We start from the raw sequence: 72,089 nt of genomic DNA on the forward strand, positions 1-72,089 counted from the left end.
TGGCCTCTAAAAAGAAGTTATTGTATGGGTAAGAGCTGCAGAATTAAGCCCTAAATTTGAAAGGAAAGAAAGAGACAGACATGAAGAGAGGGACTTTTGGAGGGTGAGAAGAAGTCAAAAGTAAACAGGAAGGGAGTATTACTTCAGATACACATCTCACAATGGAAAGCAGAAGGTATAAAGAGTTTAGTGTATTTCTTGTCCAACACATAAAACCTCTACTGAAGAGAAATGTAAGTTACTTGTTTTAAGGCTTTGTAGTAGTGTTTTGAGGGATATATAAGAAGAGTAGTTGCCTGGCTCATAACTCTGGCAATCTGAAACCTCTTCAGTGTTAATAAGCAATGTCCAGTTCTAAAACAAATAAAGTGATTCCTTTACATGCAAAACACACTCACACACCCCAAAAATGCTACCATCTATTACAATATACAATGTAGCTGACAAAGAAAAACTGATCCTTCTTAGAACTATAAATGCAATGCAAATTTCATCATTTACATACACTTTCTATCTCAGAACACATCTTCAGAACTGAAGCATATATATGACCAATTAAGTTGCAAAAATGACACAGAAAAGCAACAAAATGGCACAATAGTCATTAGACCAGGGCTTCAAAAATGTATTAACACCTAGTAGCCAGATACCGATACAAAAGATATACCAGCAACATCTATGGGCAACACCCTGGTGAGAATCCCAGCTCCAGTTGCTGGAATTCCTATCAGGGTTCTAGCCTTGGATCCTGTTCAGGAGTTTCATCTTTCATATCAGTCTTTGACTATGAGGTGTCTGAGAAGTTTCACATCTCCTTGCTGCTGCATTGGGGGGGAGGGGGGTACTTCCACTGCTCTATCCTTTTACCAACTGCCTGAGGCTAGTGCCATGCAGTAGCGTTCTTCCACAACTCTAGCAGTCTCCGTTAGTAAGATTTTAGTACTAGAGTGCCTGCCTACACTGCTGTTTAACTTTCCCAAGCAGTAGTAGAGTGGAACTGACAAGACTCAGGTCAGTTTCATTGTTATTTTAAAGCTTGGGGTATTGATGAAACTAATAAGAATTACATCAATATAACTTTCACGAATACTCACAGGCTTTTAAATGGCAATCAACCTGACCCTAGTCTGTCAATTCCACTCTACTACTGTTGCTGCTTGGGAAAGTGAAGAGCAGCAGCAATGAAACTACATGCAGACTTGGAAAGTCAGCAGTGTATACATTCACCGTTTGGAAGGTTCTCTGCAACCACATAGGCTAGAATTTTTTTTTTTTTTTTTAAGTAAATTTATGTTCTGCCAGAACTGATAATCCCATCAACACAATGTTTCTACAAGCATATGGATTTTTCAGGCCTTTACTGGAGGTTTTGGGTTACCTTGAGAGGGACAGATAGAGATAGATTGTTAATGATATATTAAGTTTGAAATTTTAGATGTTTATGAGCTCACAACAAGGTTACCTATTCTTAGGAACTCTTATATGACACAGCCTCACACCTCATAAAGGCTTGCCAGGACCAGCATATGAACCATTCTCAGGGACTTTACTATCAGGATCCTTCGTAACTATACAGAATATGGGTCCTGTATTATGGTCCCAATTTGGGGGGGTGCAACTGAAGGAAGCTATACTGAAAACCCAGAAACTGGTGTCTTATTTACTGACCAGGTATAGCACAGACAGCGCAGCTTATACTTCTCCACGCTTGCTTATTAAAGTGCTTCATATTCTCCCCAGTGAGGTAAGAAAGTATTTCAAATGAACACAACTAGAAATCTAATCAATTTCATGAAGTGAGTTAAAGGTAGGGGCAGGTATTATACCTATAACAAAGTCATTCTGCTACTTTCTTTGATTTTACTATCACATTTTCCTATTTTAAAAATGTGTCTTCTCCCCTCCCAGTGTAGTGCAGATTTCCCCATTATCCTGGGGGGTAATTGACTGACTAAGCAGAAGAAACAATGATATATAAAGTGTTTTTGAATATACAAAGGAAAATGAAAAATAGGTTCCCTCTAAACTCTTTTAATTATAGTGGCTCTTTTGTGGGATTTTTTGTAAAAATAGCTTAAATTAACTTTTTAGTTAAATACCTTAATTAACTTTTTAGCTGGCAGTGTCCCCTTTCAATCTTGATGCCAACACATACTTTAGACATTGCTGAAATCCAGCAACAGTTCTGAATAGTGTCCTTTTTGCAGCGATAGCGGTTTGTGACGTGAAAATGTTCACTAGGCAACCTATAATCATGAAGAGCACCAAAACCATCATCACGTCATGATGAGTGTCACTATAACGGGGCCAGATTTGAGCAAATGACTTTAAGGTAAAAGGGTTTGCTGTAACCCATTACTAGTCCCTGTCTTGAGCCACCTAATTCCACAAGTTCATAGTTCCTTTCTCAAGCAGGGGTTCCTACCATGCTCACATTTGTGTACAAGCCTAATGAGAGAGAAGAGGAAGAACAAATTTCTTGCTATTGCACTGGTTGTTTCTACCAAGAAACAATTCTATTACCCAGATACATTGCCCTGTACAGCTAATAGGGAAGGAGAAGTTGGGGAGAGAAGAGAATTCCCATCAAATTATCCCTGTTCAAGGCTTATTCTTGGAGATTGGAGAAGGGGGCACTGTAGCAATATGTGTTTGTCTCCTGAGAGGAAGGCTATCCTGCCTAAACACCCATTTGTATTTATTCTTGGGGATGACATCCATTGGGTAGCCCCTACTTGTCTGTGTATTACTGCAGGAGACATGGCACAATCTGTGTTTTACTATCTAGCAAGGCCTTTTGTTATGGGGCTTCTGCTACTTTGTTTTAAATAAATAAATAAACCAAGACAATGAAATAACCAGCAGACTCTAAAAATAAGATTCTGCCACAAGCAAAATTTTTAGAAGACAGTAGAGAGTCTGGTGACACACCCCACCCCTCATCCACTAGCATGGACTAATATCCCCAAAGCCGTTTCCTTTATTCCATAAGTGCTAGCCATGTTTTAATTTTTTATTTTTTTTAACAAAGCAAATGCATCTTAGCTATAGCAGCATTATAAGACCCTATTCTGGTTTTGACAAAAAAATGTTTACAGATTCTCAGATTTTCACCATCTGTCCAGAGTTTAGTTCTGACAAGCCAAGATTTTAGGAAGGTTTTTCCATTCAACCACCATTCAAAGCTAATCTTCACATATATGGCAAGGTACTTGACAATCTTTTGTTTTTGAGGAAAATATAAAAGCAAAATCAGCTGCAAACACAGGAATAGGATTTCATTTGTGAAATAAGGTTCTCAGACTAAGTTAGCCAGAAACTTCCCTAAGGCTAATATCATGTATTATCCTAGTCAGCTAGACTTGTTTCTCCCACCCCCTCCATTTATAGTTAATATTTAACATTAATCTTGATTCTTTAATACATATATAAAAACCACACTTTTAACCACAACTATCCACAGGGAGAGTTCAGATCTCCAAGATAAATGAAGCTTGTAAAGACCATAACACTAAGCAACCAAACCTAATTTAATCAACACCAACGATTTATATATTCATGCAAGTTTGAAAGGAAAGCATGCTGAAACTTCTGCGTTCAGAAGTGAGAACTCTTAGAAACATGGTTTTCTATTGTCAGGTTTAATACAGACTGCTACAATGCTCCTGTTCTTATATTTAACTTCAAGGAAAGGTCACTTGTCAAAACAAGAGTTACTGTATATGATCTGTGTTGTGTGATGTTTCTGCTGTATCTATTGTAAGAATGTGCTGAGGCCAAACTTATACAGTATCACTTTTGCATGTAGACTGAAACATTGGAGACAACAGGGACACCCAAACCGTTACAAGTGTTTCAAAATATGCAGTTCTTTTACACTACTTGGCTCTTGAAGTGATTCCTTACTAACTTTCCTGGGACTGTCTCTCACAAATATTCCACTAATTTCTGTGCAATTAATGTCTTTTTACAGCATACACTGGATAAAACTTTGTATGGTATTGTTCAACTAGTCTCAGAGTTTTGGAAATACACCTCTACCCCAATATAACATGACCCGATATACACCAAATTTGGATGTAACATAGTAAAGCAGCGCTCGGGGGGGGGGGGGGGGGCGGTGCTGCGCACTCCGGCGGATCAAAGCAAGTTCGATATAACACGGTTTCACCTATAACGCAGTACGATTTTTTGGCTCCCGAGGACAGCATTATATCGGGATAGAGGTGTAACTGCCTAGCTTTCCATTGGAACAAGTGTGTCTCACAAATGAAACTACATATATACATATATAATCTGTTCTAAATTAACACAAATTACAAAATATGCCTTGTCTACACAGGGAACACATTCGACTAGAAGCATTTGAAGTTTGGAACAGAAGCAAATCCTCATTGTAGACAAGGCTTTAAAATATGTATCAACTGTTCAGCTAATTCTTAATATTCCAGTGATCTGCAACACTGCAAATAAAGTAATTAGAGAATTTTTGTGTAACAGAAGAATTTACAGTGACTGCCCCAAAAATAAAGGGATTATAACATTGCTGTGTTGGAAATGACATGTAGCATCTAATAGCAGAATTTAACTGCAGAAAGGTTGGTTGTTAAAATAATCTCCTAGTGCTTTAAATTCATATGGCCAATTTAGGGCAAAATCCCAATACAAAACCATTGTTTTGAAGGGAACAGTAGAGAACAATCAAAAAAATTGTCATGAGACACTGTCAACCTCAAAGCTTCTCATGTCAAATCAATTGGCCTCACTGCTGTTAGGGGATTTAAAAAACACGTCCATATTACAGGCTTGAATTCATGTTTCACAACAGCTTTCAGTGATGAATGAAATTCACATTCTAATAGATCAGATGATGTATTGACAAAGATATGAACCTTGCTACCTACTTAATGTACATCTTTGGATTAGGATCCACCTTTGTTACAGAAGTTTTAAAATGTAGAGGGGTACCACCTATGCAGATTATCCCCAAATCTCATCACCACTGTCACAACATCTAGGTAATGGTTAGATGGGGCAGGGGGGAGCACCCCATTGTGAAGTTTTTCCTGTGTTCAAAGGATGATTGAGATTTATAGTCAATTTTATAATATACAACTTTTAATAAAATATTTGTAACCTTAAACACTAGCACACCTTGATTCACATATGTTTAAATTGATACCGCCTAGAAGCTAGAGAGCCAGGATTCCCTAATCCTTCTCTGTGCTGAAGTCTATGATTTTATTATTAGCATACTAGGAGGCAGACAAAGCAAAGTAGTTCCTGTCACCTCCGGAGGCCAGCATCATCGCTGCCAGTACACTGGTGGGCTACTTTGATGTGGCAGGATTCCACCAACCTTCGGCATGAACATTTAAGGGTGGCCTGTACATCCTTTGACAGGGTGTATAAGATGTTGGATGGGGAAAAAACCCTTATCGCAGGAAGGAGAGATCGGGGTTCACACACTCTTTAATGAGCTACGGGCTTCTGTCTGCCCCTGGGGCTGCAGTTACCCCAGCCGATGGGCATGCAGTGGACTGAGCCCACGCTCAGGGCCATGCAGCAGCACCAGAAGCACACACGGGAGGCCGCAAGTGGCGCATGCTGCTGGGCAGGGATAATACCCCGGTGGGGCCTCAAGAGGTTAATGAGGCTATTAGGAAGCGGGAGCGAGTCACCTCTTCAGCCCCACACAGCAGAGGCTGCCTTGGGGGCTCTGGCCCATGGGCTGCCGCCCTCTTCCCCCACCCCCTCCGGGCTTATACCGACCTGGAGACCGCCATAGCCAGAGGGAGCCTGGGCCCGGCTGGATGAGAGCAGCGGGGTGGCAGGTGGGGGCCGCCGTTGCTCTCCCAGGAAGGAGGATGTAGGGGCCTAGCCTAGGCCTCTCAGGCTCCACACTCCGACCTCGGCCCCAGGGGGTAAAGATAGGGAGCGGCTGAGCGCCTTGTTGGCCGGCGGAGTCCCACTAGCCCCCGGGGATGGCGGCAGTACGGGTGGTAGCAATGGAGCGGCCTCAAAGCACCGGTTAAAGCTTCTATTCGCCCATCGCTGGGGAGAAGCCCAACGCCTGGTTTTATAGGAGCAGCCATCTTGTATTTATTCCCTTCCTCCATGATAGCCGCTTCCTCATTGGCAAAAGCGCCGAGCCGCAGCCAATGGGAACAGTGCTTCTAAGAGTGGAGAGGGAGGGAGCGTAGAGTTGGGGGATGGGGCTGAGCAGACTATCCTGGAACTTGCCGCGCCTGCCGGGGGCGGGGGGGTCAGGCCGTACCATTTACACAGCTGTAGAGGGAAGCCTATTCAACGGATCGTACCCGCTGTCGGGGGGTGGGGAGAGGAAATCCCCAAAATGTGTCAGGCAGTTTACATCTACCCCATAACTTCAACTGCAGCGTTCTCCGTGGGGCTAGAGCGGGAGAGAGCACTCCCCCCCCCCCTTCGCCTGCAGTGGCATCAGCCTTCGTCCCCACAACTTCTGCTTGCAAACCACTGCCTATAACGCACGCGGAGCGGCAGGAGCGTGGTAGGCCCACCGGGACTACAGCTCCTAGCATGCACTGCGCCCGCCTGAGCTGGTGGGCCGCGTGCGCACGGCGCCGTCACGGCCCCCTGCTGAGGGAGAGTGGGTGCGTGGCGCCCCTGCTAGGCAGGAGTGTGTGGCCCGCGGTCTCTGGGTTGCGAGCGGGTTCGCTTCTGCCTGCCCGCCCGCCATGTAAGGGCGGTTGCTGAGCTAGTGGGCCCTAGCGCTGGGGCATATTTCAGCAACCGCCTCCCACTCGTGTCCTGGCACGAGGACCCTTCCTGTCACTAGCACACTACCTACTGTCCGCCTTCAGTGGCCGAGCGGGGTCAGGGGAGGTAAAACCTTCCCACCTTCGACATTTAGAGGGTGACTCCAGGGAAATCAAACAGTTTACAGAAATACATCCAGCTAGTAGTAAGACACTGATCTACACTCATCCCACCTCCCACATACAAGTGGGTATTACACTGAAAAATAGAGGCTGGAATACAATAACAAGACCCATTGGATTTACTTACAATTATTTATTAACCTGCAATAGTTCCCAAAATAGCCAGGCCACGACTGAGTTTCCATATCTGTAGCTCATTCCACTCCCTTTGCAAAGAGGAATTACCTTCTAAATGCTAGAGATGAAATCAGAGCTGTATTTGATATTCAGCTGAACTAAATTGCATTTTTCTTCTGTGTAACACAGCCTCACACTCTTTCCCCCCCCCCAACTTTCTTTTAGCAAATTAAGTAAGGTGTGAAGCAGAACCAGTTTTAAAGGCTACTATGACTCCACCCAACAATCTGTTCCACCAATCATAGTTCTTTTTTTTTGCCTGTTATAATTTATTTGTCTTAATATCTGTGGTAGATTACTAAACCTTTCCTCAGGTGCCCACTATCAGCCTCACATAAGGTTTGCTAATTTCCAAGATCACCACCCACAACCTCTTTTCTAAAGAGATATACTACCTTCAATCCTTTTGGTATAGGATATGATTTAAATTAATAGAGTGCATATTCTTCTAGCAGCTCAGTCACTTAGGCCCAGGTCCTCAAAGGTATTTAAGCAGCTAACTACAATTGAACTCAATGGGAATGGCACATGAATAGCATTGTGGATCATCTGGGCCTTTATTCCTGGATTCCATCAGGACAAGAATGTCAGAATACCATGCAGTCCTGGTGACTTTGTGCTCTCAATTTATCGGTTGTTCTGGCACCTTCTCTATTGATATCACAATTTCTGCTGATACTTTATTAACTGAAAAGACTTGGTCTGAGATAGGTCTCTGCAGTGTAGGCTGATACAAATAAATCATGTAGCATTTCTGCCATGTCCTGATCCTCCTTAATTGCTCCCTTTACTCTCTGATAGTCCAGCAGGCCAACCCATTTTCTCACAGGCTTTCTATTCTGACATACATAAAGAAATCTTGTTATTCATGTTTACTGTCAGATTGTAAGTTCTTCAATTACCACATAGCATTCCTAATTTTTATTTTATATTTTATTTGCTGTAGGTTATGCTCCCATCTATTACTTCACTAAAGATGGATTTCCATTTTCTGAAGAATATCTGTTTAGTTTAACCTCTAGTTATGGCTATTTAACCAAATGTTTTTCTAGTCTTTTTGCTTTTTGTTTAGAGGTACATTTATATTCTATCACTCAGCTGGGCTACATGCTGAATCTATAGCCAAGACTACACCAAAAAGTTAAGATGACCCAGCTGTGTTGCTCAGGGGGTGTGAAAGCTGACCTAACCTCCAGTTTAGGTAGTGCTAGGTTGATGGAAGAATTCTGTTGACCTAGCTAGGCCCTCTCGGGGAGATGGAATAACTACAGCAACAGGAGAACCCTGGTACTGCTGTAGTGTTGTAAGTGTACACATAGCCTAAGAATTTTAATTGCCTCATTTTTTACTTAAGGGACTTTTTGAATAGTTTCATAATTTTTTTGAAATGCCCTTTTAAAAAGTACAGTGTCAAAGTGCTAGTTTCTGGTGCATTCCATCCCTTGAGGATATGGAACTCATATTGTGGTCACTGTCATTTAGTAGCTTATCTATGGTTACTTCTAGAACAGACTTCAATGTGTCTTCTCAGTTACATAGGGGAGTATCTGAGTGGGAGTTAGAGGTGTCACTATATCCAAATATTAAGCCTGGAGTTGAATAACTGAGTGTCTAATGGGCAACCTCTTACAGGGTTAGTGTGATATGGCTTTTGAGTCATTTGTTATTAAAATTCAAGTAAATTGCACATTTTTGTAATATAAAATGGTTACAAATTCATTTCTACAAAATAAATATGTTCTAAACTATTTTCTAACAGTACAAAACAATTTGAGGCATAGGAATTTATAGTGGAGATTTGTTTTTCCAATATTTTTCTCTACAAATAATAGGTCTCTTTTTATAATTCAAGAGATTCTGTAGGCTGAGCTCATTGCACACACTGGGGATTCCTTGCATCACCCTATGCCCCTCCCACCCCACAAAAGCTCCGAGTGGGCCACCTTCCCATCCATCTCTATTTCAGGAACTCCTTGCAATCTCCTTTACCCCCCTCCCTCATGCCAAGGGCTCTCTGTGTGTCCCATTTCTCCCTCTGGCTCATACCAGGGACTCTGTTTCCCTACTTCCCCCCTAGCCTGGTCCCCCCCCTCCTCATTCTCCCCTCCTTGCTAGGGACTGCATGCACCCAGTCCCCCTTGTGGGGAACTGTACTTTCCCCACAAGAGGCTCCGTCAATAAAACCCCATTCCTTTCCTCTGCTCCATGCCAGGGCTCTGTGTATCCCCACCATTCCTCTCTCCCCCATACCAGGCTCCCTCCATTCTCCACCCCTGTGTGCCATCCCACCTACCTTTCTCCCTTCAGTCTTATTTATTTTTTTCTGTCTGAGAGATAAGTTATGTAAACTGTATTGGGACCATTGGCAGAGCTGAGATAGGTGATATTGTTATGCTGGAAGATGTTAATGGCTGCCATCAATAGTTTCTTTGATCTAGAGTCAATTATGGAACAGGCTGAAGCTGCTGGGTCTGCTAACCAGACGCAAGGGGCTCCATGTGTCCCCCATTTTCCCCTTCTGGTTTTTCAGTTTTCACCCAAACCCCAAGCTTGTTAGGATTCTGCCTGGAACATTCCCTGAAATGTTGGAATTGATCACATGTAGCATTCAAAAGTTATAATATTACATCCAAACAGACAGAATTGCCATCAAATTGAGTATAGGACCTTGTTTCACTCAGCCAATAATTTACATTCCCTATAAACATTAACAGCTGAATTAATCTTAGATTAGTTAATTCACCACTAACTATCATTTTATATATATATATATATATATATATATATATATATTTCCAAAGCTAATACTTAAAAAGTATGTGAAAGGGGATCATTACCTATTTCATTTACAAATCGTAGAAAAGTAGGGCTGGAAGGGACCTAGAGAGGTCATCGAGTCTAGCCTCCTGCACATATCTAGACCATCCCTGACAGGTGTTTCTCTAACCTGTTATTAAAAAGCTCCAATGATATGGATCAATTTATTATCAATACCAATATATTAATATTAGTATTAAAATACTTAATAATAATTTATATTTTCCTCTTGCTTTTCCACACTGATGTTGGGCAACTTATTTGAAATAATTCAAATGAATATAGAGATACTAACCAGAAATAACTTTAAAAATTATATGGATGCCTCTGAGAGAATATTGTCTTATCAGCCAGAAACACAACATCATATTTTGTAAGTGTGATCATCATGTCTTCTTCTGTAACACATACAACACAGTTAATTCTAACCAGATCAAGCTGTGATATGTTTTGCCATATGTATCTTGATTTATCTGATTTGAGACTAATAACAGGAACCAAGATTTTCTTGTGATTATTTTGTTCCCTGATACCAGTTATATCTCTTAAAATATTAAAAAACAACAATGACAACTCCCAACTATGTAATCTATGCCTAGTGAGTGGAGTCTGTCCAGACTGGCACATGATATTTGGCAGAGAAAGTGAAAAACCTGGGGGTGAAATCCTGACCCCACTGAAGTCAGTGGCAAAACTTCTATTGACTATGGTAGGTCCATACTTTCACCCCTAATCCTGTTGTCTATACCCAAGTGAAACACCCACTGAAATCACTGGGAGCATTACCACATATATGAGTACAGGATTGACCTCAACCCAGAAGTGCTGAAACTTCATGTTGTGTCCCAAGGTATTAGGGATTCTTAAATCAAAACACAGACTTCATAGTGAGATAAACTGAGGCTATGTCTACACTACAGCAGCGACAGTGGCGCAGCTGCACCAATTCAGCTGTGCTGCTATATCACTTCTGGTGAAGATGCTCTAATACCTCCTGCCTCCTCTAGTGGCGGTAGCTATGTCAGCGGGAGAAGCTCTCCCATTGACAGCGCTGTCCACATCAGCTCTTAGGTCGATATAACTTAGGTTGCTCAGGGGTATGGATTATTCACATAAATTGTACTGAGGTAATTTGTAGTGTAGATGTAGCCTAATCTGCAGTGCACAGGAATTCACTAGAGCTGATTGAAACTTTGAACAAAAAGGTATTTTTATTGAAATTTTATCTTTTTTTCAAAATTGGAAATTTTGTTTTTTTTTGTATTTTTTTAAACTAACCTGGAAAATGAAAGTTGATTTTTTGCTTTATAATTCCCACCTCCCTCTTTTCAGTGGGAACAGGAAGGGGGAAGGAAAAGACAACAAAAAACTGAAACATGAAACATTTCAAAATAAACATTTTTTACTTTTGAAAAATGTTGGTACACATTTTCACAAACAAATTTTGAGTAATGAAAAAAATCATTCTTGTTTTAAACTTGCAAAAAGAAAATTACTTCACAACATTTCTCACTTTTGACCAGTTGTGGTATTCACACAGCACTAATTTCAGTGGGCTTTGGATCAGGCCCATAAATCCTAAAATCTGGTCCAAACATGCATTAGGTTCAAGGTAAATTATGAGGTGGATTCTCTGGAGTCCTGTTTGGTTTTTGAAATTTGGGTCAGGAATCTGGAGGGAATATCTTCAGGATATTGCACTACATGTAGACTAAATTTAAAGATTAAACGGAGGCTATTCTTATTTTTAATCTCCACATGACTTTGTTGATGTTGGAGGGTCAGAAGTCAGAATTGCTCCTGTATTCTTTTGATAACCAGTGTTTGCATCAACATGGTATTTAAATACAAAGCCACAGTCACGGATTTATGAGGCCCATGACATATTATATTGAGTCTCTGCCTCCAGCCTGTAACCTCTTCTCTCCTTCTACACCCATCTGTCTTACACATTAACACTCCTTACACACACACACAGCTTTTTCACGCTCTTTGTCTCCTTTCACACATTCTCTCTTTCTACTTTAATTCCCCCCCTCCCTTTTCCTTTATCACTTTCTGTTCATGTTACTTCCTTCCCTTTGTCCCTCCATTTCTGTTTCTCACTTCAGAAGAAAGGGGAAGAGCAAATGTTAAGAACATAAGAACGGCCATACTGGGTCAGACCAAAGGTCCATCTTGCCCAGTATCCTGTCTTCTGACAGTGGCCAGTGCCAGGTGCCCTAGAGGGAATGAACGGAACAGGGAATCATCAAGTGATCCATTCCCTGTCACCCATTCCCAGCTTCTGGAAAACAGGCTAGGGACATTAGCCCATCCTGGCTAATAGCCATTTTTTTAACCCCATTATAGTCTTGGCCTTCACAACATCCTCTGGCAAAGAGTTCCACAGGTTGACTGTGCCTTTGTGTGAAGAAATACTTCCTTTTGTTTATTTTAAACCTGCTGCCTATTAATTTCATTTGACCCCTAGTTCTTGTATTATGAGGAGTAAATAACACTTCCTTATTTACTTTCTCCGCAACAGTCATGATTTTGTAGACCTCTATCATAGCCCCCCTTGGTTGTCTCTTTTCCAATCTGAAAAGTACCTACGTTTATCACAACCAACAGCTCCTCCCCAGCACTACACATAAGTCTTTCTAGATATCTCGAGAGATCTGCAACCTTCGCACCAGGCAGGCACGTCACCATGCGGTTCTCCCAGTCATCGCAAATCTAGCTATTTATGTTTCTAATGATGGATCGCTCCTCTGTTCACTTAGAAGCGGGCTCTTTAAAGCCCTGGTCTTCCTGAGTAGCCCCACCCTTTGGTTAAGGGTTGATGGGTGCTAAAGAACTTAGGGATCAAAGCCTGGTTAAGAAGCTCTCAGTCTTGCCTACCAGGCCACTAGGCTCAGCACAGGGTCCCCCAAACAAACAGACCAGACGGTATATTTCAGTCAAGCAGCAAGCACACCACACACACCACACACAATAAACTTACCCCAAGGGTCACGTAATCGCTCCTCCTTCACCTGAAGAACTCCCTCGCAAAACTTGGAGCTTGTATCAAGGTGGCCTTCTCCCAAGGTTCTCTTTGTGTCTTGTGGGTCTTCTCTAACAGTCCAGAGGAAGGAGAGGTGGCCTGTAGGTTTGCCTCAGGCTGCCTTGTGCCAGGATGTCCATGTATTAGCCCTCAGAGCAAGTAGCAGTCTATTTGGACAGGAACCTCTGAGAAGAGGCACACAGTGGGGGCTGGTGCTGCATACAAGAGCTTGTCTGTTAGCCACTGCCTCTGTCTGTATGTACTGCATGCATCTTAAGCAAACTGCTGTTCACTCTGGTGAGAAGTGGTAGGTCCCCCTGATGAACCCAGGCCTGGGACAACATTCCTAGCTGCCCCTATCCCCTTTCCCAGTGATAAAATGACCAATAAAAAGTAAAGTCTTAATTTTTAGAAGTGGCTAGTGATTTTTGGTGCTTCAATTTCTTCTTGTCCAACTTGAGACATCTTAAAGGGGCCTGATTTTTCAGAGGCTGGGTGTTCAGCACTTCTGAAAATCAGGCCCCTTTGGGGTGCCTCAAATCACTAGTTAGTTTTGAAAATGTATGTTGAATCTGCAATTTGTAGTAAATTTGTTCTAGATGCTAATAGGGACAAAATGGATCCTAATTGGGACTGGGGCTTTTGGGTACAAATCATAAAAAATAATAGAAAGGAAAAGTGCTATGTAACTGCACAGTTTAATAGTTACTGTATTATTTTGGTTGCAAATAAGTTGCCTTAAATAAGAACAGTAAACAGGTCTGCGACTCGTGAAGTTGTAATTCATTTGTATTTTCCTATGAATGTTACATAACTTCTAAAGCAATTAATTGGGCAGGGGGAGAATCTGGTGGTTTTTAATAGAAGTTCAGTTAAAATTATATCGTGTACTCTTGGGAAGATGTATGATCTAGTGGTTGCAGCTGGGACCTGGGAGTCAGGAACGCTGTCACTAATTTGCTGTGAGACCTTGAGGAAATACATTTAATTTCTCGTTCTCTATTTGCAAAATGGGTATAAATATTACTTTTCTACCTCCCAAAGATGCTGCAAGGCTTAATTAAATAATGTTAGTAAAGGAGTGTGAGGCCTGTGACGCTGTATGGAATCTGGGGGATGCTTTAGGATATTATGAATACCAATATTGTAAAATGGCAATGAGTTATGCCAGATATGCCATGTAAGGTATCTGCAAAAATGTTATAATTTTCCAGGTATGATAATCTCGTTTAAGTGTTTGTATCACCTTTTTACTACAGTAATTCCTCGCTTAATATTGTAGCTATGTTCCTGAAAAATGCTACTTTAAGCAAAACAATGTTGAGCAAATCCAATTTCCCACAAGAATTAATGTAAATAGGGGGAGTTGGTGGAGCCAGAGGGTGGGATATTTCCCAGGGAATGTCTTACTGCTAAACGATGAACTAGCAGTTGGCTGAGCCCTCAAGGGTTAACACATTGTTGTTAATGTAGCCTCACACTCTATAAGGTAGCACGAATGGAGGGAGGAGACACAGCATGGCAGAGCGAGACAGAGACACACACCGGGTGCATGAGAGAGAGACACGGGCATTGCCCTTTTAAGTACACTGATCCCACTCTAAGTACATTACCTTTTTAAGTAGATCAGCAAGTTGAGACAGCAGCTGCTGCCAGCAAGCTCCCTCCATCCTGAGCCTTGTCTTGTCCCCCTCCACCCCCTGCTCTGTGGAGATGGGGTACAGGAGTTGGGGGGCAGGAGCGGGGGGAGGGGGACACCCTGACATTAGCACCCCTCTTCCCCGCTCCCCCCTCTGCACAGCAAGCAGGAGGCTCCAGGGAGCAACTCCAAGGCAGAGGGCAGAAGCAGCACAAGGCAGTGGGGGGAGGGACAGCTGAACTGCCCGGCAGTTGATAGCCTGCTGGGAGGCTGCCGCACAGGGAACTTAGGGGAGCTGATGGGGGGGGGGGGGGCTGCCAGTCCACCCTGGTTCCAAGCCCCCACCAGCTAGCTTCAATGGCCTGCTCTTTCTGCAAGCAGTGGACAAAGCAGGTGGCTGCCAAACAATTTTATAAGGGAGCAATACGCAACTTTAAAGGAGCACGTTCTCTAATTGATCAGCAACGAAACAATGTTAACTGGGACGACATTAAGTGAGGAGTAACTGAATAAGTTATGTATGGTATGTCTGTAGTTCCAAACTTGTGCTGTGCATCTGGGTGACGCCTCCAGACAGATTGGTATTAGCACTGCCTAGCCTGCTTGACGGCCCATCCAGGGACATCAGCTATACAATTGACCCACTGAGAGAAGGCCAGGGATACCCTTATGACTCATCAAGGTGGAAGTTTCTATTTAATTTCAGAATATTAAAAATGATGCAGAAGAAGTTTATCATAAACTAATCAAAATCTTTGTCATGTTTCTATCATGTAGAAAGGGCCAATAAGATGTTTTTATCAAACTCCACCATGAGAGTAATGGTGACGTATTGAATACACATGAGGAAAAAGAGAACATTCAATATTTTAAAAAATGAACTGAGTCATGAATTAAGTCTCTTTTCTCTTGTGTTAGGTGAAAACAATCCATTCTTACAATAGCAATGCAGGCTATAGCTGTAATCTGTTTTGTAGGATATCCAGCAGGCCTAACATTACAAGGCTACAAAGCAATTTGTGGAAAGCATTTGTTATTAGGAAGTTACATTGTATACTACCAGTGTGATTGTTGAGCAATTATCAAAAATAAATAAGCACAATTTAACAGGTTTCCTTTGGAGTAAGACATTTAGGTAGTTTAAAAAAATCCTTTAAACAAATTTAAATTTTATTTTTACTTAGAGACATTATCTTTCCAGTTAAAAGGGGGTCTTACAGCCAACAGATTGCCCTTGAGTAGAGGAAACCCCAGTTGGTGCAGACCCATCCCTCCTGCACCCGGTATAGGGAGACTTGCCAGGAGGACTGTCAGCACAATACAAGAGAATTGTGTATGTATGCTCAAAAATATGCACTGGAACAGCCCAGTTGAAGATCAAAGGTTGCAAAGATAGCCAAAAGTAACCTTTGTTTCCCTCCCCTTCCTATCTTGTGCTGAGCACAGTTCAGCCAGTCTGGAGAATCTGGCCCATAGTTAAATATCCAAGGAGAAAACCTGGCCCCACTGAATCAATAGCAAAATTCCTATTGACTTAAATGAGGACAAGATTTCTAGAGCCCTGAATGGATATAAAATTTGGCTCCACATCCATCTGCGATCCACAAAAATCGTCTGTGGATATAAAGTAGATCTCCATGGATTTGCAGGGATCTAAAGATTTCATCCCATTTTGTCCCTTTTGCAAATATTTGCTGCATTTAAATTACTCATAATATTGTTTTTTCACAGCTCCAGCAATTTGTCAGTGTTTGCAACAGCACTGTGAATGACAACAAAGTCAAGCCAGAAAAGTTTGAAGTCATACTTGTATGTGACATATTATACCCCATTAGCAACCTCCAGGATGTCTGCATCACTGCATCGTTCCAGGAAATTTCATACTCAGCATACTCAGATTTCAAACCAGTGGTTTTCCCCAAGATGTGTTGCAGTATAATGCAGATATTTCTAGTAGTGTTGAGAATTTGCATGAAATAGGCCAGGACCATGTAACATTTTCAAAAGTTATGGAGGAAATAGGAGAGAACCTGACATTTATTTTGACAGATGCATTGATCTACAGTATGAAGATAAGTATTTTAATTAATTTGATTTCATATGCTACCATCTGGCTAACTTAGAATACTACAGATGCTAATGTGCAGTGATGATTCAGCTGCAGAAACATTTCAAGACAAGTCAATAACTGTTTTAATGAATTGTGTGGGCTTAAGTTTGCATAATTCTATTCTGAATAGGAAATTTTTTAAAGAAACTAAATTCTGGGGAAAAAAAATATGAGAACACCCAAGCACATTTCAAAGCCAGTGTGTGGTAAATGCCTTATCTAGTAATTTTGCTTCAACCATAACGGCAAAAGCAAAATATGTTTTGTCAAATTGAAAACAACTGGCTCTTGGAAAACTGTACCTAGAGGACAGTATTGATCTCTAGAGTACTCTACCTTTGAATCTGGGCATAGGGGCTGTATTTCCCTATTCAAATTATTATCTTATTTTGTATCTAATGGTGTACTCCAAAGCACTTCCTCCTCTGTGTCCCACAATGTTGCTCTTTACTCCTTTTTTACGTATAGCAAGTATCTAAACATTGCAGAAACAAAGCTAAGACATTTATATTTGCAATACTAATGCCAGGGCCAGCTCTAGGTTTTTTGCAGCCCCAAGCGAAAAACTTTTTGGCGCCCCCCACTTTTTTTTGGCTTTTACACATGTTTTGTTTTGTTTTGACTTATTAAAATAAAAAATAAAATGAAAACAGAGAGTTTGTAGTTAGTGAAATAAAACAATTTCCTTCTAGTGTACTCATTTAATTTTAACAAAATCACAATTAGAAACAATTTGGGTTCAACTATACACTGTACTGAAAAACGTTAGTGTCTTCCATTGCCCCCAGTTTCTCATAAATTAAAAGAATTTATATGAACTGAATTTTTCTGGTTTTTATACTTGCGTGGTCTTTTAATAATTCAGTGAAATCTAAATTTTTTGCAATGGTACTTTCAATTGAAATTAATGCGAGTCCTGACAAACGATTTTGAGACATGGTGCACCTCAAATAATTTTTTAGTCATTTCAGTTTTGAGAAATTGCACTCACCAGAAGCCACTGATACTGGTAATGTCGACTTTTTAAAAATAGTTTTTCTAATTCTTTTTGTCGTTTCTCTCTTTGTTGCCGGTAGGCAGCACCGGAAAGTCGTTTTTGTTTTTGTCCTGGCATTTTAGTCCTATAACCACTCGCACCGACACAACACGGAAATTGGCGTGAATGGTGCCGATAGGACAGCACAATACACACAAGTAATTGTGATTCCTGATTTAATTAATCAATAACCATTAATGTTTACACATTTACGCACATTCATATTATGAGTGACCATGTCACGATGTGACATGATATTTTTCACGTCATGCTCCTATCGCACTACTGGAGATTTTTTTGATCTTCATTTTTTTTTTTTTTTATATACATTGGTGGATTTTTCCAGAAAAAAAGGATGGCCAGAATGCCGCCCTTGGAAATGTGCCACCCCTAACGTGTGCTTGCTTTGCTGGTGCCTAGAGCTGGTCCTGACTAATGCCTCTCTCTTCCCTCTCTCTGCTGGAGGATATCAGTAAGTTCTTTAGAAAACTTGAATGTAAGAAACCTGTAGCCTGAGTTGCACCTCTCCCTCATCCCTGATAAAGGGATGTGAATGCTGATGCTTAGACTAAGCTCTTGTTAAAATGATTTAATAGAAAAGAGCACCCAACTGAAGGAAAATTTGCTTCATTAATATGCACATCCTTTCTCAAAATTACTTCATCTTTGAGATACTTGTTATTGAATAAGGCTGTATTATTCTCATTATCACAGATTTAATGGAAAACAAAAGTTAACTGTTGTAAAATATGAGACATTTCAGCTTTGTACAATAAGCAAAAATTGGCAAATTGAGAGATAATCCTGACAGAGGGGAATGTTATTGACCAATCACGATCATTGAGGTGGAGAGTGCAGGAGAAAAGTGGAATTAGGGATGATTCGAAGCCAGCTGCCCTGCTGTTGGGCTCTCTCAGGTAAGTCTGTAAGGGTCCTGGGAAGAAGCAGGGAAAAAAACAAGAGGATCTTAGGAAAAAGAAGATGTAACTCTTCACCCTTCACTTACTCATGAAGTGTGAGGACCTCTTTCTCCTGAACTTGGTCATTTTCTTTGCATCTCTCTGCTTTCAGTGGTCTAGTGCTTCATTTTCAAAGGAGCTCAACACCCATAATTGGGCCCAGATTTTGAAAAGCAGCTCCCATTCAGAATTTAGATTCTGTGTTGTGCTTTTCCTGGGATATTGTTCTACAAGGCTAGAAACCTGGAAGAAGTCCAGTCCATCTTGAAAGTGATCTTTTACCAACACAGACACATGGAGGATCAGGGCTATTCCAGATTTTCAACATTGGAGAACAATATCCCAACAAAACCACAATTTAGAATCAGTTGGACTGACTGAAAAAAAAACATCATTTGATGGGACAGGCATGTGCAGAACATTTCCCAGATTTGACAGATAATCCAGTTAGTTGTCAGTGTAGAAGTGTTAAAAGTAGAGCTGGTAGGGAATTTTTTCAATTAAACTTTTTTTGGGGGTCAAAAACTGACTATTTGTCAAAACTGAAACAGTTTTGACAAATCTCCGGATTTGAAAAAGCATTGAAAAAAGATGTCGAACAAAAACATTGACATTTTCTCAATGACCATTTTAAACTGCAGAATTGAAATGTACTTTTTGTTTAGAAATATAAGCTAATTAGACTGAAAAAAGTTTAAAAATATTGAAATTGAAACATGTTTCAAAATTAATCAAAACTAAATGTTTTGATTGACCCAAAGTGAAATTTTGTTAGGTTTTCCATTTGAGATTTTGACTTTTTGTCCCGATTCAGAATGGGACAAATTTTCAACTCTCAAAAATATTTGAGGGATGGGAAAACCATTTCCCACCCAGCTCTAGTGAAAAAAGTCATCGTCAAGCTATGCTACACTGCTACGTCAGAAACATAGGAGCATAAAACCAGAGAATGTTCATCTGCAGCAGAATAATCTCAAGTGCTAAACCATTTTTCTACAGTAGTTCCAGGATGTTTGAGCAGATTTTGCAGAAATCTGTAATGGTTTTGAATTTATACAAAAGTTAGCCTTAGATCAGAGGTGGGCCAACTATAGCCCCCAGGCCACATCCAGCCCATGAGCTCCTGCCTCGGGAGGCTAGCCCCCGTCCCCTCCCCTGCTGTTCCCCCTCCCCCACAGCCTCAGCTCACCCCGCTGCCAGCGCAATGCTCTGGGCGGTGAGGCTGCAAGCTCCTGGGGCAGAGCAGCTGCAGAGCAGGGGCCTGACCTGGTGCTTTGTGCTGTGTGGTGGTGTGGCAGGCTCCAGGCGAGTGGCGCGGCTGCCAGTCCTGGTGCTCTGGGTGGCGCCGCCAACCACCGATGCTCAAGGCAGGATAAGGGGGAAGGGAGGGGTGGGGTTGGATAAAGGGCAGGGGAGTTCAGGGTGGTGGTCAGGGGGTGGGCGTGTGGATAGGGGTCAGGGCTATCAGAGGGCGGGGAACAGGGGGGTTGAATGGAGGTAGGGTTCCCTGGGGGCAGTCAGGAAGGAGAGGGGGGTTGGATGGGGCAGCGGGCATGGGTTCTGGGGGCAATCAGGAGACAGGGAGGAAGGGGTCCTGGAGGGGCAGTAAGGAATGAGAGGAGGGGTTGGATGGGGTGGCAGGAGGCAGTCGGGGGGCAAGAAGGAGGGGTCGGATAGGGGGTGGGGGCCAGGCCACGCCTGACTGTTTGGGGAGGCACAGCCTCTCCTAACCGGCCCTCCATACAATTTCAGAAACCCAATGGGGCCCAAAAAGTTTGCCCGTCCTTGCCTTAGATTCTTGGAATTTTCATAATAAAGTTCCAGGTCAGTGGGAGCTGCTAGATGCTTTGCACTTTTGAAAATCTGAACACTTGTTTAGGTACCTCACTATGGATTTAGGAAGCTCTTATTTTTAAAAAATGTTGACCTGGAAGTGCTGGGCAAGAGCACCTCCGTTTGAGAACCTTCCTTTGCACTAAACTGCATGGTGTGTATATAAGTGCTGTAGCCGAGGGTTTACAGCTATTCCACCTTTAAAGCACTTTTCTCCCTTAATACTGGCTTTTAATGGCAGGATTATAAGCACTGAATATTTTCTAGAACTGGAAGGCTGGTGACAGGAGTTAATCAGTCACTCTCTGCTGCATTACTCTCTGGAGAGCTGCCAGCAGACCAAATAATATGGTGATCCAGAGTAGGCGGCTCTGGCAAACACACATGGATGAATTTAGGATTACATTTACCTGCAGATTCTAGCTACTGCTCTCCTGTGTTGCTGAGGAAAGCCAGTGGAATGTGTAGTAGAATTGGAGATTGGACTGACATGTAAAAGTGTGCACACACCCACCTCCACCCCAAGGGACCTGGTCAGCTAGAACAGGGATGCTGGTGATATGCGTGAGATCACTCTGCTACATTGCTGGCAGAAGCTACTGGAAGATAATGATAATATGCACCTGGCACTGGACTGACAAATGCATCACCTGTGGGAGCAGGAAGGAATGCAGATTAGTACAGGATCCTCAGGCTGCCTAAGAGCAAGTTCAACAAGTTCTTATTACTGAAAATCCAATTAATTTGAAGTTCTCAGCAGTTCGTGAGCGAAAATTCTCGCACGGAAAGCTTTGTGGTGTGCAGAAGAGAGATCCTAGGCCTGCTCTCTTGGATGGACGTACAGAACACTGGAGCTAGAATGCAGAGCTGCAGCAGTCCAGCAGAGTAGACTGAATTCAACAGTGGAAGAAAGAGGGGAGGAAAAAGCCCAAACTGCTTTCGCTGTGGCCAAATGAACCCTTCAGATACAATGATCTGGGAATGATTTATGTATGCCTATGCATGAGAAATGCCTACTAAAATTAATAGGCGATACATGCCACTACTAAAAAAAATAGGTTTCTAAAATTATAATTAAAATAATTTGCAAAAGTTTTCATTATGACATTGAGACTCTGTTTTTTGTTAGCAGTTAGCAATAAGAAATCCAAGGTACCACCAAACAATTCAATCAAGTTGACATTACTTTCTGCTTTATTAATTTTCATAGTAGGTTTTCTATAATTTCAAATGCTAGTCTAGTTTATGGTGTAGTTTTTTAGCTTTTATTACAAGTTTTGCATCCTGAAATTATTTGCATTTAAAGAAAGTTAAACAAAAACACAACCACTATCAGTCAGCTGTTTGCTTTAGGATATAGGGTTCCAATTTCACTAGAAACAAGGACTATTTTAATTTCACCTGGGTGGAGGATTTGTCTCCAAATATACTTAACACACACTATTTCATAAATTTAAAGAACCACACATCAGTAGAAACTAGTCTTACAGTAGAGACAAGTTCTCTTAACATTGAAACTTGAATTTTCTAATTCGTAAAAAAAATTGGTCCACATACAAAGTAAAATGGGTAAATACAGGTTTAATCAGAGCAAATGCTTTCTTTTTATTCAGTTCCAGTTGTAGCGTTCTCTTGGAGGTAAATCATAATGTGTTCTCTCTTCCTCTTCAGGTCTGTAATCTAGTGGCAAACCATAATTGTAATCAACTGTTACAATGGGTAATCTTTTGCCTTGCTCCATATCTCTTGTAAATTCACCTTGAAAAGGTTTCCTTTCATAATCAGTTGAATCATCTTCCTGGTGTATGGATGAGGACAGATGCATTGTGCGTGAAGAATATGGTGCAAATCTGTTTTTTCCCCCTCTGTTAAATTCATCTGAAGGACGTGTTCTCCTATTATCTTCAGGACAGCTAGGCCGATTACTATAATAAAACCAAATATTAACTATACAATTCTTAGATATACAATATTTCATTAATGATAATTGGCTCGCATTAAACTCTAAAATGGTGTACCTTCAAAAAGAAATTATAGGTAAGTAATTTACCCTTTAGTATACTGGAAATGGAAAAGGTCATCCAGCTCCAAATTCTTTCCTTTTTATGCTTCATCTTAATACTACATTGCAACTTCATTACTCTCCTCAATACCCTTCTTTGTCCTTAGAGACAAATTTACCTAGATATTGCTAACTTATTTGTATTTGTAATATTTGCCTTCTTTTGAATTAAGTTGACTACCCTTTCTGTAAGGTAGTTCTACCAGGAGTTCCCTATTTATTAATAATTTCTTCACTTTTGGATCATGTTTCTAGTTTTAAGACCCTAAATAATGTGAAAAAAAAATCAACATCAACGTTATCTTTCCTTTGGAATACATAATAGTAGCACTCTACTGCATGTTCTCTATTGCAATAATATTGTTCCTATGATATGGTGACTTAGGATGTAATAAGTACCATATATGCCATATGGTAAAGGGTGTACACACACACACACCCCCCCTTACCATATATACACACAATTGTTTTGTATTCCATCTCTCTGGTCACAAAAAATTTGTAATGGTGAGAATGATTAACCACTGGAACAATTTACCAACGGGTGTGATGGATTTTCTATCACTGACAACTTTTAAATCAAGATTGGATGTTTTTCTAAAAGATATGGTCTAGGAATTATTTTGGGGGAGTTCTATTGCCTGTAAGGCATCAGACTAGATGATCACAATGCTCCCTTTTGGCTTTAAAATCAATGAATTTAGCATATATACCATATCTTGGCTCTTTACTCTCAGCGTAAGTTATAGTATTTCATATTTACCTTCTTTGTACTGCATTTGTCACCTGCTGATCCAATTACCTACATCAGAGGTTCTCAAACTGTGTCATAGCATGGACTACATTTTTAAACAGAGAAACTGCCTTGTGAAACACCTCCCTCATATTCACATAGAACACAGCCCTCTCCGTCCTATTTATGATTACATCATCCCAAGTATTCACATACAAAAGCAATAGCCAAAATGAATTCAGTGTAACTTTTGCAGCATTTAATGCAATGTAGCAGCTAGAAACAAAGAGGATGACCAGCACTCTAACAACCACATTTAGGAACCACTGATCTAACCAATCCAAGTATTTTTGTATCTGGTTTCACTGTCCCTCATGATTTGCTCATTTTCAGGATCAATATCACCTGCAGATTTTGAGAATTCTGGTTCTAATCCTGTAAAATACTTATGCAAGTGAGTAATTCCATCAACTGGTGTTAACATTAGTTAGAGGATTAGAACTCAGCAAAATATGAGGGAATATGAAACCAGATTCACAAGATTTGGATTATTTAGGTCAGTCATGTCCTAACTGTGGTCCTTGGAATGCAGGTGTTCTCTGATTCTAACTAGCTAGTTTGCAGGTTTGGGACTTTGGTGTCAATATTACACATTCAAATCACGTACACAAATTAAAAAGGGTCTTCTATCAGATTCTAAATAACTTTCATGGTCTGATCCAATTCCCAGAAAGTCAATGGAAAGACTCCTACTGATTTTTGTGGTGTTTGGATTGGACCCTCAGTGCCGATGATTTGAGCTGTGCGCTACATGACAGCAGGATGGAAGAACTTCAAAGAAGAATATATCCCAAGTTTTTATTTTGCTTTAAGAATGAGTTCACCATGTAGGGACTGTTAAATAATTTCTAGTTAAAAATATGATTGCATTAATGAGCATCAATGTTATGAAACAAATATAATTTGCTGCACATTAAACTCAGGATTTTGTTTTTTGCCAATTAATTTGATGCCTGTAATAAAAAAAACAAACCAGACATCTGGCATAAGACTAATATATATATATATATATATATATATGCTTTTGTTCCTTTACAATGGAATGATTTGTGAAAACCATGCTACCAGGAATAAGGATTTTCCAGTGATAGTCAGAGTACGTACTTCAAAATCCTGATTTTCAGACCCATGTGCAACTTTATTGTCTCTGGTAACTAAAATTCTGCTAACAAATACCACGTATTATAATGTCTCATCCATTATCAGATATAATTATACACGTGCATGAATTTCATAATACATTTCCATTATAAATTGCTTATATTGCAGTATAGCGAGAACAAATATCTAGTTTGACAACTGCACATCCAATTTAAATTTCTATGGTCATAGTGGCAGAGGGATGGTAATGTGTAGAGGGGTATGTAGATTGATATATGAACGCTGGATATTTACCTGTAACTTCTACTGAAATCATCATTATCAGATCCGTAATCTCTGTGACGTGAAGGAGAAGAAGAAAAGTGAGGTTCTGGTAAATTTTCATGGGAGGAAAATGACCGATTTCTGAAAGAAACAAAAGAATTACACACTAGTCTTTCTTAACATGTAAAATAATTCACTAATTCTAGTGAAAGTTCTTTTAGATTTTTTTAAAAAAAGTAACCAAAACTAGTTAGCATGGAAGGAATGTCTTAGTTATATAAGTGAGAGTATAATTATTATTTTAGTAATATCAAAATTATAAAGTCTCAGAAGAATGATCTAATATCCCTAATTGTTTAAATTGTGTAAATCAAAAGTGAAGGATAGAAATAAGTCTTTAAAATTTATTTAAGTATTTGGGAGTGCTATAATTTAACACTATAAAGAATATTACTGCAAATTTTATGTCAAAGGTGTTACTTTTGAACCCAGTGGTCCGGAAGGGGGCCCAGAGCCCAGCTTCCCCCTCCCTCTCGTCGGCCCTGTTTAGCCGGTCCGCCCTTGCTGGGGGGCCCGAAAAATTTTTTTCACCGGGGCCCGAACCCGCTCTCGCGGCCCTGTTAACAAGGTGAGTATTTGTTTTAGAGAGTCATCAAGGATTTACAGTTCTTAAATGAGAGGTTCGCTAGCAGACATTACTTATGAAATAAGCAACTGAAATCCAACACTTCCTCACTGCTTTGCTGATTACCTCAACTTGGTTAAAGGGATTAACATAATATCATATTACCTTCAATCCTGAGGACTGATTTTCAGATGCAAACCTCTTCACTATAAAATGAAGTGAGATGAAGCATTTTGTCTCAAGTTGATTCTGAGCAGTTACTGGAAATGTGCTTTAATTCAGCTCTCTAATTTAAGAAAGTACAGAAATACTCTGGAGATGACAGTTTCCCAACCTTAGGGCCTGATTCTGCAAACCCTTACATGAGTAAAAGGAGGGAAAAAATCTAACTAATTGCTCATTATCCTAAAAATGTCATATAATAATATGCTGAGGAACAACACTTGCTACTCCCTAAATCTGCTGTAACAGCAAAACAATACTTCACCTGTCTGAACACCATTCACGTGGCAAGTCGTCATGGTCATGAAAAGGTTGCAGTCTTTGTCCATGCCCCTTATTAACAAAATCAAAATCTTTCAACTGTGTCTGTTCCTGTAAGTCATCATAAGCTTGATTGTCATGAAAAGGTCTGCGCCTTTGTCCAGGACCCCTATTATCAAAATCTTTCAATTGCATCTCTGTTTGTAAATCATTGTGAGGCTGATGGTCATGAAAAGGTCTCAGCCTATGCCCACGGCCCCTATTAACAAATTCAAAATCTCCCAACTGCATCTGGGGTTGTAAGTCATCATGCGTTTGGTAGTCGTGAAAAGGTCTCAGCCTTTGCCCAGGCCCCTTGTTAATGAAATCTAAATCCTTTAACTGCATCTGTGCCTGAAATTCATCATGAGACTGGTGGTCATGGAAAAGCCTTCGCCTCTGCCCACGGCCTCTGTTAACAAAGTCAAAATCTTCCAGCTGCATGTCATCCTGTAAGTCACTGTGAGATGGGTGATCAGGAAAGGGTCTCTGCCTTTGTCCACGGCCTCTATTAACATACTCAAAGTCTCTTGACTGCATGTCTCCCTGTAAGTCATCATGAAACTGGTGGCCATGAAAAGGTCTCAGTCTTTGTCCAGGCCCTTTGTTACTGAAATCTAGATCTTTCAGCTGCATGTCTTCTTGATAGTCATCATAAAACTGGTGGTCAGGAAAAGGTCTTCGCCTTTGTCCGGGTCCCCTGTTGTAGTCCCAATCTCTCATTTGCATTGGCGCTTGTAAATCATCCTGAGATTGATGGTCATGAAATGGTCTTCGTCTTTGTCCAGGTCCCTTGTTAATGAAATCAAAATCTCTCAACTGTATCTGTCCTTGTAAATCATTGTGAGAGTGGTCATCATCATAAATTCTTAATCTTTTCCCCGGCCTGTGAAAAAAATTAATATTTTTAAACTGCTTATTGGCTTTTATGTTATAAATATTTCAAGTTAGCCATCCAAACAAAGTAGCATTTTTTAAACTACTCAGGATTGAGAATGAAGGACATTATCACTCAAATATATAAAGGTACTAATATATTAACAGTCTAAACTGTCTAACTATAGTACATATTATATGTATTCTATAACCGTGTCCAGTGGCGTAGCCAGGTTCTAAGTGCAGGGGGAGCAAACATAAAAAAGGCGCCCCCCCTTGGCTCCTCCTCTGGCCACAGCACCCCTTGGCTCCTCCTCCGGCCACTCCGCACCCCCCACCTTGGCTTGCTCCTCCGGCCACTCCGCGCCCCCACCCCCCTTGGCTGGCTCCTCCAGCCGCGCCGCTCCCTCCCTCCCCCCCCCGGCTCCTCTGGCCACGCTGCGCCCTCCCTTGGAGGGGCTCGGTCGGGGGGAAGGGGTGGCGGGCAGGCGCTGCTTGCTTCTCCTGGGGGCTGGGGGGAGCGGAGCAGTGGGGCGGGCAGCAGCTGGCGAGATCCCCTCTCCCTGGCAGCTTCCTGCTTCCCTCGGCCCGGGCAGCCCAGCATTTTTTTCAAAAGCGGTGCCTGCCCGCCAGCTGCGGAGCGCCCGGCCGCCAAGTCCTGATGTTGGGGCCACGCTGAGCATGGGGGACGATGGCTGAGGAGCCGGCCCCTTCACTCCTCCAGCCGCGCCCACCGCCCCCCCCAATGGCTCCTCCGGAGTCTGGCCATGCTGCCCGCCTCCCCCTTGCCTGCAGGAGCCCAGCGCCAGCCCGGCAGGTGTCGCTTTTGAAAAATGTGCTGAGGGGAAGCAGCTGCTTCCCCTGAACCCCCCTAGCTACGCTCCCGACCGTGTCTCTTTCACCAACAGAAGTTGATCCAATAAAAGATATTACTTCACCTCAACCACCTTGTCTTTCTCATAATAGTATAAAACATATTATATTGTCAAGACCAGAGGTTCTCAAACTAGGGGTCATGACCGTGAGGTTATTACATGGGAGGTCACAAGCTGCCAGCCTCCACCCCCCCAAACCCTGTTTCACCTCCAGCATTTATAATAGTGTTAAATGTAAAAAAGTGTTTTTAATTTATAAGGGGGGGTCGCACTCAGAGGCTTGCTGTGTGAAAGGGGTCACCAATACAAAAGTTTGAGAACTACTGGTCAAGACTGTGAAAACCACTATAATTCCATATCACCTTTTTAAGAGACAAGCAAACCCAAAATAACCCCACAGAAAACTAACACCACAAACTACTGTACTAGAATGTTATCAAGGAACGGGAGATACAATACATGTCTCTTCCAAAACCAAAGGATAAAAACTTTTACCGCATAAAAATTGCCCCAATGAATCCAAAGTACTTGTAACGGAAGACATCCTGTCCTAATATTCCCTTGCTTCATCTTTTTATCACAACCTTAATTTAATTTAATTTAAAATAGGTATACTGAATTATTAGTACTGAAAATAGAACAGAATACCAATGTAACTATTCCAATAGTTATCTTTCACATTACATTTTTTAAAAATGTCATATTTTTGCCAATTACCCAGGAAAATCTTCATTTGGGAACCTATCTACAGGTCCTTCCATCACATTTGGTGGGGGTATAATATCTTCATCAGGATCCCACACATCCATTCCAAGATTACTAGGGAAAATAAAAGCATTTAATACAAAATTTCCTGTATTAAAAATACTGTTGAAAGAAAGTATGTACATTTTTTTCCAGTTGTGGAAATAAATTGGCATTATGGGAGTGCTGGAAAGCTAGGGAATCATAGAAGTGTAGGACTGGAAGGGACCTCAGGACAGGACCTCAAGTCTAGTCCCCTGTGCTCAAGGCAGGACTATGTGTACATTTGGGAGAATTTCAGTTTATTTTTTTCTGAAGAGGCTGATAGAAAAAGGCAAAGAAAATACTTCACTGACATATGACTCGTTGACAGTTGGGGTGAAGCCCCATGGTTATTTGCAAAATTGTCCCTCAATTACTTCACCCCTTCCCATATGAAAGTATACATGATAGTGATTAGTACAGAAAAGTTTCCCTATTTACATTCTCATAATACAGGAACAAGGGACATTTAGTGAAACTGAAAGGCCAAAAAATTTTAATTAAAAAAACAACAGAGCTTACAACTTCACTGCTACAATGATATCATAAAGGCAAAAGAGTTTTGTAGAATAGATGGATTAGAATGACATCTACAGTTACATTAGATTGGATTTTTTTTAAAAATAAGGAATATAAACCCTCATGCTTCAAGACATAAGTCTGCTACTGACAGACAGGGGCTAGGAAGAATCTTCCCTTCTGGGCCCAGTCTGCTACAGGGTCTGTTGCATCTTCCTCTGAAATATCTGGTAGTGGCCACTGATAGAAACAAGACAACAGGCTAGATAGACCACAGGTCTGATCTGGAATGGCAATCCCCTATGCAGCATATCCGGAAAGGTTAATAGATCCAGACTCTGGCTGGCTAAGAGGAGAGAGTGAATTCCAGAGTTAAGGGGCCCTCACTAATAATTTTTTGCCAGCTGTTCCCTACCATTCATAACTCTGCTGAATGCACCTAAGGAAGTAGGACACAACAACAGAAGAATTTAATTAAAAAAATCAACTTTAAAAGAAAACCGTTTCCATGATGTACATTTATAAAGACTTTATAATATAAAACCTAAGGGGAAAATTACACTTCATACCATTCATAACAGAAGTCTTCAAAGATAAGCACTCTTTGTATAAAGTGTAATAAGAGAGGTCAATATGTGCTTAACAGTACAAGAGACATTTTAAATATGACTCAAGCATTGAAAATTCAAAGAACTGCACTTGACAACTTCAATTATGTAATTAAAAGCCTTTGCCTACCTTCTCATTGGTTGAGTTCTGAGATCTGTTAGATATACAAGACCATCCATACGATGACCTCTAGCATCACCAAAAGCTGAAGAAAATTGTAAAAAGATTAGTGTGTGCAGTTAAACATGCTTGGAACACAGCTGCATATAATGTGGTCAATCGGGGCGCCATGTAAACCGTGGCATAATAAAACCGTGGCATGTAAAACTTGAAATAAGTTCACTATTGATTCCTGTGATTCAATTTTAAATTGCAGCAGACTGCACAAACATTTTTGCAGCAAACTGTTTTCCAACTGTAACTATTGCAGTTGCTACTTATGATTGCACCAATACACAGAAATCTTCAAAACCAATAATGGGGTTGGAGGGAGGGAACTGTCCTCTTGATGTGGTTCTGATCTGATGGTGCCCAAATACTGCTAGGCATGGAAGCAGCAGCAGGAAGGATTTATCTGTGGGAACCTGTGCAGGAGTTAAGTATGAGGTAGCTGTCACAGAACCACTGTAGACACAGAGCCCCATGTTTTGTTCTAGGAAATACCTTGAATTGCTGTCTCTGGATCCCAACCTTCAACATCAATAAGGTATCTGACAAAAAACGTGGCTGAATTATTATAAAGGTATAGATTATGACTGATATAAACATACTATTCTAATGAAAAAAATTATCTGAATTTTCATGTAATACTTGCCTACATATAAGGTAGCCAGTTCTATTAATTCCATTGGTACAATGAACGCCAATGAGTTTATCTATTACAAAGGAAAAAAATGTGAAAAAACAAAAATACCATAAAATAATTAGTGCAAAACAAAAAGAAGCCATTTATTGTTTACACTAAAGCAGTTTCAGTGAGCATGTTTGCTGTTTGCAAAATTATTATTATTAAGCCTGTACACACCAGGATATACGTCCAGAATTTATGTTCTTCCTGCTGGATTTGTAGCAGCAGTTAACTCAATGCTTCCCACTTCCCAACCTCTTGGAACCTAAACTAGTCCAGGCAGGGCACAGAAAAAAGGAGGGGGAAACTGGTGATAAGAAAAGTTGCCTGACTAGATAACCATCAACCACACTGTGATAAGGAAACTAAATCAAGTAACTGGAACAAAACATGACTGACTTTGAGGACAAATTCAAACCAAACTTACTTTCACAATTTCACTTACAGATTTTTATGAACCCTTCCACAAGCAAAAACACTGAAGTCAGCCTGGCAGCCTACTGGTAATGAAATGCACTACTAGAGGGATCCAAGCACAGGCGTCTAAATTTGGTCCATTACTCCTGGGATGGCAGATGCCTGAGGCATTGTGGAGGCAGTGCATTTAGCTTCTTGCTTTGTATTGCCATCTCCAGTCAACTCAGGAGTGGCACTTACAGACTTTGGAGACAGCTGTGTCTCTTCATCCAGTTGCAAACTAGGAAGTTGGGGTTCTGACCAACATTCAGAACAAAACATTCCGACCCAAAGGGTCCCTGAAGGAATGCCTTTGTCACATCCAAATCATTAGATTATGCAGGAAGGAAACTCCCTACACTTCAGCTCATAAGCCAAAAACAGCAACCAAGGAGCCAGAACATTAACTACTGGGATAAGAAAGAACCATTTCATAATACTGTTCTTCTTTTCCAACACTTCAAATTTGGGCCCTGGTTTCTGAGATTTACGTCCACCTGCAAACTGGCTATCCACAACAGAACCATACATCTTATCTGAGGTAGAGCAGTGCAACTTTGGCAATGGAAATTTTCTGACACAAACCATTACAGAGCTATCACAGTAAGAAACCAGGACTTGGTCAACAGAGCAGTCTCCTGAATCAGGCACACAGCTGAATGACTCTCAGCTGCCAGTAAAGATTTGTTCCAGAAGATGCTGAACTGAGATGTGCAAGAGCCTCCAATACTAAGGGAAAGATAAAAAGAGATGCACATGTAGGTTGTGTGCAACGAGTTCTGTGCAGCAGGATGTGTGCAACGAGTTCTTCCGTGCATAGAGCTGTCACACCAGCTGTCACACCAGCATAGAGCTGTCACATATAACTGTGTAACAGCTCTACACAAACACTATGTAAACTCCCAACCACCTCTATAACTGTATCATGCTCTTAAAGAATTAGTATCTTCATGAGAGCAAAGGAGTATCCAGCTGCCATCAAAATATCTTGACATGATGCCCCTGTAGCTACTGAACTTTATAACCGATTAACTAAATGACATCTTCATGCTCTTGAGCTATCTCCTTGACTCCTAATTCAGAGAACTGAAGGTCACACTAGTAAGTGGTTCTGCTTTGAAGTAGAGGGTGGAGATCAGACAGGAGGCTATCACATTACATGCCTTCAACAGGGTAAGGCTACCTCACGGATCACAATGAAAGAAGAAAAAGTATGATCAGAAAATCCCTGATTGTGTCCAATTACAAAAACACAGAAAGCGTTATGAAAAGTATTACTTATTATACACAGAACTATGCCAGTGGCTCCCAAGCTGTGGTTTGTGAACCAGCAGTGATCCATGAAGTGTCTGCTGGTCACATGGGCTAGCTCTCCTTGTTCTCAGCTGGCACATCATATTAAATACAGCTAAAAATATGACACTATTAGGAAGGCAGTCCATGTAATAAATGCTGTAGCTGACATGAGCATTTTGGAGTGGCAAAAGGGATAGGAGATGGTCCACGAGATTATGAAGTTACAAAACTGGATCACACTATGAAAAAGTTTGAGAAACCTGACCTGTAGAAGTGAACATCTATTGTGATTAATAAATCATACATTTAAGATTTAAGTAACATTTTGGTCTTTTATAGCATTAAAGATGCTGTTAATTACCATTTCCTGCATTTTCCCAAAGGAACTTTCTGACCCATTTTTTGAATTGTAGAATAGTAGCATTATCGGGGACTTCAAGTCCAACAGTATACAGTTTCTTATACTGCACACTTTTAGGTAAATCCTAGCAACAAGGAGAAAAAAATAGCAACAATCATTAGTCACTAAAATGTTGTACCACCATAAAACTTACAAACAATATATAAAAAACCCCAGATGTAAGTCACTGGTTCAAATCTGTATCAGTAGTGATTGAAAATGATCATTTTGTAGTTATATTAGAAAAGCTGTACTCACAAAAACTGCCATAGCAAATAGCCCTTTTGTTGGGAAGAGTCAATCTCAAGCAAAGAGATCTAGGTTTGCAATGGAGACGGAACTACCCCTTTCAATACCTCCTGGTCACAGTAGATGCACACTGGTTGGACTGATGAGGGAAGCTTGTACTGCCATTCAAATCCTCTTCATGAAGAGTATCAAGCTTCACCTCCTCTCCCTTACTTATTTTATCCCATTATAGTGTATATTCAAGGGTCTACATTTAGTAACACATGCTTCTATTTACTCTTGCACAGAGCACATTAAATGGATACTCCCAATTACAATATAATGAATTTTTTTTTTAATCGGTGTAGAGTTAACCTGTGGAATCTATTCATACAGCATAATAGTGAAAGAAATATTATATTTTTAAAAAGATTTAGATATAGCATCTGTCTTCAGGACAGGGGCCATGTCTGCCTGTGTGTTTGTGCAATGCCTAGCATAGTAATCTTGATCAGAGAATCTGGGAACTACAGTACTATATATAAATATAATGATCAAATGCTAGTAAAGTTCCTGAATCAAGCCATAAGTGAATGCTAGCTGAGATTAAGATGATATTTCCTTCATGATACAGTTCTGCATAAATTTCTGCTGGAAACAGGATACCAGATTAGATGGTTCACTAGTCTGTTCCAACATGACAATTTCTAGACTGGGATTAAGCAACACAAGATAAAAGGTTGCAGTAATTGTGCATTTAATTCTGCTATTACTTATTTACTATTACCTTAACTTCATAATACCGTGTGGTGTATGTTAAATCAATAATTAATCCAAGTTCCACATTTAGGGCTTTCATTGCAGCAATCAGGTCTTTGGGTGTAAATTTCTGGGTTGGAGTAAGTCTCTGGTTAATTGCCTGTGATGAAAAAGGAAAATGAAGATTGCGTTTTACAAATTCCAATAAAAATAGAAACATCTGCCTCATAAAATGAATCAGGAACAAGAGGAAACATAGGCATTCAATGTATTGTGTGGATTCAAAAACTACATTGAGATGGAACTGATGACCTAAAATAAGTTCATGATTTTATTGTATGATATTATGACAAGAGATGAGACTGTGGCAGAAGTTCCAGCGCAATAAGCACCAATTTCATATCAAGAAAAAAGTCCTGCACAATGAAGAATGAATATAACAATTTAAAGTAATTCCTTGAACACAGACAAATCTAACATTGATGTCAATAAGCAAAACAAAATATAAAAATCTTACCCACTGCAAAAAATCCCAAACAACCAGTCTATTCTACATAAAAACTAGGGAGCTCTGATAGAACAGCTTACTGACTCACCTCTCTTCCCACAAATGATGGGGATACTTATTTTTCCCTGCCTGTTTGTTTTCTTCTCTGTCACTCATGCTACTGGATGCTACATACATTTATAATTTAGCATTAAGATAATTTTTTCCCTGTATATTTGAAACAAAGTCTTATCAGGATTGAAGTGAGTGTAAGAAGAATGTAGACAGCAGTAAAAAATTCTCTAATGAGCATCAGGGCCAGGCAAAGTATCAGGGAGCCTAAACAGCTCCATGACGGCTTCCAGTCTCTGCTTTGACCAACATAAACTCAGCAAAACAGAGAATCTGGCCAACCATGTGAAACAGATTAAGATGGAACTTCCATATAAGATGGTGCCTACATACCATTAAAGAGCATTTGAGCAAAACATTTCTTTAAAATACACTTCTTTTGTCCATTTCTGTGCAATTTACAGGAACAGGATACGGAGACATACATTTATAGCCACCATTTCAAAAGTGGTCCAGTGACCACTACCCTTTAATGGGTGATCATCATGTATGTGAAATTAATTTCTGGTTTATGTCCAGTGGACAGTTATCCACATCACAAAAATCACCACCACAAGCAGGACTCTTGTTACAGCAGTTTCAGAAGATGCAAAGGCCTGGGCTCAAACCTGAACTAACACACTCCAGAAGTACTAAATTCTGTAATTTTAAACGAATGGTGCAGATTAGCTGGTGAGAAAGTCATGATGTGTAAGAGCGGGGCCGGCTTCAGGCACCAGCTGAGCAAGCAGGTGCTTGGGGCGGCCAAGGGGAAGGGGCGGCATGTCAGGCTCTTCGGCGGCAGGTCCCTCGGTCCCTCTCGGAGGGAAGGACCTGCCGCCGAAGTGCCGCTGAAGAAGAAAGCGGCGCGATGGAGCTACAGCCGATCGCAGCTCTCCCGCCCCCCGCCCCCCATCGCTTGGGGCGGCAAAAAACCTGGAGCTGGCCCTGAATAAGAGATAAGTAAACATACTCAGTTACACCAAGTACCAGTCTACACTTAGAAAAGCGAACATCTTTAGTTTATGGAAAGCTCATTGGAAAAGGACTGAATGTGCTAAATACTAATTTTAATAGAAAAATAATTTGTAATTTTTCACATTGAATCTGTTCTGCAGTTTGCATGAATGTGAATGCTATTTTCCGTAAGTCTTCACAGAGCAATTAGTACAGACTGACTGTAACAGCATTTTATACATACCCCTTTTAAAGGCACTTTGAAAGCAATGAATCTCGTTCCTGGTATAGGCTGTCCAACTGGTGTCAAAGTCCGCCATCTTTTATAAAAAAAAATATATTTGTATATTTTTCTGAATACTTAAAGGATAAAATACTTTTCAAACTATACTAATTTGATACAAGATACCTGAAGTTTCATATAAAACAGCTACTTCTGTAACAAAGTTTCTTCTTCTTCGGAGTAAGCTTTCCTCAACAAATGCACAAAAAAATACTGCTCTTTTTGGTCTCGAGATAAATTTCAAGCTACATTAAATGTCTTATAAAGATCAGACTCTGCTGCTCCCATATCACTCCAAACAGAAAGATGTAAATAGCATCCTGGTCTCCCTGATGGATCATACAGCTTGACATGTCAAGGGCCAGATTTCCAAAAAAAAAAAAATCAGAACTTAGTCCTAGTTGGGCATCTAAGTGAAGTGGTCACGTTTTCTAAGTGCTTAGCTGGCTACTTTATTAAGGTGCCGAAACAGAAACTAAACTCTTTGAAAATCTGCCTTATTTCACCAGAAGGAGATATTTCGATTTAAATAAATCCAAAATAAATACTATTGTCTAGCCTGAGTACTGAAACATTTCTTTTGTTTTGTTTCAATATTACACATTTGAAATAACGTTAATAAATTACTATTGGGAGTGGATGGGGGGAATTCATAGATACCACAGCCAGAGGGGACCACTGTCATCATCTAGTCCAGCAGTTCTCAAACTGTGGGTTGTGACCCCAAAGTGGGTCGTGACCCAATTTTAATGGGGTCACCAGGGCCAGTATTAGACTTACTGGGATCCAGGGCTGAGGCTGAAGACTGAGCTCCACCCCCACCTGGGGCAATGGGGCTTGAGCTGCAGCCCCCTCTCCGCCCACCTGGGGTGGCAGGGCGTGGCCTGAGGCCCTTTCCCTCCACCCCCTCCCCCAAACAGGGCGGCAGGGCTTGGGCTCCGACACCCCCCGTTTCCCCCTCATTCATGTAGTAATTTTATTGTCAGAAGGAGGGTCCCGGTGCAATGAACTTTGAGAACCCCTGGTCTAGTCTGATCTCCTGTATAACACAGGACACATAACTTCCCCAATTTAATTCCTAGACTATATCTTTTAGAAAAACGTCCAATCTTGATGTAAAAGTTGCCAATGACAAAGAATCCACCATGACCCTTCGTAATAGGGAAAGGTGCCTACGATGCTGGAAGAACATAAGTAGAGTATTATTTAGGTGAGTCAGAATATAGAATTAGCATTTTTCAGAGCACAAAGATTCTTCCATTATTGAGCACAGCTACACAAATTATATGGAGAGACCGCTGGCCCTCCATAACTAAGTCTGCAGGTTTCCATTATAAGACCAATCTTCACCCATCTTCTAACAAAGCACAAGAAAAATATTTTCTAGTGATAGTTTTTGTGATCACTGTTTAGTATAGAATGGGGTTTTGTCCATAAATTTCAAGTAATTAAATGAAATGGTTCTGAAGTTACAAGTTAAAAATTAGTCCTTTGCACATTAAAAAAAAAAATCTTCAAAATGGAATGGTTACAGTTAAAAATTTGTACATAGCTGTAAAACCACACTTGTACTGAGATGAGCTGATTTAGGATGATGAAATTTGGGAGGGAAAGAGCCTGTAGGTGGAAGGGATGTCTAATAGTGTTTTGGTAAAAATATTTTAATTTGGGTGAGTTATAAGCCTTTGAAAATCAACCATTGTGCATGCACTGTTAGCATGTTGCCAAAATGCTAACTGTATACTGCATATGCACCTGGGTCTCAGTGATTTATAAATTTAACTGTATCCCCTGAACCCATCAAGGAGTAATTCTAAATGATTCTACTATGGAAGCTCATGATAGGTTACATGTTTGTTAAAACTTACACAGGAAGTTTGGGGCAGGAAACAGAATATATTTATCTAAGGTAGCAAATCTACTAAACCACAGATCTCTGTATCTGAGGCTTACTGATCTGTAGAATAGGGCCACTCACATTTATCTAGCTTTGTCAAGTGTTTTAAATTCTACAGAGGAAAAGTCAGATATAAGTGTAGTCTGTTTTACAGAAAGGTAAATAGGCACAAAATTCTGTGGGATGGAATTTGGGCCAGCAGAGGAAAGAAAAAGCTTGTCCTCTTTAAGGATTGTTGCACTGTGCCCCCCGGGCTTGAGGACAGGAGATAGAGGGGCTCTGTGGCTGTTTGGGCAGCAGCATATAAGTTTACTGGCTCCCATATACTCAAGGGAAGATTTATAAGCCCTTCCCCATGCCCAAAGGTGATATTATACACTAGGAAAAAAAACTGACTGATTTGCCTGAATGGCACTGTAGTGGGATTGGCTAGGCCATTGCCTGTAAGCCTGGATCTATTGTGTGAAATCAGGCAAGTGAGTTATTTTTCTCTCACAATCTGTAACATGACATGCTCTCTGCAAGGAGCTTTGTGAGCTACAGATGAAAATACACTATATAACTGCGAAGCATTTTTATTAGACATTTTTCATGTTCAGGGCATAGGGAAGTTCAAGGACCGGGCTGGAAGGCAAGGTTCATTTAATGCAATATACATGGGCCTAGCAATTAGACACAGATGACAAACCTGGTTCTAATATTAATTTTCCATGTGACCTTGATCAATGGAGGGCTTGTCTCAATTAAGGAAACTTGCTAATTATACTGGTGTAAACTTCCCTTATCTAGACAAATCCTTAATCTTTCTGAGCAATAATTTTACAATCTGTAAAACGGGTGTAGTAATAGTTACCTACTTCCTAAAAGTGTTACAAAGCTCACTTAAATGTGTGTAAAGTACTAAGAGTAAAGTATTAAAGATATACTGTCACTTTATTCTTATTATTTAACATTTACATTGCAGTAGCACTTAAAGGAGGTTGGGGCTCCATTGTGCTACTTAAAAATGTGATCAGTCTAAAATGCAATCAGTTTCAAAATGAGTTAAGTTTCAGTTACAAAACATGACCCTGGGTATTCCCTGCTAATTTTTACTGGTCTAATATTATTTTCCTATTTCAAAAAATGATTTTCTCCCCCTGTTGCTGTACTGAATATCCACACAAACAAAAGAAGAAAAACTATCCACAATGTGCATTTGACAGCACTATCTAAAAGCCCAAAATAAGTCGTTACTTTTTATTGTAGTTTTTAAGTTGATGGTGTCCGCTAAAGTTTTGTAGTGGCAGAGCTGAGAACAGAACGAAGGAGATCAGCCTTGCAACACTGTATTCATTACTTTAATTCATGTGATCTCCAGGGCGTCACAACCACACTGGAAACTTCGGAAAGAAATTGTAAGGTTTAAACTTTTAAAGTCCAGGAAATTACTCTAAAGTGCTTCACAGTGCTTCCAATATTCAAAGCCAGTAGAGATGGAGCAGAAAAAAGGCCAAACTCTACTGTTCACGTACACCCTAATGTCCTAGATAACAGATCGAGCACAGAAACTTAAAACATAGTTTTTGTGTGTGAAAATGCTTTCAATTATCATGACTTCAAAACTACTGAACCAATTTCCTTCAAACTCAGTTTGTTCCTTATATCTCATTAACAGCCACAAAACAAAGCAATCTTGAAGGAAATTGGTCCAGGCTCTAAGTATGTTCAAAACCTCTGCTCAGAACATACAGGGAAAGTATATATTTTACACATAAAGAACTAATAAATATCTCAATTAATTCTACTGAAACTTTCCAAAACACTCCCTTCTTGGTAAAGATCAAGTACAGAAAAATTTCCAGTCCCCAATTAATTGGTTTGAGTAAGTTATAAGCAACTTAAGTAGGGGGTTTAAAGAAAGTTGCATTTCAACCTTAAATATAGTCATTGCTACCATAATAAAATGCCCCCCTCCCCCCAAAAAAATCACCTAGATTCTACCTAACAGTTCTAATAAATGTGCCTTATATGATGCAATAAAGAGTTGGTAAGTATCTGGCTAGTATAATTTATTTTGGAAAAGGAGGAGAAAAAAAGACTGAGACACCAAAATTCAAATTATGCCAAGTAGGTGCTCACAGAAGTCACAAAAATCTGGTTGTCATCATAAATTTGGAAACAAGAGACAATATCCTTTGTAGGCAGTCACAGGGGTAGTGCTTTTTTTTTTTTTTTAAACTTTGAGTACAGTAAGCATTTCAGAGGTAAAGACTAGTAAACAACAAAACATTTGTAGGGAGTTAAAATGTGATTTGTATTTTTTTTCACATTTTAACGTAACCAACACTGACCTCAGCATTAGAAAAATTGGATTTCTGCGTCTACGAATTTTCATTTTGTTTATAAAGGCCATTGTTTATCTGAACAACAGGAATGAGCTGGCTAAAGCTATTTATATAGTGCAAATAAGGATGCTGAAAAAAGAGGGGACTTGTACGTTAAAAGAGTATATTGATTAGTGTTCTGAAAGGCCAAAATATATTTTTAAATAGTTTGAAGATTGGAGAGTTTGTTTGTGGAACTGGACACACAAAAGTTGTTAGATGCGCAACAGTATTTATTTTTAACTGGACTAATTGCCTAACCTACAGCAATTATTTTCATAGAAGCATTCTACTGCATGCTCACCTATGCACTTATTGAAAATTTTAACCTCTGCTTTCGGCTGCACTGAATTTACCAGTTAGTTACAGAGATCTGTTTATGGACAATTAGGGTGACCAGATAGAATGTGTGAAAAATTGGGACACGAGATGGGGGGAGCGGTAACAGGAACCTACATAAGAAAAAACCCCAAATATCGGGACTGTCCCTATAAAATCGGGACATCTGGTCACCTTATTGACAACAGTAGATTTAATCTGTATTTTTAATTAATCAAGAGCAAATATTGGACTGTTGCATCACTAAATGGATCAGACAGGAACTGCTGTCTGACTACAAGGGAGAATGTTATTTACACATAAATATATTAAGTAAATTTAAAAAGGTAGTTTAATGAAATTTTGGTCACTGATGTTCAAAAACTTACTGCTGGACTCCCCTGTACATGCTACCTCTGCACACATTGCTACCTCTGCACACATTTCTATAGCACCCAAAGTAATAACCAAGAAGGGCTGAATATGAGCACTTCTGTGGTCACCTATGTGAAAAAGGGGACAACGAGGTAGTTCATTAAATTACCTTTTTAAATTTACTTAATATATTTATACTTTACCCTACCTATTCATGCTGAGATGGCATTAGAGTGGAAAAATTAAAAACAAACAATAAAATCCCCAGATCCCTCTGTCTACTGAAAATGGGGTGAACATGGGAAAGAAAAACTATGAAAACCCCAGATTCAGGCTCCTAGACACTACAGTAATATAAACAGTACTAATAAATAGAATGACAAGGCAATTTCTCTGAGACACCAGTACTGACATATAGTTCATATACAGCAGTTTATTATAAGGTTCAAAACAGCTTCAGCTTCCTCCAAGTCCACATTTGTCAAGTAATCCTTCTTTCAATTATTTTGGAAAACCAAACTATATTAAACAAGTTACATATGTAATATATAACTATTATATAAGTTCACTGGCACAATAGGTCAGTTGTGGTCTATCAACCTAACAACCATCCCTTAAGCATTTTCATCATTAAAAACTGTTGTTGCAGCATAAGCAGTGGGCTCTAACCTGAAATGGTCCAAACCCACATTTTGTATTTTTGAAGTTATTTATATAGATATACATAAGGGCTTACACCTTCAACATTAGATGTGTGTGTGTGTGTGTGTGTGCGCGCGCACAGATTCACTGAAATCCAGTTTTGCTAGATAACAGCACCTAAACCATGCCATGAACGTAATCCCCCAGTTGCATTTACTATTTCCACAGCATTCCAAAGAGCTTAAGTAGTGCATGACATGCAACATGATTCCATACCAGAACAGATGCAGAGTGGTAACCTTTTTAGTGTGTTTGTGAAAAATGTGTTTAGAATAAAAATAAAGTTATCTTACAGTCCAAGCTTTCAGAAGGTAATACACTGTTTATCCTTATAGTTCAATATATTCTCATAAGGGATTCAAATGCATTTTAAAAGCTTTAACTTTTAAATCTCTGTTTAACGGGGCACACATTTTTAAGGGTAGGAGGAAAAGAAAATATCATTGCCAAACAGCCATTGTTTCCATTCTTCTTACCCAGCTTGCAAAATTGTCGCAAAATTCAACAACAAAAGGTAGAAAAATCTATTCAGCTGCTCTATTGCAATATGACTGATGAAAATGAAAAGTTTGATATTTTACTTCCAAGTTAAAAAAATGTAAAAAATTACTTGCTTTGGGCAAACGGAATTTTGGAAAATTGTTTAGTTTGCAGTTAAATTCTTACTCAAAGCATTCTTTACTGAACCTACTTCTGGCACCTTCAAAACAGTAAGGGGTTAATCTACAAAAATATGTTTTAGCCTTGTGCAGATGTGTTACAATATTGAAAAGTTTTGCAAAACAGGCACAGAAAAGGTGTGTGCCAATTTAATACAGGTACTGTGGAAAAGCTCAGTGTCTCTGAATCCAGATTTTCCCATTAAAAAAACTGTAAAAGCTATGTTGGTAAAGTACATTGCATAGAATTCTGGGGATTTAAAATTGAAAAATGTGAAGTGTTTATTTGGAGGGGTGAACAAGTCAATTAACAGCACTGAATCTGACCCCAGGGCGGTACCAAAAAGGTAATATATTGAAGGTAAGGCTTCTAGTTCTTAAGCCACCTGGGGACAGAGTATCTTCCACACCACAAGATGTAGCTCTATGACATGACAGCTACTTGGATTCTTTGAGGCTTTCGGTCAGTATCTCAACTGTTTAGATTCTTTAAGCCCATGATTTTCTGAGTTAAAGTTTAAATGAATCTTCCTCCTTGAAGGGAAAAACCTACTGCTAGCAGAGGATTTTTCCTGCTTTGCACAGAAGAATGGTTTAAATAAATACATCGGAACAGATTTAGTGTGCCCTGTTTTAAAAACAGGTTGTCCACTATTTCCTAATTCACCCTCTCATGAATGAAGCAATGGAGTGTGAGTAGGGGCATTTCTCAATGAAAACCACTTAACTTCACCCTCATTTTATCATTTATTTTACAATGTATGACTGACACTTCACAAGAAGTAGAACACATTAGCTGGCCTCAGGAGCTCATCTTCTAAGTTAGAGGTAACATAACAAGAGTTATTACAACAGATGATGGGGACAGGAAGGACAATAATTCAAAACAGGCATGTTATGTAGGTCTCATTAGCGCCAAGGATTTTCTCCTTAGATTTGTTATTTTATCATCATTTGGGAGAATAAGATCAAGAGTACATGGAAGTAGAGCAAGGGTAGTCCTAACAGGAAAAAGTTTTGAGATAGAAATTCAAGGAGGTTAAAAATACTGGGACTGATCAGCTTAGAAAAGAGAAAACTAAGGGGGGATATGAAAAAGGTCAGTAAAATCATGATTGGTGTGCAGAAAGTGAATAGGGAAGTATTATTTTCCCCTTCACATAACACAGAAACTACAGTAGAACTTCAAAGATACAAACACCAGAGTTACTGGTCAACTGGACACCATCTGAAATCGGAAGTAATCAGGCAGCAGTGGAGACCAAAACCAAACAAACCAGGAAATACTGTACTGTGCCTGTATTGCATCTTAAAGGTAGGCACATCTGGGCTGCCTGTCCCCACCCCCAAATCGCCACACAGGACGCAGCTGACAGGAGCAGCTCTGGGGTTTGCGCTGCTTTCCTGTAAGCCATGGACGAAGCCATCCCCTGCCCTCCTAGAGGGACAAGCTTGCATGCTCAGTCTGAGCCTAGGAAAGAAACTTACTGAGCTCCTGCTGGAACCTGCCTGGGAGTGTTTGTTGCTGGAGCCCAAGCTCAAGCTCCCGCTTGCACACTGTGCTCTGGAGGAGCAGCTCATTTTTAAAAGGCCGCAGCCTGCACCCCGCGCCCACAGTTCCACAGTGTGCCTCACTCATCACCCTTGCAGCCAAGGGGCTAGAACCAGCTGCCTGTCCCCACCCCATTGCACGGGCTAGCCCCTTTAAAGGTAGGAAGTGAAGAACCTGAAGTTTGCGGGCTCAGATGTGAGCCCCCACTCTGAGCAGTCCGCCCTGAGGAGCACCCATAATGTTTTGTTCAGAGTTATGATCAACCTCCATTTCCGAGGTGTCCATAACTCGGAGGTTCTACTGTATGAAATTAATAGGCAGCGGGTTTAAAACAAATGTAAAAAAAAATCTTTACACAACGCATGGTCAACCTGTGGAACTCGTCGCCATGGGATATCATGAATACCATGGGATAAAAAACGAACTAGATATGTTCATGGAGAATAGGTCCATCAATGGCTATTAGCCAAGATGGTCAGAGATGTAACCAGATGCATCGCTAAAATCTCTGACTGCCAGAAGCTGTGACTGGACGGCAGAGGATGGATTACTAGATAATTGCCCTTTTCTGTTCTTTCCCTCTGAAGCATCTGGCATTGGCGACTGTTCGAAGACAGGACACTGGGCTAGATGGACCATGGCAAGTTTTCTACACTCCCTTCTCTCAATTAAGCATGTGAAAAACTCTCCATTCTAGTTCTCAGGTCTCCCAAGAAAACTCACCAAAGCCAATGTTTCAATATTCTGAAATTTCTAAAAAGGTATAAAATAAGCAGAAGGAAGACAACAAACTTTCAGATACTCTTTATCTATCAGAAGAAACAAAGGGTACAATTCTCCCTTTACAGGTTACCTTTACGAGTAGTGTATGGGGCACACTGAAGAAGGAAAAGATAAAAGATCCGTAGAGACCAACAGAGGGTTAGGATGAAATAAAGCATAGGATGGTGCAAAGCTATGAAGGAAAAAAATCTAAACTTGTTCTGGAATACAAGAAGAATCCAGTGAAGCAACAGGGGATGGAGAAGGAGGAAAAGAAGATGTGGTTAGAGCTATCAAAGAGGAAGCTTTTAATAGTAGAGTTTTGGATAAATGGGGAGAGTTACACAGAGAAATGGTAGTTACAATAGTGGAGAATAAATATTTTAATAATAGGGTGGAGGGAAAATTGCCTCAGCAGAAATCTGTGAGCCTAGATGTAGGGCAGAAAGTGTTAGAAGTCAAAGATGACATCAAGACTAGAGACAGGGTGACAGGAAAATGGTGGTTTTGTCAACAATAATGGAAACAAAGGCTTGAGTGAAAAAGCTAATTTTTGGAGAAACTGAGCTGGAAACAGCTGACAATCCAAGAGGAGTTATTAGAAAAATGCAGCAATGCTTGACTGGAGAAATAATGAAAGGTTAGGGGCACAGAAGTATATCTAGAAATCATCAGCATAGAAGTGACAGCTGAATCTATGTGATTGATTGAGAACATGCAGAAAGAAGCTATGGAGGCAGATGATAAAAGAATCAAGGAATGGAACCACAGGGCGTCAAAGGAATACTGGAGAAGTCCCGAAGTAATACTCAGGAGATAAGAGGAAGAATCAAAAGTGTTAAGGAAATTCAGGAACAAGTGTGAAAGGAGCAGCTGACTATCGAATAGGAGATAGTCCATGTACAATTAATTAAAATACAGTCTCATAGCACATGTAATTTTCCAATCTCTGGAAGGAAGAGCATATATACTGATCTGCTGTCAGCATCTTAAAAAGATGTGTGTGTGAGGAGTAAAAGTCAAATCTCACCTTTAAATTTGCATCAGAATGGCTACACAGCTTTGAAAGCCTCTCATGGCCCCACTGTCTAAATTCTAATTTCCTGGGTTTTATAGTGCCCACAAGTTTATTGTTCTAACAAGAAAGCATTTAAGATTATACACTTGTGCACACCTAAATCAATAAGTGACATATTGCGCATACACAGTACTTTTTCAGTCATTATCTTTATTTCTCTAATTTTTCAGACTTGCAAACATTCCATATGACTATATACATAAAGATTTGATGTCTTAAAAATAAAGCCATTTGAGTTATGCAAATATTTAAATAGAAGTCAAACCTTTTTCTACGCGTGGAAATGTTTTGTGCCCATCCCCTCCCCCAAATGCACTACCACCTCAAAGCACATAGAATTTTACCTGCTTTTCTAAACAAAAGGGAAGTGTCTCACTTTTGAGATGAGAAAAAGCATAAAAACGTCAAGCTCAGACTAATTTTTTCCAAAAAAGTTATTTGGGCCTGAAAACAGGGGCTTCAAATAAAAATAGCTTCTTAACTACATTATTGTTATAATGGTACTCTAACTAGCTACTTTAGAAAAGGTATATGAATAGTATTCTTGTCTGGTTTATGTGAAAACCTATCCCCCTTTCATTCTTTTAAAATTAATGTTTGTATATTTAAAGACTTTCAGAGATCTGCCACAACAGATGGAAACTCTCTTAAAAACGAAGTAAGAAAGCTCCCATCAGATTTAGTTATGTGTATCCTGGTAACAAGTATAAGGAAACAAGGCTGACCTGGGGTCAAATGACTATGTATTTAATAGTGAACCAATGGCAGTGGTCCCTTGTACCAGGATGGCGAAAAGGAAACTTAGGGAAGAACTCTTGTTTGAGCAATCACATCTGAGTGATTGAAGATCAGTGACAAGTTCTAAATGTAAGAGTCTAATCTAATGTGGGTACCTGAGGGAGCAATTCTAGAAAGAGATGGATAAAGAAAGATGAGTTTACCCTGTTAATAAGGTGACGATGAATAAATTAGGTTACTGATCCTGAACATTTTCAGTTAGGCTCTGAGACAGATGTTTGACAGCAAGGAAATTACTTCAACAAACCATGTTACGAATGTTGTTTTGGAAAGAAGACTTGCAGACCACTCTTATAAATACAAGTTATATTTGACAAGAATGGCTTACTGCTTTGATTTTTAACAGACTGGATATTTTTATATTAAGAGACTAGATATCCTTAAAGTAGAACCACTAACTATCATCCACCTGAATTGTCATAAAATAGAGGTCAAACAGAGGTGCAAATATTAGCAATATTTGTAGTTATGTCTGTTCAATGCAACATTGGTAACACCAAAACAGTAAATCATTTTAATAATAAAGGTAGCAGTTGTTTTCACCTATGTGAAGAGTCAATCTAAATGATAACATAAAAAATACATGTTGGGAATCACTGTTATCCAGTGAATGAATTCAGTTTTTTGGCTGCTGCAGTAGATCCCACTATCAGTTCTTGGGAAAACCTTAGTTGTATCTTCTCAAGAGGAAAGATAAATTATATTAGAACAAGTTGCAGATAAAATATGCAATTAGTTATCTTCATTGTACTTATTTTGTATATTTCACACTCCATTTAGACATACACTTCTGTTTTTATTTTCAAGCACAAGATTTACTTGCCCACCTTTTCCATAGGTAACTGGGGAAGTAGAATGTTAGGTGACTAATTTACAGGAGTAAAATGACAGAACTGTTGAATTGTACAACTGGATTTCTCAGTATCAGAAGCAATTTGAAAGCATAAAGCCTTTGGTCTTTGGCTTGGCAGTCTTCATTGGCATTATTAAGCAATAACACATAGGATAATTGATAGCTCAATGGGCTATTTCCAAGATTGTTTGTGATAAAGCAGTGACAACAGATTTAGAGCACAGCAGGAATGAACTATGGTATGCCTGCACTGCCTCTGCTCTATACATAAATAGAACATTCCCATTTCCAATACTATTATTCTGGTATCCTTTAATGGACACTAGACTTATTTCTTAAATTAAAAAAGCAACAAATTTCTCTACTACAGTACTTTCCAGAATATAATAGCTCAGAAAACTCCAGTGTTGAAGTACATCAGGAATCCAGATTCAGCAAAGAAGTTAAAATATTGTCTGTTGGGAAAGGTTTTTAACTAACAGAGGAAACCTGGTAAAGACAGACGTACATCTTTTAAAAGTTACACTGGGGAGAAAAGTAACTTGAAAGATGACTATCTGAAGCTAAATGTAACAATTCAGAGGTTTCCAAAACTTGCAGTCCTTTATGAATATGCATGATTAGAGGGTGATTTCCAGAGTTTAGTACTTACCTTAGACCCCCTTCCCCCCCAAAAAACAGAATTCCAAACCAGATACTATACACATGCCAAATAACTAAATGTATAGAAACAGAGACTGAAATACTGCAAATTGCATAAGTTCATCTCCAGAACAGTATACTTGAGCTGTGTGCTGCAGCTCAGGATCTGGGCCTAAGTGCTTTACAGAAATGTACAATTCTCACACAGATACCATAGATTTCTAACAGAGATCTCATGCGACTTGGTTTGCCCTATTTCCCCCTGTGTTTGAAGTGTGATTCTGCTCTGAGGGCAGACTTCAAAAGGCTTTCTGGGGTCACACATTTTCTCACTGACTTCCAGAGCAAATTTGCTCAGTTTATCTCTAAAACAATGTTTTATTTTAGACTGCTAGCCCTGTGAACAACTTTGAATCCGAACTTTGAACTTTTCTTCTCATGCAGCCTCACAAATAAGTGTTCAGTAGGCCAAATCAGACCCTCAGTGACACCTGTCCAAACCTGATGGTCTTAAAATCAAAGGCTGACATGTGTAGTCCCATTGCCTTTAATTAAGGTTGGAACTAAGCAAACAATTCTTTTTATGGTGCACAAGAATAAGCAGAATTCAGCTTACTCTCACTTAACTGTATTAGTTCCAAAGTGTTAACTGAAGTAAAAAGCAGTAAAGATACATTTTTATCATTTAAAACAACATATGTAACTCTGAACAGGAGGACTAGATTGAGCTCATGACTGTGGTGTCATTTTTACAGTCACTTTTCATAGCAGAACAGAACTGCAATGGAAATGGTATTCACTGTCTTTAATTTGGATTCTGGTGCATACATAAATATAATTTTCATTGTTAGTGTCCTGGCTGCTCTGGAAATAGTTTAAGTAACTTGAACTCCCTCTGCTGGTTGGTTCAGCAAAACACTGCATACACGCCTTACATAAGGGGATTTTAAAAAATGTATCTGCAAGTCTTTAAAAAAAAAAAAAAAAAGTTCAACCACCAAGTTTTAAATAATTCAGGTTGATCAAACATGGTTATATGTGGCAGTATTCTTTTAAACAGCCACCAATAAGAGAAGAATTTTATTCCCTAATAAAATAATAATACCGAAGACGTGGTCCTCTAATTTTGTCACCGCATTTCTAATACATCACTGAATTACAAAGCTTTATAAACAACTTTTTACTTTTTAAAATGTCTAATTAAACAATACTGTTTCATTTATTGAAATCAGGTACTGATGGATTAATAATAATATAAATACCTCTTAAAGCAATCAGCCATTCAGGTTAAATGTAATTTCAGAAAAATCTAAAAATAAGGGCTTGTTTACACTTACAACGCTGCACCAGTGCAGCTGCGCCATTGAAGCACTTAGTGAAGACACTACCTACGCCAAGTACTACACCTCCCTGAGAGGCTATAGCTATGCTGATGGGATAAGCCCTCCTGTCAACATACAGCTGTCTACATTGGGAGTTACGTCAGTATAACTACATCGCTCAAGGGTGTTGATCGCTCTGGGGTGCGGAATTTCCACACCCCTGAGCGACATAGTTATACCAACATAAATTAGTAATGTAGACCAAGCCTAAGATGCTGCTACCCTTCAATATAGTAGGTTCTTCAGGTGACTTTGTATAAGAAATAAAATACAATTAGTTAAGTTACAGATATGTTGACAGAACACTCTAGAATCTGATCTTAAAGGGACAATATCAAATTAAAAATATATAACAAACTTCTATCTAAATTTTTTTAAAGCTATTATTGTTGCAATTAAAACTGAATATTAAAAATGAAAAATTACGAGGGAAAAACTGGGAGAAAAAGTGGTGCTCTTGACAGCACTATGTACTGCAAGGCCTGGACTACCCAGTTTTTGTGCCGGTATAATTATTTCAGTTTAAGGGTACGATTTTTTAAATCAAAATAGTTATACAAGTACAACCCCATATTTGCATCTGAAGAAATGAGGTTCTTACCCACGAAAGCTTATGCTCCCAATACTTCTGTTAGTCTTAAAGGTGCCACAGGACCCTCTTTTGCTTTTTACAGATTCAGACTAACATGGCTTCCCCTCTGATACTTAACCCCATATTGTGAATGTAGTTTTACCAGTATAAAGGTGCCTTATATCCATATAGCTTCTTCCCCTTCCTGTACAGGAATAAGCTGTACCAGTAGAAGCTCCTTTATACGGGTATAACTGGATCCACACTATGGGGTTTGTATTGTTTTAATTATACCAGTATAAAGTGGTACAACTTATGTGTGTAGACAAGCATTAAGTTTCACGGTTTCCTCTGTAGGTAGTCTCTCCTGTTTGCACAGGACTCTCTCACAGCAACAAGGGATGGGAACAAATAAAAACTGGGAGGTGATTCAGGGCTAATTGTAGTACCTATAAACTACTTTTAGTTTGTTTTAAACTAGATTTTAAATTGATGGTATTGCTTTGAGTTGCATAGTTCCTAACCTGCTTGAACTTGTCCTGTTTCAAATTTTCTGGTCATAAACTGAGTAAAGAAACTGAATGCTGAATGGTTCAGAGCAATTTGCCCAGAAAGTTTTCAGCGATTTAGTTAACATATTTTATTTTCACACAAGCAATTTCTTACCAGAAAAAAAATAACCAGAAAATTCATATTAAAAATGCGCACAAAAAGAAATAGAAATCATCAACATATTATGTAGACCTAATAAGACCAGACACATTTTTAAACAATTAGATAAGTGAAAAAGGAACTGATTTTTATCTGCAGGAGAAACTGTTAGCAATGCCACTAAAACCCAAATGTACCAGGGAACTGCATTCCTTACACTTCTTTATATTACCGATTCTATCAACCATACCAAGAAAATAAGTACCTCAATTTTGATTTTGGCAGGTCAAAAGCCTTTTGGGCCATGTTTCAAATATTACTTCTAATTTTAAGTAAACATATATATACTGTTAAAGGCTGTTTCACTAGAAATATATTTAAATGTTTACATAAGATTAAAAATAAGGTTAAGAACTTGTAATGTCTTCATCATTGACAAAAACCATGAAATTGAAAGAGAAAATCTTTAAAAACACAGCTGCATAGTTTAGAAAAGTACAAAAATTGAGGAATTAGATTAAATTTTTAAACTTAATCTCCTAAATTTTATTAGCTGATGACTCTCCTACAGGATAGAGTTTATTTCTCAATTTGGGAATGTACACAGGTGTTAGTTTCTACTTATAAGGATAACTTTCATAATTAAAAAAGGAATGCCTGTAGCCTGTGTGTCTAGGTCAGAGCTGCTTCACTTCCTTCAAATTCAGGGGATGAAGGAAGGAACAATTCGTTACTGAACACGTTCTCAGTTCTGTAATATTAATAACCTAAGCCATGAAGAAAACGAACAAGACACTAATTCTTTTAACGGCACCTTAAAGACTAACAGATTTATTTGGGCATAAGCTTTCGTGGGTAAAAACCCCACTTCTTCAAATGCATTCTTTTAAGTTTCCTTCCTTTCTGTTTGATAAAACCTAAGACCTTTTAAATAAAAATAAGTAAAACTTTTAATCTAACTTCATTTAAAACTTTGGATATAGTATGAAGGGAAGTGGAAGAACGAATTAAGTTAAAACTATTAAATACTTTATAAATAATAAAAAGCTACTGATATTTTAACAAGTTTTAATTCCTGACCACAGCCTGCTATGACCAAACTCACCTAAAATTCTTTGAAGTTACTTAAAAAAAATTATATTTATTTTTGTCGCCCTGGATTGGTTTTATAATATCAACATAGATCTTTTTAGCAGGGAACGGAAATCAGGACTCATATGTACTGTTTTTGACTTTTTCATTCATTCAAAGGCTTTGGTAAAGCTACTTAACCCTCAATGTAAAATGGGGATAATACCCACCTTTCTAAAACACTCTGAGATCTTCTGATGAAAAGCATAAGCCTCACTGACCACTCCATATTACTAGCCCTTAAGTTTGTGTGCACCCAGCTAAGTCTGTTGGTGAACTGCCAGTAGCACAAAGGCTACATTTGTTATAAAAAAATGGAGCAGATCGCAGCCACTGTCATTTTTAATATGAAGCACAGCCAGTGGTCCCAGCATGCCAGATCACTAGGATGCAGACAGAATGCTGCATCCTGGGACTTATTGTCTGAGACATCACCAGTAAACATTCTGATCGTTCACTTGAAAAGTACAAGTAGGAAAAAAAATGGGCTTTTGCACTTGCATCTGAGAATGTCCCTTGTGCACATGCATGCAAGCATCTGCCCGCCCCTTCCCCCGCCCCATCTCCTCCCCAGCTCTTGGTGGTACTGTAAACATCTGAGAAGTTGAAAGGATGGACTACTGTCCCTCCCCTCCCCCCCAGTTGTGAGGACGCAATTCAGGGGGAAGGAGGCTAGGAAGAGGAGCTTGATGAAGGAGAAGCTTCACAGACAGGCTGGGGTATTATACTCACCTGGGGGATGGTGGGCTGTGTCTTCCCTGTCTTGGAGCAGATACCTACCTTAACTGGCTGTAGGTGGCAGAGAGGAGATGCTGTAGCGAGAGAGTGCATGGGGCAGTCAGAGCCCCCTCCCTGCAGGCGGGGCTGGGCCCGCTCCTGCCTCTCTCAGTGTGAGGGATACTTACCCATCGGGGATAGTATTCTTCTTTACCATGCTGAAAACGGGAGCAGGCAGAGCAGGAGGCAACGGTGAAAGTGGGCACTGCAGCAAAGGAGAGAGAACCGCGCAGTTAACACGGTGCCAATCTCTTTCTCCATTACGATGGTCCATCTCACAGGGCTGACCCTAAATGCAAGCACAGCAAGCAGCCACTTCGGCTCCACATTTGATGCCATCAAGTTCTGCAGCTTGCAGGCTGGCCCATTTTCCTCTGCTGCAGTAGGACAGAAGGGAGAAGACAGCAGGTCACCCTCCGCCCCCCATATCCCCCAAAATCTGAACCAGAGAGAAGAGGCAACAGATTTCTCCCTCAATTCGACTCTAGCAGCAGGGCTGAAGGGGTCAGAAAGATCTTACTGGCAGATCTGCCCTCTCCTCGCACTCTCTGGGCCTCATTTCTGCTCCCAACGAGGGAAGGGAAGATCAGCCCCGCAGCAAGGGAAGAAGATTCACCTGCCCAGCGCTAACCAAGCTGGGCCCGATCCTGCCAGGTGCTCAGCACGCCTCAGCTCCCGCTGACCTAGCGACCCCAAAGACAGCCCGGGGCCGCCGCTCCAAAGAAGACGCTTTTAGCTGGCGCGAGGCCCCAACCCCAAAGACGGCGCCCATTATCCCCTCTGGCCCCGGGAGCCCCAGCCCCGCGGCCGGCTCCCAGAGAAGGGAGAAGACGAGGCGAGCTGCGCCCAGATTCCGGGGGCTGCCGGATGCCGGCGAGGCAGAAGGAACAGGGATGTGGCCGGAGCTCGGAGGGAGGCGCGGGGACAGGCCGGGCCTGCGGTCAGGTCTCCTTAGCGAGAGCGGCAGGACTGGGACCGTGAAGGGGGTGCGGTTGGGTCCCGGCGAGGCAGGGTGGGGGGGCTGGGGCTGCAGGTCGCCCGTACCCTGAACGGATTTTCCTTGAAGAGAAAAGCTGTAGTAGCGAAACAGACGACACAGAACCTTCCCGAAAGGCTCCGCACTACGCAGGCTCAGCAACCGGCCAGCTACTGTTTCACACTGCGCGTGCTCATCAGTTGCCGATCGGGTCACGAATAGCCTAGTGCGCATGCTCAACAACTCAAGGGCTAGTGAGGCACAGAGTTATCAGAGCGCATGGCCAGCAAATAACTGGGGAAGCGGAAAGGTGTCAGTGCGCATGCTTAGAACCAGGATTGTCGGGAGGGCAATGTATGTATCAATGCGCATGCTCAGTATCAGCTGGCCTAATTAACTTCATTTGGTGTAAGCCGGGATCCTCTGTCTTGGGGGCGCAGCTCCCTCAGACGGTCCTTATCTTCCCCATGGCCCGCCCCTTATCTTTCCCTCAGTTCCCGGCATGCAGTGCGGCATCTGCGTCTGATAGGCCTCGTCCCTCTCTGGCCGCGGGCGGGGGAGGGCGCAGCGGACCTTAGTTGTGCTCCCCCCGCGCCGAGGCGTGGGTACCGGGGGTGGAGGACTGCAGTTGCTGCGCCGTGAGGTGGGGGGTTGTGCAAGGCCACAGTGTGCTCTGTGTGTACTAGGGGGTGCTCTTAGTCTCACCTCTGGGAGCCTTTTACACCCGCCTTTCTCTAACTTCATTGCACCACGATCCTCCTCTGACAACAAAAATTACTACATGACCCCAGGAGGAGGGACTGAGCTCGCCCAAGGCCTGCTGCCTCAGGGTGGAAAGCCTGAGTCCGAGCCTGAGCCCCAGGCAGTTGGGAGGGGCAAAGCTGAAACCAAAGGGCTTCATCCCCAGATAGGGGGCCTGTAACCTGAGCCGTGCTGCCCAGGACTGAAGCCCTTGGTCTTGGGCAGTTGGGCTCAGGCTTCAGCTTTGGCCCTTGGCAGTGGGGCTTGGGCCCCAGCAAGTCTAAGCCAGCCCTATTGACCCCAATAAAACTGGGTCGTGACCCACTTTGTGGTCCTGATCCACAGTTTGAGAACTGAGGTTGCACATGGAAGTGTGAAGGTGCTTGCAGTTTTCCCACAGCCTGGTGCTAAGTTGCTGACAAGGGTCCCTCAGTGTTGGTGGTGTTTGTTTAAAAACATTGCAGTTACCATTATATGAGCAAAGTTGCCAGTATCAGAAGAAAGTGGTCAGGGATAGTTTTCCGAAGAAATTAGCGTCTGACGGTGATAAGAAAGCGGTGTGAATTCTAGGGGACTTAATGTGCTGAGAGAGAAAAGGGAGAAAAATAATCTAAAATCTGCATAAGGCACATAACTCCTTTAGCAGCCCTTACGTTCTCTGCATATGTGAAAAAGTGTGGTGCCTTCTATTCCCCACCCCCCACTGACACTTTTGTACAATTTCTGCCTTTCAAAGCTTCCCTCTTCTCTCCTGCTTTCTTCCCCATGTATCTCAACTCCTATCACATGCAGGCTCCTCTTCTGCTCCCTGTCAGCTGTGTCTCCTCTTTCAGGAGCACTTGGTTCCAGCTCCTTCCCTTGTTGTAGATAGCTGAAAGTGGGTGAGGATTGGGTCGTCCTGCTGATGAGAGAGGAGACGCAGGCATGAGGTGGCAGGGACAGGACAGCTTAGCTATAGGAGAAAAGTAGCTCAGAGAAAAAAGGCTGCCTAATGCGATCACATATTCCTGGCTGGTGTGATTAGTGGCTGGGATACCAGTATTCCTTGATGATGTTTGAAAACCCTGATCTATTGACAGCTAGGGCCTGGACGAATCAAGGGTGTTGGCCACAAATGCTGAAGTCTGTGTAAAGTGCCACTTTTGTTCAATTTTGCCATTATACTTCGCATTAATCAGCTTGTTTTAATTTTACATGTTTTTTGTTTGAGAATCATCTCTTTTAACTCTTTAAGAATTAGTTTTTCATCGCATAAATATAGACGCAGCATACTTAGTCCTATCCCTCTTTCTCTGCACAAGCCACATTACACTTTTAATTATGTTCCTTTCACCAGGGCTACAAATTAAGAGCCATATGCTACAGGGGATCTTCCAATGGTAACAAAAGAAGGTTAGCACAAAAATTGTGAGTAGTATATGGCCACTAAACTTTAAATTAGTAAAATTATTCTTACAGTAAGTGTCATTTGGCTGAGAAAAATGATGCAGGATGCTTTTAGGATCATTACTATTTCTGTCCTTTGATTATTTGTTTATGCAATTAGCCAGTTTGTGTGTACAGTTGCAGTACTTGTACATGCATATTAGGCAGACACTTGTACATCTGTATTTGAAAATTATTAGCCTTCATTAGGCTAAAAAATAAGCATTTCATGGGGGCAGTTCACACCTCTTTTACACCTGCTCTCTCAGCATTCTATTGCTTCAGATTTTATTTATCTATGCAATCGTAAAGACTAGAAGCATCAGTGCTGTCTTCTTTCTTTGTTTCCATTCTGCAGGATCTGGATGTGTATTGAAGTAAGGGGTGTGCATAGCTGCACTTAGCTAATGATATTTGACTCTTATTGTAGTAACACCCAGTTGGGAGAGGATTGAACCAACAATATAATAGTAGTAGAAGTACCTGGAACTCTTGCTTCCTGATCATGTTGTCTGGTGAACTAAAAATACATATATTTCTGCTTCTCCTGGTCTCAGAGCTCAGTTTTGTTGACTTTTGTACACCAAGCCAATTTCCAGATTATGGTTATATGTCTCGAATGGCATATGTGCAAGTGTTTGGTGTAGAAGAAAGAACATAAGAATGGCCATACTGGGTCAGACCAATGGTCCATCTAGCCCAGTGTCCTGTCTTCCGGCAGTGGCCAATGTTAGGTGCTTCAGAAGGAATGAACAGAACAGGCAATCATCAACTGATCATCTGCTGTCGTCCACTCCCAACTTCTGGCAGAAAAAACAAAACAAAAAAGTTGTGATAGGGTAAAATAAATGTCAAAACATACCATTCAGATAGTTTCCCATTCTTTGACTAGTATAATAATTTTGCTTCTGAAAAATCTATTTTTCCATAGTATACATTTTGATTGCAAATTCTACGTAATAGAAGTTGCTGTTCTCCCCAGTGTGTCTCACTGTAGTCTAAGAGAAATTAATTAGAAATTAAAAGATTATGTTCTAAGCTTATTTTGGTTGATTGGGTCCATGGGGAGGAGAGAGGGTTTATTTATATAGGATAGATGCAGTTAAAACAAGAGAGTGGAGAAATAACAATAAGAAGAAGAATGGGAAAAATAAACAAGTTATCAAAAACTATAACAATGGGACATGTAAGATTATTTATATTATATTAATTCAGAAGTGAACTAAATAACTTTATTTAAATGATAAAATGCATTTTTATGCTGTTGAAAGAGAGGAATTGTTCGATACTGTATAAAATAATAAAACCATATATGGGTCTCATGTCTAAAACACTACATTACCATTACAGCCATATTAGGGGATCCAGTTATTATGCAGCTCCATTTTGTGGTATAAATAGGACTTAACAAGCCATATTCTTAGATCTTGGTTTCTTTTGATCTGTCAATGAAGATGAGAGCACAAGTACTGATATATGTATGTTTTATACTTATGTAAATAGCTACGCAAATTAGATACATCTCTCAGGCTCTTGGCAAGTTGCCAAACATGACTGTTGGGAAGTGTGGAGGGAGAGAGGGGGTCCTAAAGTTTTGTATCCATTTGGTTTAGCACATATTCTGGCATGTTAATTTGTTATAATTTTCAGGTTAGTAACCTGATCATTTGGAAACTCATGTCATAGAGTTTAAGACTAAAAGAGACTACTAGATCATCTAGTCTGACCTCCTGTATAGCGACCTGTATATCACAAGCCATGTAAACCAGTTGTTGCAAAATCCACACAGTGATGAAATATTGGATATGCAGCCTCGTTGACTGATGTGGAAATGCGGCCATCTGCACAACAATCAGATTGTTATTCCATATTGTTCACTGTTGACTACAGTAACTCCTCACTTAAAGTCATCCCTGTTAACGTTGTTTCATTGTTACATTGCTGATCAATTAGGGAACATGCTCGTTTAAAGTTGTGCACTGCTCCCTTCTAACATCATTTGGCAGCCACCTGCTTTGTCCACTGCTTGCAGGAAGAGCAGCCCATTGCAGCTAGCTGGTGGGGGTTTGTAACAAGGGTGGACCGGCAGCCTCCTATCAGCTCCCCGCTTCCCTAAGTTCTGTGTTCTGCAGCCGCCCATCAGGCTATCAATTGCTGGTCAGTTCAGCCGTCCCTCCCCCCACTGCCATGTGCTGCTCCTGCCCTCTGCCTTGGAACTGCTCCCGGAGATTCCTGCTTGCTCTGCAGGGGGACAAGGGGGGGGGGGCTAATGTCAGGGTGTCCCCCTCCCCCCTGCTCCTGCACCTTGCTTACCCCTTCTCCATATAGAGCAGGGAGGGGGCACGGATGGAGAGAGACAGAGATGGCTTGGGGCAGCAGCTGCTGTCTCAACTTCCTGATCCACTTAAAAAGACAATGCACTTAAGAGTGGGTCAGCTCACTTAAAGGGGCAGTGTGTATCTCCCACACACGAGGTGTGTGTCTGTCTCTCTCTGCTATGCTGTCTCCCCTCCCTCATGTTCGTGCTGCCTTGTGTGAGAGGCTACATTAACGTGTTAACTCTTGAGGGCTCAGGCGAGTGCTAGTTCATCATTTAGCAGCAAGGCATTCCCTGGGAAATATCCCGCCCTCTTCCACCCTCTAACTTCACCACCTCAACCACGCTTCACAATCATCATAGTTGTGAACAGTATTAAATTGTTTGTTTAAAACGTATACTGTGTGTATATCTATATAATATATAGTTTGTTTTGTCTGGTGAAAAAAATTTCCCTGGAATCTAAACCCCCCCCCCCCCATTTACATTAATTTTTATGGGGAAATTGGATTTGCTTAACATCATTTCGCTTAAAGTCGCATTTTTCAGGAACATAACTACAACGTTAAGTGAGGAGTTACTGAATTTTAACTCAGGCTTTAAACATAGATTTTAGTTGTTCATTTATATATTATAGTAGGATATAATACAAATGTTAAATATCAAAATAGAAGTACTCTATATTATTTCAATAAAATGCTTGCTACAAAATTATGGAACCAGAATTTTATCTGAATTTATTGTGGTGTCTAGCACTAGAAAAACACGAAATACAATGCACTGTGATTGTAAAGTAGAGGATAGCTAACTTTAAAATATGTAAGAATTTGGTGCATCATGTCTGTCGATGAACGTTCTTTAAAAAAAATTTAATCATTGGAAAGTATAGTCGGTTTTTTTCTTTCTGTATTTCTGTCTCTGCATTTTAAAGAATTTAAAATGTTTTCTCTTGGTTTCATCTTATTCCTTCATGTTATATAATTAAACTGATTTTAAATAGTTGTATAAACATTGCTTTCCTGGACCCACTGGATTGAAGAGAAGTTAAATATTTTTATTTTGGGCAATGAAACTTGTAATTGTCTGATAGTTGATAGTATTAGTATCAAACACTGATATGACAGTTTGTGTTTTTCAGTTTACTTACTATCTTGTTTGTTTAAACACTTCAGAATAAATGGACCCTGTTCAAAAAGAAGAAGAAGAAATGTCATCAGATAAAACAACTAAGGGAAGTTGTGTTAGTTGAAAAGTAAATGTTTTATATTCCTTTCCAGACAAAATACAGATGACTGGATTCAGCATTCTTAATTCATGCTGGTATAAGCTAACTACTGATGTTAATCATAATAATCAATAATAAAAATCTGTGTATAGAAGACCCAGAGGATACGTGGATTTTCTGTTTTGCACAGAGTCCTATTATTTTTTTGTGGGGGAAGAGGGGAATATGTACAAGACATTGTGTTGAGAACCAGTAACAACAGGAGTGGGAAGTCATTAAATAGTAAAGCTCTGTAGTTTAGAGTTGATATTTTTAGCTGCTAACAAAGGAAGTCTTCGATGTAAAGAACCAATAATGTCTAGAGGCTATCAAAAATAATTTAGTTAGAGGCTTGATCAGCTTAACCAATAACAAGCAATTCAGTCTATGTTCACACAGCAGATTTTCTCCTTTCACAACCATGTTTGTGAATCTGCTCCTATGTGGTATCTAACCATGTTTATACAGAACATTCTGAGAAAATCTGGGCAATTTATTCCATAGTGTTTCATCAGGGGATATGGTGCCCACAAGATGTGCATAAAAGGAAACATCAACATCATATGATCCAATGTGCTATGGGATGCCCTTTGCAATAAGGAGTTGGGAGAAAGGAGGACTGATCAAACAAGTACAGTTAGGGGGTCATATCCATACTGTATGCACACAAACAAACATGCAGTGCTGAACTGACTGTTAGATAAGCCTCTGGTAAAGGTGAAATGCTATTATTGTTATTAATAGACTTTTAACCATGTGATGTGTGAACACAAATCATGTTTGAGCTAGCCATGCCAGTAACTGGCTACTAATCTACTTAATTTTTTTTCCTTTTTGTCCTTTTTCTCCCATTCTGTTTGATATTTATTGCCCACTGTTTGTTGCTTCTGTCTTCTCCCCAATAGTTGCCTCTCACATCTTGCCTCCTTGATGGTTGCCTCTCCCTGGTTATCTTACTTTCCTTACGTTGATTGCTTTTCTTCCTTGCCCTGCTTTCTCTTCCCTCTCCTAGTTGCTTCTGTTATGTGTTCCCATTGGCTTCCTCTCCTCAGCAATTTAATCCCCGCTTTCTTCCCCATATTCTGCCTCTTTCTTCTTATTATTATCAGGATCATGCCCCATTATGTAGGTGCAGTACAAACAGAGAGAGACATAGCCCATCACAAAGAATTTACAATAGGACTTAAAACAAAATGCATCAAGTGGATGTAACAAATGGAGGTAATGGGGAATGGAGGTTAAGGCCTGATACCTGATAATGTGTGGTTTCATAGGTTGGCTATGTGCAGACTGATGGTTTCAAGTGTCTAAAAATTGAAGGATAGAAACAAAAATGATAAATGTCAGCGGTTCCTATTGGATACTTCGCTCAGTTTCCCTCTCTGCTTATTTTTGTTGCTGTGCTGTCTTTGCCAGCAGTATATGGTACAAGGAGTGGTGGCAGCAGAAGACCTCTGGCTGTTACCCCTTGAGTATCCGACCCTTAAGGTAACATAAGAATCAGAGGGGTAGCCGTGTTAGTCTGAATCTGTAAAAAGCAACAGAGGGTCCTGTGGCACCTTTGAGACTAACAGAAGTATTGGGAGCATAAGCTTTCGTGGGTAAGAACCTCACTTCTTCAGATGCAAGTAATGGAAATCTCTAGAGGCAGGTATATATCAGTGTGGAGGTAACGAGGTTAGTTCAATCAGGGAGGGTGAGGTGCTCTGCTAGCAGTTGAGGTGTGAACACCAAGGGAGGAGAAACTGTTTCTGTAGTTGGATAGCCATTCACAGTCTTTGTTTAATCCTGATCTGATGGTGTCAAATTTGCAAATGAACTGGAGCTCAGCAGTTTCTCTTTGGAGTCTGGTCCTGAAGTTTTTTTGCTGTAAGATGGCAACCTTTACATCTGCTATTGTGTGGCCAGGGAGGTTGAAGTGTTCTCCTACAGGTTTTTGTATATTGCCATTCCTGATATCTGACTTGTGTCCATTTATCCTCTTGCGTAGTGACTGTCCAGTTTGGCCAATGTACATAGCAGAGGGGCATTGCTGGCATATGATGGCATATATAACATTAGTGGACGTGCAGGTGAATGAGCCGGTGATGTTGTAGCTGATCTGGTTAGGTCCAGTGATGGTGTTGCTGGTGTAGATATGTGGGCAGAGTTGGCATCGAGGTTTGTTGCATGGGTTGGTTCCTGAGTTAGAGTTGTTATGGTGCGGTGCGTGGTTGCTGGTGAGAATATGCTTAAGGTTGGCAGGTTGTCTGTGGGCGAGGACTGGCCTGCCTCCCAAGGTCTGTGAAAGTGAGGGATCATTGTCCAGGATGGGTTGTAGATCACTGATGATGCGTTGGAGAGGTTTAAGCTGAGGACTGTAGGTGATGGCCAGTGGAGTTCTGTTGGTTTCTCTTCTGGGCCTGTCTTGTAGCAGGAGGCTTCTGGGTACACGTCTGGCTCTATTGATTTGTTTCTTTATTTCCTTGTGTGGGTATCGTAGTTTTGAGAATGCTTGGTGAAGATCTTGTAGGTGTTGGTCTCTGTCTGAGGGGTTGGAGCAGATGCGATTGTACCTCAGTGCTTGGCTGTAGACGATGGATCGTGTGGTGTGACCGGGGTGGAAGCTGGAGGCATGAAGGTAGGCGTAGCGGTCGGTGGGTTTTCGGTATAGGGTGGTGTTAATGTGGCCATCGCTTATTTGTACGGTGGTGTCCAGGAAGTGGACCTCCCGTGTAGATTGGTCCAGGCTGAGGTTGATGGTGGGGTGGAAGCTGTTGAAAGCATGGTGGAATTCTTCCAGGGCCTCCTTCCCATGGGTCCAGATGATGAAGATGTCATCAATATAGCATAGGTAGAGAAGGGGCATGAGTGGACGGGAGCTGAGGAAGCGTTGTTCCAGGTCAGCCATAAAAATGTTGGCATATTGTGGGGCCATGCGGGTGCCCATAGCGGTGCCACTGGTCTGGAGGTATATATTGTCACCAAATTTGAAATAATTGTGCGTGAGGATAAAGTCACAGAGCTCAGCAATAAGTTGTGCTGTGTCATCATCAGGGATACTGTTCCTGACAGCTTGTATTCCATCTGTATGTGGGATGTTAGTGTAGAGAGCTTCTACATCCATGGTGGCTAGGATGGTGTTTTCTGGGAGGTCACCAATGCATTGTAGTTTCCTCAGGAAATCTGTGGTGTCACGGAGATAGCTGGGAGTGCTGGTGGCGTAGGGTCTGAGTAGGGAGTCCACATATCCAGACAGTCCTTCAGTGAGAGTGCCAATGCCCGAGATGATGGGGCGTCCAGGATTTCCAGGTTTGTGGATCTTAGGTAGTAGATAGAATAACCCCGGTCGGGGCTCTAAGGGTATGTTGATTTGTTCCTGTGTTAGTGTAGGGAGTGTCCTGAGTAGATGGTGTAGGCAGAAATTGTGGAAAAACAACATCGCTTGCCTCATAACCTAAGTCGTGCAGAACGCAATGCCATCCACAGCCTCAGAAACCACCCTGACATTATCATCAAAGAGGCTGATAAAGGAGGTGCTGTTGTCATCATGAACAGGTCTGACTACCAGAAGGAGGCTGCCAGACAACTCTCCAATACCCAATTCTACAGGCCGCTTTCCTCAGATCCCACTGAGGAATACACTAAGAAACTACACCATCTCGGGCACCAGCACTCCCAGCTATCTCCGTGACACCACAGATTTCCTGAGGAAACTACAATGCATTGGTGACCTCCCAGAAAACACCATCCTAGCCACCATGGATGTAGAAGCTCTCTACACTAACATCCCACATACAGATGGAATACAAGCTGTCAGGAACAGTATCCCTGATGATGACACAGCACAACTTATTGCTGAGCTCTGTGACTTTATCCTCACGCACAATTATTTCAAATTTGGTGACAATATATACCTCCAGACCAGTGGCACCGCTATGGGCACCCGCATGGCCCCACAATATGCCAACATTTTTATGGCTGACCTGGAACAACGCTTCCTCAGCTCCCGTCCACTCATGCCCCTTCTCTACCTATGCTATATTGATGACATCTTCATCATCTGGACCCATGGGAAGGAGGCCCTGGAAGAATTCCACCATGCTTTCAACAGCTTCCACCCCACCATCAACCTCAGCCTGGACCAATCTACACGGGAGGTCCACTTCCTGGACACCACCGTACAAATAAGCGATGGCCACATTAACACCACCCTATACCGAAAACCCACCGACCGCTACGCCTACCTTCATGCCTCCAGCTTCCACCCCGGTCACACCACACGATCCATCGTCTACAGCCAAGCACTGAGGTACAATCGCATCTGCTCCAACCCCTCAGACAGAGACCAACACCTACAAGATCTTCACCAAGCATTCTCAAAACTACGATACCCACACAAGGAAATAAAGAAACAAATCAATAGAGCCAGACGTGTACCCAGAAGCCTCCTGCTACAAGACAGGCCCAGAAGAGAAACCAACAGAACTCCACTGGCCATCACCTACAGTCCTCAGCTTAAACCTCTCCAACGCATCATCAGTGATCTACAACCCATCCTGGACAATGATCCCTCACTTTCACAGACCTTGGGAGGCAGGCCAGTCCTCGCCCACAGACAACCTGCCAACCTTAAGCATATTCTCACCAGCAACCACGCACCGCACCATAACAACTCTAACTCAGGAACCAACCCATGCAACAAACCTCGATGCCAACTCTGCCCACATATCTACACCAGCAACACCATCACTGGACCTAACCAGATCAGCTACAACATCACCGGCTCATTCACCTGCACGTCCACTAATGTTATATATGCCATCATATGCCAGCAATGCCCCTCTGCTATGTACATTGGCCAAACTGGACAGTCACTACGCAAGAGGATAAATGGACACAAGTCAGATATCAGGAATGGCAATATACAAAAACCTGTAGGAGAACACTTCAACCTCCCTGGCCACACAATAGCAGATGTAAAGGTTGCCATCTTACAGCAAAAAAACTTCAGGACCAGACTCCAAAGAGAAACTGCTGAGCTCCAGTTCATTTGCAAATTTGACACCATCAGATCAGGATTAAACAAAGACTGTGAATGGCTATCCAACTACAGAAACAGTTTCTCCTCCCTTGGTGTTCACACCTCAACTGCTAGCAGAGCACCTCACCCTCCCTGATTGAACTAACCTCGTTATCTCCACACTGATATATACCTGCCTCTAGAGATTTCCATTACTTGCATCTGAAGAAGTGAGGTTCTTACCCACGAAAGCTTATGCTCCCAATACTTCTGTTAGTCTCAAAGGTGCCACAGGACCCTCTGTAACATAAGAAGGCTCTCTTTGTGGTATCCTTGTGCTGTGTATAACTATTTTAAGGCTGCAGAATGGTAGAACCCAGATTAGAACTTGGATTCTTTACAGGTTTGTAAAAGTGAGCATTAGGAAAGGTAATGCTGAGTCTGCGGGGTATATTATGGGCCTTGTCACTTCAGAGCAATACATGCAATAAAGAACTTGGCTGCAGTAATTTTTTTTAAGTGATATTCTATCCTCTTCAGTTACAGAGGATAGAGAGAAAAAATCCAAGGGGATTTCAGGAAAAAAATAATAATTAAAATTTAATCCTAAATTCTTCTACTAGATGGAACTTTAGGGACCAGGGGCATTGTACCTTTCAACTGGTCAGAGAGATTGCTGTAGAGTCATGTGAGATATTTTTATTTCCCAAGGATGATCAGTTTTTTTGCAGATCTCCTAGCACCTTGACTGTGAGGAAGAAGAGAATTTGGATTTCCTACATGGCAGTATAAAGCACTGATACTAGGCCTGTCTTTGGACCAGACCTTGAGAGAGTCTTGAATTATGGAAATTCTAACTCTCTATTCTCCATTGTCCTTATATTGCAGATCAAGACCAGCTGAGACATAGATTAGGTACCAAGGGAAAAAATGTGAGATTGACAGACCAGGTGCAGGAGCTGCATATCAAATTCAACATCCAGATGCTGCCACATCAAATTAGAGAAACCAGTACTGGCAGTCAAAACAAAAACCTGTCACTACTACAGAAAAGCCCCCCTACTGTCAAAGCAATGTGCCAAAGCAATTAACTGATTTTTGGGTCTTTTGAGGTATGCTCTTGTGCACAGTGACAGCTTGACAAATTGTTTGGAGCATTGGCCTTTAGTGTTCTTTTAGTACTGAGATGTATTTTACTCCAAAGACATGTATCCTATAGATGATGATAATAATGTAAGCTTTAAGATTCTGTTTTCTAATTCTCCAGAAAAAGGATGCTCAAGAAATAATTCTAAAGAAGAACGCTCTGAGAAGAGAAAGTGCTAGAAAAAAGGTGAATTTGTTAATGCTACTTTTAATCGTCTATCTCTTTATTAGAACAGATGTTAGAAAATACTTTAGCTTGTAGAATCCAAGTATTTTGATGCCTTGAGCTCTGTATGTAATGGTACATATATAATTAATTGTGACCACTAGCTGTTGAATAGTAGTACTGAAAAACATCTGTACTTTAGATAAAAATCAGAGGGGTAGCCATGTTAGTCTGAATCTGTAAAAAGCAACAGAGAGTAGTGGGCATTCACCCACGAAAGCTTATGCTCCAATACATCTGTTAGTCTTAAAGGTGCCACAGGATTCTCTGTTGCTCTTTAGATAAGAGTATCTTATACTAACAATATCTTGTTTTATTTAGCCCAAATACATTCTTTAGCACTAAAATGCCCACTTTAAAATTGGCTGTGAACGTAATTTTCTCACAAGCATTTGACTTAATTTATCTACATGGCAATGTATATAACTTCCCAAGAGAGCTTATGTGCACAGGTATTCCAAAGTCCAGACTTCATACTGATAGCAGAGTTGTCCTCTCAAGAGATAGGTTATGTCATATTTAAAAAGAAATCCCTGCATGTGTTAATAAAACCTTAGATTGTTAAAAGTGAAAATGGTGAAAATCTAAATTTCTTTTCACCAGTTATGCTGCTTCTAGACAGGTCAGCTTAATTTTCCAGTTCTCATGGATTTGTGTGATGCTGTTGTGCCTGGTTTGCAAAGTTTGTAGGGGGAATGTTTAAATCAAAACTAAACACAAGGTGTTTGAAATTATTTAGAAATATAACTTTATAAACAAAATACTAATTTTGGCCTACATTTTTGGACAGTGCCTCTTTAACTCTGCTATCCCTTTGGCTAGGAGGAATAGATACGAAACAGTTAAATTGTTTGTGATTCTCTGTTTCATAGATTGTTAGTGTTTAAGGCCAGAAGGGATCATTAGATCTTTTAATCTGATCTCCAGTATATCTCAAACTATTAAATTTCACCCAGTTACCCCTGTACTGGGCACAATAAGTTGTTTTGCTAAAGCATACCTTCCAGAAAAGCATCCGGTCTTGGCTTGAAGACATCGAGATGGACATTTTACCACATCCGTAGGTAGTTTGTTCCAGTGGTTGATCATCCTTGCTGTTAAAAATTTATGTCCAATTTCTCAGTTGATTTTGTCTGGCTTCAGCTTCCAGCCATTAGTTGTCGTTACGCCTTTCTCTGCTAGATTAAGGAGCCCATTAGTGCCCACTATTTTTTCACCATTATCAAGTCACTTTTGAATCTTTTGATAAGCTAAACAGATTGAGCTTTTTAAGTCCCACTGTACGGCATTCTCGACAGACCTTGAATCGTTTGTGACTCTTTTCCTGAACCCTCTCCAATTTTTCCACATTCTTTTAAAAATGTGTCCTCCAGAACAGGAGATGGTATTCTAATAGTCTCACCAATGTTGTATGTAGAGGTAAAGTCACCTCCCTTCTCTCTGCTCTCCTGTTTAGCTCTTTTTGGCACAGCATCGCACTGGGAGCTCTTGTGTTGCTTGTCTACTTTGAGCCTAAATGCTTTAGAATCACTGCTTACCAGGATACTGTCCCCCATTCTGTAGGTATTGCCTTCATTCCATGTTCCTAGATGCATAACTTTACATTTGGTAGTATTAAAATGAGTTTTGTTTGAATGGGCCCACATTACCAAGCAATCCAGATTGCTCTGTATGGCTACTCTGTCCTCATTATTTATCAGTCCTTTTAGATTTATCAATCTTCTGAGGCTTTTCTCCCTAATTAGCTATATTGCCTTTCAAAAGGACATGGTGATTCAGATCAACCCACATTTTTTTCTAAATATAGACTTAAGACTGTATTATAACCAATCAATTTCATTTTCAATTTTTGAATCTAGAATCTTTTCTTAGACATCAGTAGTGTCTTAAATTACGCTCGTAATTAAACTAATGTTTTCCTGAAATCTTTTGTGCTATTTGTTCTTTACAGACCCAGGTCTATAGGGGCTCCAGTTTTTAAGCAGAGGAGAGCCTCAGATATAAATGGGAGTTTAAAAGTGTGAAATGCGCTTCGTAAGCCAGATTTTGCTCAGTTATGATGGTGTAAATCTGTAATAATTCAACTTTCTTCAGATGAGCTATTCTGGATTTACACCAGTGTAACTGAAAACAGAACCAAGTCATTTTCTGTAAAAAGAAGTACAATTTGCATCCAGTGGTCTGAAGGAAGGTAGTACAGTTTTCAGCCTGTACTTGGATTTTCCAGAAAGGAGGTGTTTCGGCTTGTGGATGGTTTTAAAGAGTTCTTTGTATATAGCTAACTAATGGGTTGCTAGATATATTGTTAGATTAAAGCAAGTTAAAATATTAATTGTTGGGACATGCTGTTAAACCAATGAAGTTTAATAGGCAACTGGAGAACATTTGGAACAAGAACAAGTTGAAAGCAGCCTTCAGAGGAACAGCTGTGTTATCTTTTATTTATGGTACAGTGTGATACTGTCTAACATTCCTGCCTGCTTTTAACATTGGGAAAAAAAGAAGTTGATATGAATATGGTATTCTTTTACAGCAGCTTATTGGTTATTAATCTTTTTCCTTTCCTGTATTTCAATGTTATTTCTATAAACTTAGAAGTTTAAATTTTGACACATGAATGTATTCATGATTTTACTGATTTATAGTATGTCTATTATTATGAAATCTGGAAACATTAAAGATTAGCACAATCATCAGTTTATAAATGCAACTTTAAAGTAGCAGCAGCAAAGATGGTGCTTTAGTATAGAACTATTTGGAAAGGCTTAACTCAAAAGATGGACTTTGCACCATTCTCTGACAGTTTAAGTGGGGCTTTGACAAACCACCAGAGGGAGCATATTCTATAGTCAGGAACTCTGCACCAAGAATTATTCTGCCTCTAGTCCTCAAGAGTGCACAGCTATGGACTGTCAACAAAGCCAACCCAGTTAAAATTAACCAACTTGCTGTTGCATGGGGAGAGTCAGTCCCAAAGTAGCCAGGTGCAAAATATATAGGGCTTTATAGATTAAATCCCTCACCTATAAATTACATTCGGAAGCAGATAGAAAGGTAGTTCGGGACACAGAGTACAAATGCAATGTGCTAATTAGGTCCCACTGCACTAATAATAATATTTGGTGCTTTGGCAGCATTTCTTACTGAGTGAAGGCACTTTACAAAGGTTAGTAAATTCTATCACCATTTTATATATAGGGAAAAAAACACTGAGAGGTTCTTTCCTCTTAACCTCTGAGAGGACACTGATTCTAACCAAGCCAGAGGACTGCTGTATTTTGCATTAGCCCACTCCAGGCCCTCCACACAAGTAGACTTACTTCATCAAACTTTAGAGGAGGGAAATGGAATAGTGTTTGTTAGAATGTTGGAAAGGTAACTGGTACCCATCCTGTTAAGAGCTTTAAATGTTAAAACCAAAACCTTGAATTCAATGCGCATACCAATAAGCACCCAATGGAGACAGTACATTTTCTTGCATACCCCAAATGACTGCCCTCCTGCATCAGCTTTAGACAGCATGTCAGTTATTTAGGTGAAGTTGCTCAATATAATGTTCATTGCAATGCTTAACTTCATGGTTACAATGGCATGCACTACCTGATGAACGTACAAAAGGAAGGGATGCAGGCTGGCAACATTTGTGGAGGCTCTAATAACAGCTGATTTAAAAAAAAATATTTTAATTGTTTAAGTACTTCAAAAAATAAAAGAAATCTACTAACAGTAAAGTACGTTTAAATATAGTTTGATAAAAACTAATTACAAAACTAATCAGATTTAGCTCCAGTATTTCTTGTGCTAAATTTTACTCTGTATTATAATGGATTTTTAGCAGTGTAAGTAAGAGCAGAATTTGGCCCAATATCTTTTTAATTTACTGTATCCTTTAAGGACAGATACACTGTATTTGTGAAATTAAATATTTAATCAATTAGACCAGTGGTTTTCAACCTTTTTTCATTTGCGGACCCCTAAAAAAATTCAAATTCAAATGGCAGACCTTTTTGGAAATCTTAGACATACTCTGCAGACCGCCAGGGATCCGCAGATCACAGGTTGAAAACCACTCTTCTATGCTAACAACAACCTTTTGCAGACCCCTTAGACATATTCTGCTGACCCCCAGGGGTCCATGAAAACCACTGTGTGGCATACTCCCAGAGCACAACCTGGAACTGTGGGACTTCTGAGTCCCCTTAAACTCTCCTCCCTGAGCTATCTCTCACAATGCTATCCTAGTGACAAGCAGCCAACCCGTCCAGGTGCTGTGATCACTCCATCAACATGTGGAGTTGCTGAGTTGCATGAATTCATGCTGAGTTGCATGAATTCATGCTGAGTTGCATGAATGCTTTCTAAGGCACTCATGAATTATACACAGGGAAACTCCAGCCAATCACCATAGCCCTCAGCCTTGCATCCCAGAAATATACCTTCTTACACTGTCCAAGACTACTTGAACAGTGCAAGCTCATTAATTAGTTTACCACTTTGTCAAAGGAAAGTGAATATGCACCAGCCTTTGTAATTTGAGCAGATTCCCCAAGCACTTTAGACAAACTCACTGGTAAGGACAAAACATTAAAATAAGTTTAGTAACTACAGAAAGATAGATTTTAAATGATTATAAGTGTTAGGCACAGAGTACATAGTTGGTTGCATAAGAAATAAAAATAGAATCGCGGCCTTAATTCTAACTTTAACTGGATGTTCCATGCATTTTACAGTTCTTAATACACAGGCTGACGTCCCTTCTCATCCTGGGGCAAGTCTCCACAGTTCGTTGTCTTCTAAACGATCTTCTAGGTGTTGAGATTGGGGAGGAGAAAGGCCCAGTGATGATGTCATCAACCCTCATTTATAGTTTCTTTCCACATCCTAGAAAGATTTTTGCTGTGAGGTGGGGGTCAGGTAGCCTCAATTGTATATGTGCCCTCTCTGAGGAGTCTCTGGGAGAGTGGATGCTTGATGAAACATCAACACCTGTCTGGCTAATCTAGATGTAAATCTGTCTTGTCAGTGTTAGTTACTCCTTTGTGGCCACTGAAAGGCTAGCTGTGGGCATTTCCCTTTTACCATATATTACAGCAACAAATACATAGCATTACTTCATAACTTCACATACAATGATAGTACATAGAATTCAACAGGATACTAATGTTCAAAAAATCAAGACTTCTTAAATGATACCTCCACAAGCCATGCATTGTACAAAATATATAATCATATCACAGCAGTGAATATGGGGGTTCCAGAGTGCTAGTTTGAGGTACAGTGTCATACACTGTATTAGACACTTACCGATAGCAAGTACTATAAAATATTACACAATCAATGCAATATGCAATTTTAGAAAATATTAACTGTGGGATCTGCAGTTTAATTTTAAAACTTTTACTTTAAATCTTTCCTCTGGTAATTTGTTTTTCATAGTTGACTGAAGACAGCGAACATGTTATTAGGCATCAAACAGAAGAATTTGTAGATCAGAATTTCCAGGAAGGTAGCTCAATAAAAATACTTGTCTTTGCTCTTGATTGATATTGTTTGATGAAGATGCACTTATTGCCTGAGCTGGAACTATAGTATACGTTTATTGGTCCAGATTGATACCCACACTCACATTGAATAATACCATATTCAATGGGACTTCTCATGGTGTAAGGAAGCAGTTCTCAAACTGTGGGTTGGGACCCCAAAGTGGTTTGCGACCTAAGTTTCCTCTAAGGTGCTCGGCCACATGGCCGTGCAGCAGTCTATTAAGCGCTGAGTAGGCACTCAGCGCTGCAGCACAGAGAGATGCCGCTTCCCCAGCCCTGGACCTGCCGCGGCCAGGGGAGAGGCACCAGCCCAGCCCTGGACCTGCCGTGGCTGGAGGAGAGGCACCTATTCCACGGCCCCAACCCCGGAACAGCTGCGGTGGGGAGAGGCGCCTCTCCCCCCAGCCCAAGTGCTGCTGAGGGGAGAAAGAGCTGGTGGGACGTTCTCTCTCCCTGCTGTAGCCCTGCTGCACCCCAAATCCCTCATTCCCGGCCCCATCCCAGAGAGAGCTGGTGGGGAGTTCTCTCTCCCTGCTGTATCTCCACTGTGTCCCAAATCCCTCATTCCCGCCCCCATCCCAGAGCCTGCACCCCAGCCAGAGCCCTCATCCCCCTGCATCCAAACTCTCTGGCCCAGCCCTAAGCCCTTCATCCCTAGCCCCATCCCAGAGCCCGCACCCCAGCCAGAGCCTTCACGCCCCTGCACCCCAATCCTCTGGCCCAGCTCTGAACCCCTCATCCCCAGCCCCTCCACAGAGCCTGCACCCCCAGCTGGAGCCCTCACCCTCCCACACTCTGAACCCCTCCGCCCCACCTCCGCCACATGAATTTTAAGGGACACGATCATAGGACCTAACTACATCAGCCACACCATCAGAGGCTCGTTCACCTGCACATCTACCAATGTGATATATGCCATCATGTGCCAGCAATGCCCCTCTGCCATGTACATTGGCCAAACTGGACAGTCTCTACGCAAAAGAATAAATGGACACAAATCTGACATCAAGAATTATAACATTCAAAAAACCAGTAGGAGAACACTTCAATCTCCCTGGTCACTCAATAATAGACTTAAAAGTGGCAGTTCTTCAACAAAAAACCTTCAAAAACAGACTCCAACGAGAAACTGCAGAACTGGAATTAATTTGCAAACTGGACACCATCAAATTAGGCCTGAATAGAGACTGGGAGTAGATGAGTTAGTCTCTAAGGTGCCACAAGTACTCCTCATTGTTTTTTACAAAAACGAATTTCCCCTGCTAAATACTCATACCTTGTCAACTGTTTCAAATAGGCCACCTTGTTTACATTGGCCTCATTAACACTACAAAAGTGATTTGCGCTCCTTCTTGTCAACTGTTGAGAATTGCCTACTTCCAACTAAAATTGAATTGGCTCATTAGCACTGACCCCCACTTGGCAAGGCAACTCCCATCTTTTCATATGCTGTGTATTTATACCCCCCTACTGTATGTTCCACTCCATGCATCTTATGAAGTGGGTTTTAGCCCACAAAAGCTTATGCCCAAATAAATTTGTTAGTCTCTAAAGTGCCGC

The 72,089-nt window shown here is 40.7% G+C and overlaps 3 protein-coding genes across 4 annotated transcripts in view; 1 reads left to right on the plus strand and 2 right to left on the minus strand.

The window, feature by feature from the left end:
* The window catches only part of BTAF1 (B-TFIID TATA-box binding protein associated factor 1), a 107,128-nt gene extending 101,018 nt beyond the window's left edge, over positions 1–6,110 (minus strand). For both annotated transcript variants that reach the window (XM_034775596.1, XM_034775597.1), the window contains exon 1: positions 5,773–6,110. In XM_034775596.1, the coding sequence (XP_034631487.1) occupies positions 5,773–5,786 (14 nt within the window). In that variant the 5' untranslated portion in view covers positions 5,787–6,110. The remainder of the gene's footprint in view (positions 1–5,772) is intronic.
* Positions 6,111–21,690: 15,580 nt separating this feature from the next.
* Positions 21,691–53,076, minus strand: LOC117879871. Its single transcript, XM_034775364.1, has 12 exons — positions 52,934–53,076; positions 52,018–52,094; positions 35,337–35,412; positions 33,566–33,697; positions 32,512–32,635; positions 30,366–30,426; positions 30,215–30,261; positions 29,681–29,756; positions 28,355–28,456; positions 25,852–26,772; positions 24,770–24,880; positions 21,691–22,444 (listed from the first exon to the last, which is right to left on the minus strand). The coding sequence occupies exons 2-12, from the start codon at positions 52,044–52,046 to the stop codon at positions 22,129–22,131; spliced, it is 1,995 nt and encodes a 664-aa protein (XP_034631255.1). The 5' UTR covers positions 52,047–52,094; positions 52,934–53,076; the 3' UTR covers positions 21,691–22,128.
* A 10,904-nt stretch (positions 53,077–63,980) lies between these two features.
* Positions 63,981–72,089, plus strand: part of CC2D2B (coiled-coil and C2 domain containing 2B) — a 96,904-nt gene continuing 88,795 nt past the window's right edge. The window contains 4 exon segments of the mRNA XM_034776860.1: positions 63,981–64,017; positions 64,503–64,564; positions 64,882–64,947; positions 70,423–70,492. Coding sequence (XP_034632751.1) covers positions 63,981–64,017; positions 64,503–64,564; positions 64,882–64,947; positions 70,423–70,492 — 235 coding nt within the window.

The sequence above is a fragment of the Trachemys scripta genome, chromosome 7 (assembly GCF_013100865.1).
Source record: "Trachemys scripta elegans isolate TJP31775 chromosome 7, CAS_Tse_1.0, whole genome shotgun sequence".
In the NCBI taxonomy this organism is placed as follows: domain Eukaryota; kingdom Metazoa; phylum Chordata; order Testudines; family Emydidae; genus Trachemys; species Trachemys scripta.

Excerpts from the sequence above, each read along its gene's own strand:
- LOC117879871 (XM_034775364.1), bottom strand. The coding sequence starts at position 52,046 with ATGGTAAAGAAGAATACTATCCCCGATGG. Across the intron at positions 35,413-52,017 it reads AAGAATACTATCCCCGATGG|ATGGCGGACTTTGACACCAG; the intron begins GTAAGTATCCCT and ends TTTTTATAAAAG. Across the intron at positions 32,636-33,565 it reads CACGGTATTATGAAGTTAAG|GATTTACCTAAAAGTGTGCA; the intron begins GTAATAGTAAAT and ends CCTTGTTGCTAG.